Source organism: Stenella coeruleoalba, assembly GCF_951394435.1.
Source record: "Stenella coeruleoalba genome assembly, chromosome: X".
NCBI classification, from domain to species: domain Eukaryota; kingdom Metazoa; phylum Chordata; class Mammalia; order Artiodactyla; family Delphinidae; genus Stenella; species Stenella coeruleoalba.
In genome coordinates, this window is record NC_137152.1 from 60305654 (window position 1) to 60377041 (window position 71388).

Sequence of the window (71388 nt, forward strand, 5' to 3'; positions counted from 1 at the left end):
AAATGTTTGACTAATCTACAGATATACTGTCTTTTTAACACCCCCCCCAAAAATCCTTAAGCCTTCCCTTTTGGAAAATGTTTGCTAAACCTTTTGGTCAATGGAGATTTCGCTGAGAATATGATTGGATCAACATTAAATATATGAGTCATGTGGCAATGATATTTTTAAGAGAGGATTATCCCTTTGTTTCCTTTTACTGTTTTTTTAAAATTAATTAATTAATTAATTTTTGGCTGTGTGGGGTCTTCGTTGCTGTGTGCGGGCTTTCTCTAGTTGCGGCTGGGGGGGCACTCTTTGTTGCAGTGCGTGGGCTTCTCACTGTGGTGGCTTCTCTTGTTGGAGCACAGGCTCTAGGCACATGGGCTTCAGTAGTTGTGGCATGTGGGCTCAGTAGTTGTGGTTCACAGGGTCAGTTGCTCTGTAGCATGTGGGATCTTCCCAGACCAGGGATCGAACCCATGTCCCCTGCATTGGCAGGTGGATTCTTAACAACTGCGCCACCAGGGAAGTCCTCCTTTTACTGTTCTTATCCTAAAGAAATCCCTGTATAACTGTTTGTGGGATAGCCATCCAACTAGCAAAATAACATCCTTTCTAGTGGGATTTTCATTGTCCTTTCTGCCAGCTATGGGACTAGAACCTACGTGGACAAACTGGTGGAAGATAAAAGCAACTTGAAATCAGGAAACTTGGGTTCTTCTCATGGCTTTTCTTTTGACAAGTCACTTCACCTCTCTAAACATATTATTTTTTAAGGATTTATACTGAGTCATGAGAGAGATGGGCTGGTCTTTCGCACAAATGGTTTGGCAAGTTAATTCAGTGTATGTGAAATTCTTTCATATTGCTTGTCTTTCTTAGTCAAAAAGGCTGAGTTGAAAAGTGAATTAACATTTATCTCTGAGAAATGAAAACATATGCCCACACAAAAACTTGTACATGAATATTCATAGCAACTTTATTCATAATAGTCAAAAATTGGAAACAATCCAGGTGTCCATCAACTGATGAATGGATGAACCAACTCTGGAATACTATGGAATACATACCATGGAATACTACTAAAATAAAAAGGAACAAACTAATAATATACACAACGATCTGGATGAATCTTTAGGGAATTATGCGGAGTGAAACAAACCAACTTAAAAGGTCATATACTATATGTTTCCAACTATATAAGGTTCTTGAAGTGACAAACTTAAAGAGGCAGAGAACAGATTAGCAGTTATGTGTTGTGATAGAATTGTTCTGTATCTTGACTGCAGTAGTGGATATACAAACATACATAGGTGATAAAATTTTATAGAGCTAAATATACCACACATAAGTACAAGTAAAACTGGGGAAATCTGAACAAGATTGGTGGATTGTATCAATGTCAATGTCCTGGTTGTAATGCTGCACCATAGTTTTGCAAGAGGTTACCACTGGGGGAAACTGGGCAAAATGTATAAGACATCTCTCTGTATATTTCCTACAACTGCACGTGAATCTACATTTATCTCAAAATAGAAAGTTTACTTTAAAAACAAAGTAAGTAAATAAGGTTTCCTTTTGTCCATTAAAATGCCCTAACCTGAAATGAAGTGTTGAGGCTAAAGAGAAAGAAATTCCAAAGGGTTTAGAATCTCCTGGGTGCTAATTTTAGGCACAGTCTTGTCTGTGCAAATACAGCAGCAGCTGCCTTGAAAAGTCTTTGTTGAGCAGTTTTCTGAATGGCTCCTTTGATCCTGTCAGTTTCTGCAGTGGGTATATCATGGGTAGACTTGCAAGTTGGTTAACTTGGCTCCAGGGTGGAGAGAACCACAGCTCCTCCTTTACTCTGTGGGTACCCCACTTCGAGTTCTATGGGCTGGCTTGACAGGGTCCAGTCCAAAAAATCAGCTGCATCCTGTGGGAAGGGGGAAGGGGTAAATCTGGCTGTCAAGCACCAATGCATAGCAAAGGACACAGAAATGTTGACTTAAGAGTATATAGTGCTTGAACCCGTGTCCCCTGCAGAAGCCCGTGCACCGCAACAAAGAGTAGCTCCTGCTCACTGCAACTAGAGAAAGCCTGTGTGCAGCAATGATGACCCAACACAGCCAAAAAAGAAAAAAACGAGTATATAGTGGACAGAGGAGGATCAGGAATGGAATCTGGCAGCTAAGGTAGAAAACACTCAACTTTTTGTTTTTCCCTAAAAATGAACTAGCTTATATGTTCTGTATTTGTCAATAATTTTTTCCCTTTTCTTCTCACATAGTTTGCTCCTTAACTAGGAGGAAGCCAGGTTCCAGGTGTTTTGAGAAGTGGAGCTTTAGAATTTCTATAGCAGCTTCGTGCTAGATTGCATCCATACATTTAATTTTGTGCTAGTTTTTTTAATCATTATTTTGGAGGAAAACATATTAAGGAACCTGGAATCAGATGCTCAGCTTTTAGATGCTTTTGGTATAGCAAGTTTGCTACAAGAAAGTAAAACTTTAGGCTAGGGGCTCTCTAAACAAGGGTGAACTAATGACAAAGTTATAAACTAGTCAAAGTTGTCTTTCACGACTCCTGCCTTCACCCTTTGTGTACTCTTTTTTCCCCTCATTGGGACTCCTTCCCTCCTTGCCCCACACCCAACTGTCCAGTATCCTCATAGCCTCTCCTTACAGACATTTTAGAGATTTTCTGTCTGGAAGGACACAGGAGAAGCTGATAACAAAGGAGGAGGGCTGAGGAACTGGGGTGAGGAGACTTACATTTTTACTGTGCATCATTTTGTGCTGTTTGAATTTTAAATATCTGCATGTACCACCTATTGGAAATTTTTTTTTTAACTTTTTTCAGTAAAGAATTTGCTATCTAGGCAGTCCATGGCATATAATATTTTGGGAAAAGATGGTCTAGGTTGAAGTGATGTAGATCAAACCTTATTTGCTTATAAAAGTTTTCGAAATAAGTGTTTGTGTTCTAAACTGAAAGCCTGATGCCAATTTTTTAAAAAATTAAAATGATTACAAATATCATTTTTAATCAAATGCTAAATGCTATGCTTTAGACTAACCTTTACAAATATGGTAAAAATACATCCTGAAATTTTAAATCTAGTTCCAATGAAAAATATTCTAACCCAATGTAAGAATAGCATGTCTTGACTTTTGGTTCATAAAATATGGTCAGCATAGATATATTTTTCTAATATAGAAATTAAGTAGGGCAGCACAGTGACAATATCATAAAATTGTATTACATAGTATACAGACATCTAGTTTACTGTAGAAATTTCTTTTTTAATTGAAGTATAGTTGAATTACAATGTTGTCTTAGTTTCAGGTATACAGCAAAGTGATTGTTTATATATATATTTTTTTCAGATTCCTTTCCATTATAAGATATTATGAGATGTTGAATATAGTTCCCTGTGCTACACAGTAGGACCTTTGATGTTTATCTATTTTATATAAAGTAGTGTGTATTTGTTAATCCCAAGCTCCTAATTTATGTCTCTCCCTCCTTCCCCTTTGGTAACCGTATGTCTGTTTTCTATGTCTAGGCTCTGTTTCTGTAAATAAGTTCATTTGTACCTTTTTCTTAGATTCCACATATGAGTGATATCATATGATATTTGTCTTTCTTTCTGTATCTGACTTACTTCACTTAGTATGACAATCTGTAGGTCTATCCATGTTGCTGCAAATGGCACTGTTTTGTTCTTTTTTATGGCTGAGTAATTATCACAACTTCTTTACCCATTGATTTCTTTATGGACACTTAGGTTGCTTCCATGTCCTGGCTATTGTACATAGTGCTGCTATGAACATTGGGGAGCATGTATCTTTAGTCTACTATAGAAAGTTCTTATTTCTTCACTATCCTTGCCTCATTTTGAATACCACAACCAGACGAGTTTGGCTCTCTGCCCTGTTCCAGTACTTTGAAAAGTTCAGTGTGACAGGCCTAAACTCAAGCTGCAAAAACCAGTGCTGTTTGGGTCTTTGCACAGATTCTTTCCTATTCACTTTCTTGACTGCCTACTCTCTGCTCTCATCTCCCTGGCATGCTGAACCTAGTTCCACAACTGCTTCTAGAAGTCGTTCATTTTGGTTACCTTTAAGTACTTTTCTTCTATGGTTTATAGGCCCCAGCTCCCTGCTCTGGTATTGGCTCTGAATGCTCCTTTGATTGCAGTAACACCAGCAGTTCCAGGTAAAAGAAACCTCCTCCACTAGCCCTGTCCCCATGGAAACTTTATTAACAAAGCTTGTCCCTTTCTGTACCTTGTCAGGGTGGGCAATTTGGATGTTTGGAGCTTTACAGTTTTCCTTCATTTAAAATTTCCTGTGACAAACAGGGATAGATTTTAGGGGTCATATTGGTAACCCTTGTCATCTGTGAGAGCAGAGAACACATTCATCTGGCAACGCCATCTTGTTCAACCCAGTTTCCTTGAGTCACCTCACACTTATGCAAGACATATTTACTTATACTACTACTTTTTCTTCCTCTTCTGCTCCTTCTCCTCTTTGCCCTTCTCCTTCTTCTTATATTTACTTTTGCAATGAAATCTCTCATCCTTTGATCCATTTCCTTCCTGTTGCCTAACAAACTTAAAATGCCTTAAAGCATTAGCCTCCTAGCACTGAATAAATCTACTCATCTCAGTCCTAATACCAGTGGGCTGACTTAAAATTGAAACTATCATTAGATCATTGTTTTTTTCATTTTCTCTGTCATTGACATGGATATAAAGTGTAAGTATAAACTTAGGACACCATCTTTTGTGGAATATTCTAGAATTTATACACCAAATTAGCATTCTTCAAAGTGACCACTGAGATAAAGTTGTTACAAGTATCCCTGTGATGTAATCATTGTTACAAATGGTTGGGGGCTGCTCTTTTGGAATTAAGGGGCGACAGAAGGTAGTGGAAAGAACATGAGGTTCTGAGATGATATAGCCTTTGCTTTTTTTTTTTGCCACATATTCTGTGTTTCTATTTATATGAAATGTCCAGAATAAGCATACCCATAGAGAGAGAAAATAGGTTAGTGGTTGTCAGGGCCTACATAAAAGCAAGAATGGAGAGTGATTGCTAATGTGTGCAGGGCTTTTTTTTGGGGGGGGGCGGTGAAGACAATTTTCTGGAATTGGATAGTGATAATTGCAAAAACTTGCAACTATATTAAAAACCACTTCATTATATACACTTTAAAAGAATAAAGTTTATGGTATATAAAATATACTTTAAACTGCTATTAAAAATGTATGTAAACTTACATCTGATTTCCACATAAATAAGATATAGCCTTTTCTTTGAATTGCTAATCTGCCTCACATTAGCTGTACAATATTTGTGTCTCAGCTTCCAGTTCCCCATGTATACAGTGGGGTTAAGACTGTTTATCTTGCTGAGTTTTGTAGTGAGTCATTCATGCCTATGAAAATGCTGGACACATAGTAAGTGCTTGATATTTTCACACTTCTGTACTTACTGCCAATTTATCATCTGTGCAAGAAGTTTGTTGCCCCTGTACACTCTTCCTTAGTTGATGGCTCTATTTCCCCCTCTCTCTTTGTGTTCTGGTCAAACTCAACTATATTCTTCCTTAAAAAATTAGGAGTATGAGGGAAATTTTCTGACTTGATATATATTGAAACTTACAGCAAATAAAATAATTAATTGAAAATCTATAGATGTCATCCCATTAACAAAAAAAAATCTATCATCACTATGATTTAATATAGGGAGGTTGTGACCAATATTATGAGACCAACATAAAAAATGCATAGGAAATGTATGAATTTGAAAAAGAGATATATAACTTCCATTACCTACAGAGAACATAATCATTAACAGATAAACCTAATAGAATAAACAGTCATATTTTAAAAACTATTAGGAGTTCACAAAGCTTTCTATGCTTATGATCAACAAGAACACAAAAAATTAAAAAGTTATGGCACCCTTGCTATACTTAACTAGAAAATTAAATAGGAAAAAATAAGATATTTCTCAATATCTCAATAATAAAATCTAAAAGTTTCTAGGACATACCCTAACACAGAAACACAAAAATTTACAGAGAATATTTTAAAACTTTTAAAAAATATAAAGGAGATTTTGACTAAATGAAGATATACCAAGTCTATATTTGGTGTCGCCTCCTCTGAAATTTACCTGTATTAGAGGCTTTGGTTTTTTGGGAAAATGCCATTAATGCAGAGGGCGTAAAGCGCCTTGCCAACTGTACCAGGCTTTTGTCCCTTGACCTGAGCCAAAGCAGTGATCTCGTTCACCTCAATGACAGTGAGTTTGATGCTATGCCCAGCCTCCAAAGGCTGAATCTAAACACGTGTCAACTTTCCTTTGTCAGCAACAGGACCTGGAATGCCCTCCAGAACTTGAGAGCCCTAGACCTGAGCCACAATAAGTTTAAAAGATTTCCAGAATTTGCATTTTCACCCTTGAGGTACCTACAATCTCTCTTTCTCTCTAGAAATCCCATCACAGTACTCAATAATATGGCCTTCTATGGGCTGTATTCATTGAAGGAGCTCAACTTGGCTGGGTGCTGGATAGTAAAAATTGACAAATACTCCTTTCCTCAATTTCCAAATTTAGAGAGTTTAGACCTTGGATACAACAATATTCGGACACTGAAACGCAGAACATTTCAGTTTCTGAAGAAGCTCCAAGTTCTCATTCTCTCCCAGAACCGCCTGAAAGACATAGAGGAGAATGCATTTTCTGACCTCAATTACTTCTATAAACTTGACTTGGCATACAATATCTTGTCAAGTTTTCAAGCAGGCCTTTTCTTGGGCCTGGAAAATCTAGAAGTTTTGAATCTCAGTTTTAATAAAATTAGTTATGAAACCAGTAGGACCTTGCCATTTCCTCCATTTATGAACCTCAAGTCTTTGAAACGACTCAACCTAGAAGGACAAATACATGGAATTCAGGTTGTTCCAACCAACTTCTTCCAAGGGCTGAATGGCCTGCAGGAGCTACTCCTAGGGAAAAATCCCATGGTATTCCTAGACCACCTTCAGTTTGACTCCCTGCTTAATCTCACAAAGTTGGATATCTCAGGAACAAAATCTGGAGACTGAAGTCTCAGTTTAAATATTTCCTTATTCCAAAGACTCAAAAGACTAAAAATGCTGCACCTGGAAAACAACAACTTAGAGTCATTGACTCCTGGCATGTTCTCTGGATTAGAAAGCCTTCAGGACTTCTCTTTAAGATTCAACAACGTAAGAGTCATTAATCAAAGTCATCTGGAGAATCTGAAGTCTCTGAAGTACTTTGATCTCTATGGGAACAAACTTCAGTGCAGCTGTGACAATGCATGGTTCAAGAATTGGTCAATAAACACAGCAAATGTCCATATCCCCTACCTCTGGAGCTATACTTGTCAGCAGCCAAATATCCAGAGTTTGTTGATAGATTTTGATGATTCTATGTGTAATTTTGACCTAGGAAATGTTTGCTTCTTCTGCTCCTTCAGTCTGGTCCTCACAACCATGGTCTCCTCTTGGTTCATTGCCAAGATGACTCTGTCTCTATGGTATGGGCTCTACATATTTTAAGCCTGGTACCTGGCCAAGTGGCAAAGGACAGAGAAGGATTTCATCTATGATGCCTTTGTCTCTTTCACTGCCACTGATGAGCAGTGGGTATATGAAGAGCTTGTTCCAGCCCTAGAAGAAGGTGGCCAGCCCACTTTTAAGCTCTGTCTTCACCACTGGGACTTTGATCCAGGCATAGGCATCTTTGAGAACATCCAGAATGACATCAACACCAGCCGGAAAACTTTGTGTGTGGTCAGTAACCACTACCTGCACAGTGAATGGTGCCAACTTGAAGTACAGCTGGCCAGCATCAAGATGTTCTATGAGCACGAGGATGTCATCATCTTGATCTTCCTGGAAGAGATCCCAAACTATAAGTTATCCAGCTACCACCGACTCAGGAAACTTGTGAATAGGCAGACATTTATCACCTGGCCAGACAGTGCCCAAGAGAGGCCACTCTTCTGGGCTTGTATTAGAAATGCATTGGGCAACAAATCTGTGGAGAAAGACAACACACAGCTGATTGTGGCCCAGTGACTAGAAGTCTTTGTGACCTCAAATCCGATGTTGCCCAAGGTGTGTATCGACTAAGAGTGTGACTGAATGTACCTGCTCTGCAGGGAGAAGGTTTCTCATGACCATTATTTGGTTAATGTCCATCAGGCAACTGGAAGAGTGAAGGGAGCTGCCTGAGGAAGCTTCAGGAACAGTGTTAGGGGATGTAATCCCACTATTAGGGGATTAGATATTCGGAAAGTAGGGCCCTCATATGTGCTTGAGAACATTGCTCAGCTAGTTTATCCAAATCAGTTCCTGTCAAGATAGATTGAACTATACTCCTTCTAAGAACCTATAACAACATATACACCACACACAGGGTTTAATAAAAGCAAAAAAACAAAAGTTAGGATTCTGGTGTATTCTCCTTTAGGGCATGAAATTCCAAAGGCCAGCTTCTGTTTAAGTCAGAGCCCAAGTGTTAGGAGAGTCCTAGTCTGGATCCATTGATTTACTCAATGGGAAGCAGCCTTGATGATCTAGCAGTGCAATGATGACTGCAGGAACTATCACCTAGCTGTGATAAAAGACTTCATAGAGCAGTTTCTGGCAGCTATTCATAGGGTTGTAGCCCCAATGGCTTCATGCTTCAAGCACCAGATACAGACCAGTGTCCTGTAGCAGGCAATATCTGTAGGGAGCAACACCCAGCATAGGGGCCATGGCTCTGGTAGTAGGCAAAAGCGCTACAGATTCCTGTAGGAAGGAATTTCTTACAGGAAAAGTACTATAAATTCCTGGAGCAAGAGGGGCCATAGGGATCTAGAGGAGATCAGCCTATAGTGGGATTAGTAGGGTACCAACACTGTCCTTTTCTGATTGTCTCTCCATGAGGACTTGGTCTTTGCCCTTTATCCCTAAGACTCTGAGAGGAGTTTGTTGAGGAAGAAAGACCCTGATGGGCAGAATCTTTAGCAGCTGAGGTAGTCAAATGTCTACCTCAGTGGGCCCTTGCCAGGTCTCTCTGTACTACACATGACTCCCCTGTGTGAAGAGAGGTCGGCATGTTTGGGACAGGACTTTTGTTAAATTGTTAGGGAAAAATCCAAGGGCATTTGTGTGGGAAATTGTGAGTTATCAGCTGGATGTTTGTGGGTTAAATATTACATTGTTGCAGGAAAGGTTTACAACTGCCTCATGGGAGATGAAAGAAATATGACATTACTTAATTTTCTTTAAATCAAATGATATCTGATTTTGAGGCCCTGTTCTGCTAGATTGTTAAAAATTCTATCTTAGTCATTATGGGCTCCTCACCCTCACCCACTAACCCCTCATGTTCTTGCATAAAGCAAAAAAAGAAAAAGTTGGTGGAGGACTTTTGTAGAAAGGAAGTGCTCAGGAGTGAAAAACAGCTCTTTTTTTTTTGCATCCTGAAAAAAATGGGGGGCAATTTCTCCAGTCTTTGGTCCACATTACCACTTGTATTGTATGCCCATCATCCAAGCTGGATCCCTGGAGTCTGAGGACTCTGCTGCCTCTGGGCTATGCTTGGCACTGCAGTTTTTGCTGAAATTGGAGATAGCCATTCACCTCCCTGGAGATGAAAAGGGTCTTGGATCCCACCACTCAAGGAAACAGCAAGTAGACCTCTGTTCTTTTCCTGGTCTTACGTAAACTTCACCTCTCTGGGTGCTTCAGTCACCATTCTGTGCCCTGTCCTCCTCTCATCTCACACACACACACACACACACACACACACACACACACACACACACCCTGGCATGATTAAATAAACTAAGACAGGAAGACAACTTCCTGTCTTCAGACAACTTCAACAGGCATAGGAGTATATTCCCTTTGGATGGAGGGAGCTATATTTCTCTTCTTCTTCCTGATTCTTCCACAGCAGGAAAAATAAAACAAAAACATCTCTATACATTGTTCTGCCATGAAATTAATAAGTGAAAATGACTAGCAGACTAAGATCATTGGGCAGCATGCCAATCAATGGCTGTATAGGATTCTTTGAAATTACAGTGTGTGACATGAGGGGCACAATACCATGAAGAGGGTGATGGCTGTAGCCTAGTAGGAAAGTACACATTGGTGCATGTGTGTGTAGTCCTTCTTGGAAGGAAAGGTGGATAATTAATAACTTGAACTCGTTTCATTTTCGAAACGATGAGGCAATCATGCTGGAACAGAGACTAAATTTTATACACATATTCCAGGAAACCAGATGAACAGCAGTGTTCACCCATGTACTTGGGACCAGCTACATAATTGCAGGGCCTAATGTAAAATGAAAATGCGGGGCCACTTGTCCAAAAGTTATTCGGAATTTCAAGACAGTGATGGCAGAGCACTAAACCAAGTACAGGGACCTTCTGAGTGTGGAGCCCTGTGTGACTGCACTGGTCACATGCCCATGAAGCTGGTCCTGCTTGTGACTATCAGCCAGGTGAATAGGATTTTCTCCTCACAACTTAAATCTCCAAATAGGAAAACAGTGTGTATTTTCCCACAGAACATATTATTTAATCCAGTAAAGGGATGATTATTTCCTTGAACGAAACTGTCTCGCCAGTCTTTGAGGTCATCTTAAAAAAGAAATGGAATTGTCTTTTGTATTAAAAAAAATGCCATCACACCACCACAGATAAAATGGTGCCATTGTCATTCCTGTTGTTTTAGTCTTGGAATGGACTGGGGCACTAACTCAAGGCATACCCATTATACAAAGGTTTGCATTATGTTTTTACATGTATCAAATATTTACTTAGCTGGGATACAGGGAAATTCATTTCCTAGACCAAATTACTAAAACTATAGGCACTTTAAAATGAAACCATTGGAGCTGTAATTATATAAAAAAGATATTTGGAAATGATTATGTAGTTAATTTCTCTATCATCAATCAATCTGCAGTAACAAGTGGTTTAAATTGGAACAGAAAAAAATTTAGATGAGAAAAAGAGAAATGTTCCTGCCAGTAAAGCTAAAAATATATTAAGCTTAATTTGTTAGAAAGATCTGAATTTTTTCCCCTACAGATACTGAAAAAAGGGATAGAAATCTCTCTGTTTAGAATTATTTATATGGGCCTACCTGGATGATTTTGCAAAATTTATTTAATTAATTTATTTTATTGTTGGCTGTGTTGGGTCTTCGTTGCTGCCTGCGGGCTTTCTCTAGTTGCAGAGAGCCGGGGCTAGTGGGCTTCTCATTGCGGTGGCTTCTCTTGTTGCGGAGCATGGGCTCTAGGCGCACAGGCTTCAGTAGTTGTGGCGCACAGGCTTAGTTGCTCTGCGGCATGTGGGATCTTCCCGGACCAGGGCTCGAACTCATGTCCCCTGCATCGGCAGGTGGATTCTTAACCACTGTGCCACCAGGGAAGCCCCTACCTGGATGATTTTTAAGCTCATCTTCCAAACCAGAGTTTCAGTGCCAGCTCTGTATTTATGAGAAAGGGATGTCTCCACCTATTGAATATATGTTTCCTTGCAACCACACATTTGCCCTTAATAATAGGATTAGTGATTGAGTTTAAGAGGCAGAGCCAAAATTATTCCTTGGCACACACAGTGTGGTCCAGAGATCAGAAGCATGAGCATCACCTGGGAGCTTGTCAGAAATGCATACTCTCAGGCCCAGCCCAGAGTCTGCATGTTAACTGAACCAGAATCTGCATGTTAACAAGATCTCCAGAGGATTCTTATACACATTATAGCTTGAAAGGCACTGGGTTAAGCAATTATTTACATTGAGAAATCTCTGGGAAGGTTCTCCTATCTTCAAATATTAACTCATCTTAGGTTACACAGTGATCAAAATGTAATCATTAAATATTCTTTGGATTTCTCTTCTTGTAATATTTCTCAAAAGAGTAACAGTAACAATACTATAATTTTACGTGTGTGTTGTTAATTACCATTTCCAAAGCACTTTCATACCTGTGATGTCACTTGATAACTTTGTGATGGGTAGCCCATTAAACTAATGCACCCTTATCATTCTACCAGTAAATATGAAGGTAGGTCAATATTGTATTGCTTTTGCCTAAGACCATTAAAAAATCAAAGAATACTTTGATGGTAATCATTTTGCAATATATAAATGTATCAAATCAACACATTGTACACCCTAAACTTATACAATATTATGTCAGTTATATATCAATAAAGCTGGGAAAAAACTGCAAGAATAATATATAGGTACAGTGAAATCCAACTAAATGAGTGCAAAATTGACATAAGAGTTTTGAGATAAAAGATAATATAGTGAGGATATATTTCTAAGCGTGAAAATATAGAAGGGTTCATAGAATCCCAGAAAGAATCTTCATCATTGGGTAGATTTAATTATTATGTCTAAAATAACATTCATTCTAATTGTTCAAGTGAAAAGAAGTGGCTCTGGAAGCTACATATGTGTTCATTTAAATCAGGTAACAACTTGAGTTAGAATTAGCCTAAGAAAATGCAGATATACAATGCAAAAAGGAGAATAGAAGATCTATTAACTTGGGAACTATAAAAACAGGTTTGTAGATATATCTGGACACTGCTGTAAAGTTTTGTCTGCAGATTAAGAAGGTGACATTGACCCAATAATGTCACTTACTATAATCATCTTTGATTTTATTATATTGTACCTGTAGGAGGAATTTAAGCTTGTAATAGGTGGCCTATTGCATCCTAAAACATTTAGGAGGAACTGAGATAAAGCTATTGTGGATTATGGTGGCTCTAAGTCCAGTCCTAACAATTTTGTAGTTTCCAAATAAAGTTCTCAATGGAATCTTTCTAAATTGAAAATCATTAAATAAAGTGACAGAGACAGGGGTTCTAACTGGGGGGAACTGTTTCCCAAGATGAGAAATGTTAAGCATCTAGTGAAAAGCTAAAACTTTTAGGCTCACTGTCACAGGTGATACGTGGCTGCAAACACAGCTTAAGGTGTAGTCCCTGGCTTAATGGAGTTTGCGATCTAATTAGGAGATAATATATATTTGTGTAACAGATAATTAAAATGCTAGTCAAATGAGTGATACAGACAGTAAATGTTAAATTAGAGAAAGATGGCCAGAAGCCGAGTTGCACTAAGATATGGCAATTAATATCAGATGATCAAGGTTTGAGGCGTGACTCAACCACTTAAGAACTGTAACCCTGTTAGTTGACCGCTCTAAACTCCAGTTTTCCACTCTGTAAAATCAGGATAATTACAATAGCTTTCTCTAGGCTGTGTTAAAGACTAAGTGGTCTTGGGAGGATGCCTGGCCCATATGTTAGCTAAGAAATTCACCTTCCTCATGACTGAAGGACCTGGGGCAGAAAGAGCATTGGGTGTCTGAGGATGGGCTTACTGAAAAGGAGTAGCTAGAAACATAGAGGCCACCAGCTTTGTCCACTTCACCATTTGCTAAAGGTCATCCCTAAAGGGAGACCTGGGTTGTTTCCCTCAAAGGATACAGCTCAGATTTGACGGTACTTCAAGCTTTGTAGAGTACTAAAAGATCTCATTTCATTGCTTACCATCCCCTGACATGCCCAACCTAATCTCTATAATCTAAAGTACCTGTGGATGCCCAAGGCCCAAGCCAGCAGCTTTTTAGGGTTAGAAAGAAGATTGGCATCAGTGAGTTGCAGTGATGAAAGGAAAGGGGACCGGGGAGAACGTGAAGTAGCAGAACCGGTTTCCTTGCTAGCCTCTGCACAGTACTGCCACCTGGTGGTTATTTAATAAACCACACTATCTCTTCCTCCCATAGTGTTGTCCTAAAGTACAGCCTTAGTGTTAACGGAGAGAACGTGGTGATGCACTGTATTCGTTTCTGGTGACTACTGTAACAAATTACTACAAAGATGGTGACAACAGAAATTTATTCTCTCATAGTTCTGGAGGCTAGAAGTCCAAACTCAAGGTGTGGGTGAGGCCATGATCCCTCTAGAAGTTCTAGGGGAGAATCTGTTCTTTGCCTTTTCCAGCTTCTGTTGGTTGCTGGCCGCTGTTCCTGAGCTTGTGGCTGCATCACTCGAATCTCTGCCTGCCTCTTCACATGGTCTTCTCCTGTTCTGTGTGCCTGATCTTCCTTTGCCTCTCTCTTAAAGGGACACTTGTAATGGCATTTAGGGCCCACTTGGAAAATCAAGGATTTTCTCTTCATTTTAAGATGCTTAATTCAATGGACATCTGCAAAGACTCTTTTCCAAATAGGGCAGCATAGACAAGTTCCAGGCATTTGATGTGAATATCTTTTGGGGACCATTTTTTGGCCTAACACATTTATTCTTTATTATCATTTATTATACATTGTTGGTAATGAATATATAAAATCGATTGGGACTTCCCTGGTGGCGCAGCAGTTAAGATTCCACCTGCCAATGCAGGGGACACAGGTTCAAGCCCTGGTCCGGGAAGATCCCACATGCCGCCGAGCAACTAAGCCCGTGTGCCACAACTACTGAGCCTGCGATCTAGGGCCCGCGAGCCACAACTACTAAGCCCGAGTGCCACAGCTACTGAAGCCCATGTGCCTAGAGCTCGTGCTCTGCAACAAGAGAAGCCCCCGCTCGCCACAACTAGAGAAAGCCCACGCGCAGCAACGAAGACCCAACGTTTCTTTGGTTTAATAAAAACAAAATTATTAAAAAAAAAAAAAGATTGATCTGCTGGCCAGGGCAGGCCAAGAGGATAGGATGCAGGATATAAAGTTTTGAATTTGGGTGTGGGGATGAGATAAGGAGGGAAAAATCTAGAGTGTCAACTTTTCTAGGGAAGGCCAGCTTGGGTGGGACAGCTCAGTGAGAGACCCTGGGTGGCTGGGAAGCAGCACAGAGGACTCTGGGCACATGGTGTGGAGGAGAGAGTATAGAAAGGGCAAGAAAGGGGTGGTGAGCTAAGATTTAACTTTTGTTTGTTTTTAATAAACTGAATGTGAGTGGTCCTAACCCTTAAAATCCTCTATATGTATAAGGAAATGGGCACTCTCAAACACTGCTGGTGAGACTGGTGGAGTTGGTAAAATCCTTTTGGAGAACAATTCTACATATATATCATGTACCTCCATCCAGTAATTCTAAGAAGTCTAGAACTCTATTTTAAGGAAATGATCAGAATACAGGAAGATTTATGCACAAAGACATTCCTTATGTCCTTTTTTTATGGTGCTCTTGAGTGTTTGTAAACAACTCAAATGTCTACCTTTAGAAAGTAATAGTTGAGTGAATTATGGTTCATCTCTATGATGAAATATTTTATAGTCATAAAAGTATGTTTATGAAAAGTATACCATAACATGAAAAATGCTTTTATGTGAGATGTTAAGCAAAATAAGTAGGAATTATGAATACATACATACATACTTTACACAAATATTAATTCTAAATTGATTCAAGATTTAAAAAAATATGTATATGTCACCTCTTTATATGTATATATACATATTGAACTCTCAGAAATTGTGCATAAATATTTAGGTGACATAACCACCTCTTAAAAAGCACAAACAGGGACTTCCCTGGTGGTACAGTGGTTGAGAATCCACCTGCCAATGCAGGGGACATGGGTTTAAGCCCTGGTCCAGGAAGATCCCACATGACGTGGAGCAACTAAGTCTGTGCACCATGACTACTGAGCCTGCGCTCTAGAGCCCGCGAGCCACAACTACTGAAGCCCGCACGCCTAGAGCCCGTGCTCCGCAACGAGAAGCCACCGCAGTGAGAAGCATGCACAATGCAACGAAGAGTAGCCCCCACTTGCTGCAACTAGAGAAAGCCCGCGTGCAGCAACAAAGACCCGATGCAGCCAAAAGTAAGTAAATAAAATAAAATAAAGTTATTTATAAAAAAGCACAAACATCATATCGTTTATTTTTGTATTCATCTAGCTCAGTAAAATCTTGCCTCCTGAAGCTAAATATTTTTCCCTCTATGTTTATTTCAACTTTTGTTCCCAAGCAGTTAGGCTTAAAAATTTGTAGATGTATACAGTGTATCTGTGATACATGCTGAATTACTACAGGAACTGCAGCTATAAGTTGAACAAATATGGGTGAATGGGCTTGGTCCTAAAGGATGTAAGGGACTTTGACAGAACCAAATAGAGTGCCAGCACTGCCACTGGTCTTGGAGCTCATGGTACTTGGATTTTAGCACTGATACAGAAGAGACTTCTTAACAGAACTTTTTTGTTCATCAATCTAAAGTATTTAAAGTCAATTCATGGTGGAAATCTAATTAAAGGTCAATATAGAAAAATGTTCTTATACTGATATTTTAAAATATGGAGATACCTCAGAATAAGCAATAGTGATAGAGTTAACCAAGTACTTCCTGACCTTAAACAAATACAAATATATATATATATTTTCCTTAATAAAGAAACTTATTAAGCTGCCCTCTCAGCACAGCCAGCAGCACGTCAGTCTCCTCTCTGAAGAAATTTATTGATATGGGAAAATGCTTACATAATAAGAGGGGTAAAAAATTGTATGTGCCAGATAACCTTAACCATACAAAAATAAATAGAAAAAAAGACTGGAAAAAATATACCACAATGTTAAGAGGGGTTATCCATAGCTACTGAGTCTTTTTAAAAGTTTTTTCTTATATTTCTAATCATTCTACGATGACATGTACTAATTTTAAAACCCAAAAGAAATTCTTTCAGAAGTGAAAGAATGGCCGATAGCAGGAAATGCTGCAGAGGGGCTAAGCATAGTGTGAATTGAAAAGGAGTCACAGAATTTGGGAACCAGAGGTGGTGTTTCAATAAATGGGGTATCAGACCCCAGGTATTGGGCTTGGATTACTGAGGCAGGCTTGGGTTGAACTGTAGCCCTGCTACTTCACATTTCGGTGACACTGGACACGTAAGTTCTCTAGGCGTCAGTTCCTTTGCTGCAAGCCCTGCTACTCCAGTGGGAAATGCTACCAGGCGTTCTAGTGGAGTTATCCATCTACTCGGCACCACGGTCACAGGGACAGAGTAGTATGTCCAAATGAGTGTGACCATCAGGGCAGCTTGCAATATGTAGAAAGCAACACTTATAACCCATTTTATCTTAGGCAACTGAGCTGTCCGTGCTTTCACGTGAGTTTTGAGCTTATCAGTCATCTTGTTGATCTTTCTCTCCAGCCTGGCGTATCTGGCAAACTCGTCCATCACGTTGACGGTGGAGAGCTCCTGCTTCATACCCTGGATCTCTGCTCGCATCTGAGACTCCTGCTCCACGTCCTTCTGCAGCACCCTGGACGTGAAGGAGGAGAAGGACGGGAGGAGGATCCTGAGTACATTGCACCCAAACACGAAGCTGAGCACCAGCAGCCAAGCCCAGCAGTCAGCCTCTGCCGCGCTCATCTCGGAGGCTCACGGCGGCGCCAGCTCGGCTAAAACAGCTCCACCTGGGACCAAGCTGATGGCCGCGCGTGCGCAGTGAGCCCAGCGCCCCGCAGAGGCGCGCCGCCGCGCCTGCGCACTGTCTATTAATACTTAATAGTAATAATTATTACTTACATAATACTTAGATTTAGAACTCCCATACCCATTCCTGTCCCCATCTACCCCACTCTTTCCACTCTCATAGCTAACCATTTTATTAGTTTCTGATATATCCTTTCAGTGTTTCTTTATACAGATACAAGCAAAAATAAATATATATTTTCATTTCTCCCCTTTCTTATACAAAAGGTAGCATAGTACTTATACACTATTTTGCATCTGGCTTTCTTCACCTAAGTACATCCTGAAAATACAGAGCTTTCTCATTCTTTCTTACAACTTCATATAGTATAACATTCAATTATATACTATAGTTTAAAAAATCTAATCCCTTATTGGTAGACACAAGTTTTTTTCCTGTCTTTTGCTATTACAAACAATGAGAAAATGTACACACGTTATCCATAAAGTGCAGATATGTCCTTATCGTGAATAAATTTGCAGAAATGAAAATGTTGGCTCAAAGGGTAAATTCATTAAATCTTCATTCCACTTAGAGTTTTAACCTGCTGTATGGTGTGAGGAAGAGATGGAACTTTATCTTTTTCTATAGTATAGATACCTGGTTGTGTCAACACTATTCATGTAAAAAATAAAGTCCATCTTTACCCCACTGATTTGATTTTGTACTAATTTTCTGTATGTATTTGGTTCTATGATGGACTTTCTCTTTTGTCCCATTGGTCTGTCTACTCATGTTCCAGTGACTCGGTGTGTACTTCTAAAATTTTGCAAGTTTAGCTCTGCATGGTTTTATTAAGGAGGGTGCAGGTACTATAAGAAAAAGACCCAAGATTGTACACAAGTAGTTTAACAAGATAGAAGTTGGTTTCTCTTTTAGGTTAACAGAGTAGAGGTAAGTGGTCCAGGGCTGGTAAAGAAGCTCTGCCATGTCTGGGTCCAAGGTGGCTGCTTAATCTTTTGGCATCTCTTAGCCAGCAGATGGGGAAAAGGGCCAAAGGAAAGCATGAACTTTCCCTTTCAGTGTCACAATGTGGAAATGGCTCACAATGATTTCCAGAACTTGGTCACTTGGCCACTCCAAGCCACAAGGGAGATGGGGAAATGTAGTCTCTTGCTGGATAGCCATCTACCTGGCTACAACTTAGGAGTTCTATTAGATAATAGGGGGAAATGGTCTTTACTACAATGGTGGCCTGATGCAAAGGACTCCAATGTTGAAGGTACTGGTGTTAGGGGAAGCACTGAATGAAACTGGCCAGCACGACACTAACCATTTGCATGAGTTATTTTATGACAGGAGGTCCTGATAAGGAACACGGAACTAACAAGCCACCACCAACCAGAAGAATTCGGGAAAGGTCAAAAGGAGACGCCAGTCCATATGTCCTACCAACCTCCCAGAATCCTCCTCGCTGGAATCCATCTTGGCTGAGTGATGCGCGCACTACCAGGAAGGACCCTGAGTCAGAACAATTGGCCAGAGACAATCCAGAAACTAATCCCATTACCATAAAACCCGAGACTGTGAGCCACAAGGCAGAGCAGTCCTCCTGGGTTCCCTTACCCTGCTGCTCTCCGCCCGGGTGCCCCTACCCAATAAAGTCTCTTGCATGGTCAGCACGTGCCGCCTTGGACAATTCATTTCCAAGTGTTAGACAAGAGCTCACTCTTGGGCCCTGGAAGGGGTCCCCCTCCCTGCAACAGTGAGGCACTGTAACCTGAAGAATGGCATAAACTCTTCTCTCCAGGGGACTAATGCAAAGGTGTCTAGGGTTCATATAGGCTTTACCTTCCTGCCCTCACAATTTTGGTGTTTTTTCCCCTCAGAATCATATTTATTGTTTGTTAGAGCTCCTCTCTCTCTGTCTCTGTCTCTCTCTCTGTCTCTCTCTCTCTGTATGTGTTCTCATATGTGTGTGGGTTTTTTTTTCCTTTTACTTGTTCTTTTCTCATTGCTTTACTCACATGTCCTTGGAGATATCAATCTTTTTCTGAGGCAACTCTTGGGGCTTGTTAATGAATTAATTGGCAAAAAAAAGCCTCCCAGAGAACAAAAACAAGAACCTGTTTATACCTCTGAACTTCCTACATCCCTTTCCTTGTTATCCCACTTGAATGTGATAAAGAATGGATAGCTTAAGCGGCCCAAATAAGTGACCTTTTACATTTGCAGAAGATGAAGTTTGCATATGAAATGAGATCTGGGTTATAGAGACTGCTAAGCTAAAGGATAGGGATAAAGCCAAAAAGAAAAGATCCTAAAGCCTTAGGGAGACCATATTAACTAAACTGGAATGCTTTAGAGAGTGAAAGGAGGCACTAAAGCAATTCAGTATATATGAAATATTTACCTACTGATCAACAAATTGGCTTTATTATATTGGTAGGCTATAAAACAGTTCTGTTAAAAACTAATTTCAAAAATAAAATTCTTTCTAAAAATAAAAACAACATATATCACTGTACATTAAAGCAAAAAACACTTATATTGATTATCTGAACATTAAAAAATAACACAAGCAGAATTTTTTGGTATATATTCACATACCTTAATCAGTTTCTTAGCCACACCTGTCTCTAACAGCACGTTACCAATATTTTTCTGAAAACGTATTTTTTTCCAGTATGGTCGTAATGTTTTAAATCTTTTCATAAAATTGCCTGCAATTTGTTTCACAGTTGCATTTTATGGTTAATAAATTTGAAATTGCAAACATCTTCAATTGATTCTTCTCATCACAATGTTTTTAACTGAGAAAACACCCTCTACAGGAGAAGAAAAAAATTCTACTAAATGGAAAACATTCTCAATACTAATATTTTTATTAGAAAGTATATATACTTCAGCTCAAATATATTCACAGGTTCTGTCTTTTTGCCTCCATTCAGAGTACCTCTCCTTGACTAACATTTTTATAAGACAAAACGTTGTCCATTAAGTTATCTCTACTTTTTTTTTTTTTTTTTTTTTTTTTTTTTGCGGTACACAGGCCTCTCACTGCTGTGGCCTCTCCCGTTGTGGAGCACAGGCTCCGGACGCACAGGCCCAGCGGCCATGGCTCACGGGCTCAGCCACTCCATGGCATGTGGGACCTTCCCGGACCAGGGCATGAACCCGTGTCCCCTGCATCGGCAGGCGAACTCTCAACCACTGCGCCACCAGAGAAGCCCTATCTCTACTTTTAATTCCTTTGACTGTTTTGACAAATTTAGATACTGCAAAATTTTAGGATGTGTCAACTTCATTCCATTCTGGAGCAGAATATCAAGTTACCTAATTAAAAATAGAATCCCCATCAAAAGATTTTCTCTACAACTTGAGATATCTCTAAGAACAGTTTGATATAATTTCAAAATCAAATGTTGTACACCATGAAGGCTTCTCATTCTCCAGTCTTCCTTGACTCTTTCTACAAGTGTATGTATTAGCTCTTGGTGTCATAGGTTGGTATATTAGTTTTCTATTGCTGTGTAACAAATTCAACAGTTTAAAGCAACACCCATTTATTTTCTCAGTTTCTGTAAGTCAGGAGCCTGGGCTCATCTCGGCTGGGTAATCTGCTCAAAGTCTCACCAGACTACAATCTAGGTGTTGGCCAGGGTGACAGTCTCATCAGAGGTTCAGCTAAGGAAAGATCCACTTTTCTCAGAATGTTGGCAGACTTCATCTCCTTACAGCTGTAGGACTGAGGTTCTTGTTTTCTTGCTAGCTATTTACCAACGGCTGCTCTCAGCTCCTAGAGGCCACCCATTGTTCCTTTCCATGTGGCCCTCTCCATAGTCCCTTTCACAATATGGCAGTTTACTTCAAAGCCAGCAAGGGAGTCTCTTTAGTGCATGCCAGCAAGAGGGAGTCTTATATCTACATTGTAATCTAATCATAGGAGTGACATGCCATCATCCTCATCATATTCCATCAGTTAGAAGCAAGTCGCAGGCCCCACTCACTCAAGGGGAAAGGGTCATACAAAGATGTGAATACCAGAAGGTGAAGATCATGGGAGTCATCTTTGAATTTTTCCCAAGGTTCCCTGGGAAACAGACTCTGAGTTTGAGATTTGTGTGCAGGTGGATTATTGGGGGCTGCTTTTGGGAACAACACCTGTAAAGGAGTAAGGAAATCAGGATTGGATAGAGAGGGAGAAGCTGCAAAGAGGTCGCAACCAATCTCACAGACTGAGATGGTCCTTCAGAAATGTCCAGAAATGAAGCAAAGAAACTAGGCCTTTGTGACCTTCATTGAGCAATCACTGCATGTAGGCTGCCCCTGAGAAGGGGGCATGACCTTAGGCAAGGCAGCTCCCTTCAACACAGGACAATTTCTGAGGAGGTACTCAGTGTGAGCAGTCAGCAACCAATATTCCCAGCAGCTAGAAATGAGTGCCTTAGTTCTGAAGAGGGGGTTCTGAGTGAAATGTCACATCGCCATTACACTTGGTTAACCATAAAATCTCCTTAATTAGTACATATATTTCCCAACTACTATGAATAAAATTTAGTTGAATTTATAACAACAAAAGTGTTCTAAGGGCTCGGAACTGTATTGGCAGGTGAGTCAATGAGGGAGGGGCTACTCAGAAAAAAGTGGTGGTTTTGATATATAATGTCAAGGGTGGGTGAAGGGGATAGAATTTGGTGGATGAGAGCTCTTTCATGCCTTTAAATAGCATGCAAAATATCATGCGGGGCCAGGCTAACACATTAAATCCCCAAAGTCAAACATATATTTCAGTAAAATATAATAGAATAAGAGCAAAAGCAGGTTGAACTTTATTTTTTTCCGACAATTTAATTCCACTGCTGCTTTCGAATTTTTTTTAATGAATTAATTTATTTTTGGCTGCATTGGGTCTTCATTGCTGCGTGCGGGCTTTCTCTAGTTGTGGTGAGTGGGGGCTACTCTTCGTTGCAGTGCACAGGCTTCTCATTGCGGTGGCTTCTCTTGTTGTGGAGCAGGGGCTCTAGGTGCGCGGGCTCAGTAGTTGTGGCTCACGGGCTCTAGAGCACAGGCTCAGTAGTTGTAGTGCACGGGCTTAGTTCCTCCGTGGCATGTGGGATCTTCCCAGACCAGGGATCGAACCCGTGTCCCCTGCATTGGCGGGCGGATTCTCAACCACTGTGCCATCAGGGAAGCCCCTGAATTTTTAAAATATTTATTTATTTATTTTGACTGCACATGGTCTTAGTTGTGGCATGCAGGATCTTTAGTTATGGCATGCAGACTTCTTTAGTTGTGGCATGCGAACTCTTAGTTGCAGCATGCATGCGGGATCTAGTTCCCCGACCAGGGATTGAACCCAGGCCCCCTGCATTGGGAGTGCAGAGTCTTACCCACAGGACAACCAGGGAAGTCCCAGGATGAACTTTAATAGGGGGAAAAAATCTAAAGTCCTCTCTCTAAGTTTAGAAATTACTTGTATAAATGATGCAAAGGGTTGCCATGTCCTAAAAGCAGTTCATGTGAAAAATATCTGAGAGGTTTAATTTACCACAGCTTTAGCTCTATGGCATGACTGAGAAAAATGATAATGCAACCTTAAGTTGAGTTAATAGAAGTCTACGTTATTGTAAATAACAGTTCTAGTGTACCCTGTGCTAACCAGACCTCATCTGTGCCCAGTTAAAGGCAAAGTTTTTTATAACACACATGTAGAAAAGTGCATGAATCACAACTATACAGCTCAATGAATTTTCACAAGGTTAACATACCCATATAACCGGTAGAGTGACCAACTGTTCCAACTTCCCTAGGGGTGTCCCGGTTTTAGCACTGGAAGACTTGCATCTTGGGAAACTCCTCTGTTCTGGACAAACTAGATGGTTGTTACCCTAACCCATCCAGATTAAGACATAGAACATTATCAGCACCCTAGAAGCCCTCATATGGATCGTCAGTCACTACCCACTCTTCTTCCCCAAAGGAAACCACTATCCTGACTTCTAACACCATAGATTATTTTGAGGTGCTCTATTTTAATATGAGTACTACAAACTAAAGAGCAGAGGTTAAAACCTCATAGCTCATGGGCTGAATCTAGCTGATAGATGTTCTGTTTGAGTTATGCAATATTGGCCTGTAGAGCTTTTTCTTTTTTTCCACTTATTTTATTTGGGGGCCAGTGCTATGAGTTTTAATACAGGTATAGATTCATGCAACCCCTATCACACTCAGAATACAGAATAGTTCAATTGCCACAAAAATCTTCCTCACGCATCTCCTTTCTAGTCACATATTCCACCGGCTCCTAGTCCTTGGCAACCAATGATCTGATCTCCATGCCTCTAGCTTTGCCTTTTCCAGACTGTCATACATTTGGAATCTTATACACCATGAAACTCATGAGTGTGCCTTATTTCATTCAGCATGATACCCTTGAGGTTCATGCAAGTTGTTGCTTGTATTAATAGTTCATTCCTTTGTATTGCTGAACAGTATTTCATTGTATGAACATACTTCAGTTTGCTCATCCATTCAAGGACTTCTGCATTGTTTTCAATTCTGAGCAATTATGAATTGTGCTGCTATAAACATGTATGTACAGGTTTTTGTGTGAACATAAACCTTCATTTCTCTAGGGTGAATACCTGGGTGGGGGAATTGCTGGGTCATATGCTAGGTATAGGTTTAATTTTATAGGAAACTGCCAAGCTGTTTTCCAGAGTGGCTGTACCATTTTGCACTTCTATCAGCAATGTAAGAGAGTTCCAGTGCAGAGTTCTGCATCCTTGTTAACACTTGGTATTATTATTTTTATATTTATTTTAGCCATCTTAATTGATATAAAGTTGCATCTCATTGTGGGTTTCTTTTTTAAATGTTAATTTAATTTAATTTATTTACTTTTGGCCGCGTTGGGTCTTGGTTGCCGTGCACGGACTTTCTTCTAGTTGCGGCGAGCGGGGGCTGCTCTTCGGTGTGGTGCGCGGGCTTCTCATTGCGGTGGCTTGTCTTGTGGAGCACGGGCTCTAGGCACACGGGCTTCAGTAGTTGTGGTGTGCAGGCTCAGTAGTTGTGGCATGTGGGCTCTAGAGTGCAGGCTTAGTAGTTGTGGCACATGGGCTTAGTTGCTCCATGGCATGTGGGATCTTCCCGGACCAGGGCTCGAACCCGTGTCTGCTGTATTGGCAGGTGGATTCTTAACCACTGCGCCACCAGGGAAGCCCCTCATAGTGGTTTTTTAAATTTTTATTTATTATTTATTTTTTAAACATCTTTATTGGAGTATAATTGCTTTACAATGGTGTGTTAGTTTCTGCTTTATAACAAAGTGAATCAGTTATACATATACATCCTCATAGTGGTTTTAATTTGCATTTCCCTAATATCAAATGGTATTAAACATTTTATCATGTGCTTATTTGTCACCTGTATATTCTCTTTAGGGAAGTGTCTAAGTCCTGTGACCATTTTTTAAAAATTGAGTTTGTTTTCTTACCATTGAGTTTTGAGAGTTCTTTATATATCATGAATACAAGGTAACAGTGACTGCAACAAATGGCTTCTCATAGCTCTTAGGATAAAAATCACATCTTTATCATGGTTATAAGCCCACAGGATCTGGTCTCTCCTTACCTTGCCTCACCAGTATAATTTTAGAACTCTCTTCCTTCCACTCTATTTTCCAGCAACACTGGACTTTTTATATTGTCTCAGGCACTTTCCCATTTTAGGAACTTTTCATCTCTGATGCTGCTTCAGATCTGTAGTAGATAAAGTTTTCTGATATTTTTGAGCTTCCAGGTTCTCATCTGTAAAATAGAGATAATAAGAGTACCTACTTCAAAGCTTTTGTGAGTCGTAAATGAGTCATGTATGTTCAGTCCTTAGCACAGTGTCTGGCATACAGCAAGCGCTCAATAATTGGGAAGTATTATTAAATTCAGTGTGTCAGATTGTATGCTTGTTTTGCTTTCTTTGCTGACAACCTTGGTTGCTATTCTATCTTATCCAAAAGGAATTGCTTCCCACTACCACAGTAACCCAGGTGGAGTGAAATAAGCGCTAAATATATGCAGAGCTGATCACCGGGAGGCCAGAAGGCCCATCTGGGCCTCAAATGCAGACTCAGTTGGAAGTAACTCCATGGAGATTTCCCAAATATACACTGACAGGATTAAAAGACACCAATGCTTATCTCATAACTTTGAACTTGTGTCTCAATACCAATGCACTATGAATTAATATTTCCTACATCTTACCTGGACCTTGGGTGCCATGTGGGAAATTTTTGTTTCTGACTCAAATTACTTCATTCCAGCCAACTCTGTAAGCATGTTGGACCCGAGTGCCTAATTCTGAGCAATGGTTGTCTGTACTATACTATAGTTAAGTAAGTGTATGGACTCTACATCTTAACTGCCTAGGTTTGAATCCACCATTTACAAGATCTGAAACCCTAAGCAAGTCACTAAACCTCTTTGTAGATGAGTTAATTCATCTGTAAAATGAGGACTGCGAGTTTTGTGAGCAACGTGAGTTAATATATGAAAAATGCTCTAAGCGTTTGCCATTAGCTTCATGTCGTAACCAAACAATTACATTGTACTTATTACAAAAAAGGTGAGGGGGGGGGAACAGGGGGAACCAGGGCCTTTCCCAACTTCTGAGAGGTCTCAATTCTTAAAGGCCCCTTAGCAGTCTTACGGAGAATTCCATTTGGGGGAGCCAGGAAAACAGAAATTTTCCAAAAGGAGCTGCCATTTGCATCTATCCTGATACGGCTGCGGGCAATTCCATGGGGTGCGTGCGGCGTGGCGCTTTTCCCCAGGCTGTCGTGGATTTGCGTGGCGCTGCAGCTGCTCTGGGCGCGGCCGCAGGGACCGAGACGGCGGCCTTGGGCCTCAGACTCTCCGCGTCTGCCCCTCGGCGCCAAGCTCTCCCTTTTCCTCCACCTGCCGGCCCGGCGGCACAGCCGCCCGCCTCTGGTCACGAAGGTTCTCAGCGGCTCGCTGCGTGCCGGACGTGACAGATGGCAGCAGCACGTCCCACCAGCGCCCTCGCAGACTGACAGCGCCTTGGAGCAATAGCAGCGCGCAGGCGCCTTCGGGCCGCGTCCTATAGCTGCCCGAGTGGCCGGCGAGCAGGGTGCGGCGGCCGGAAAGGGGCGGGGAGAGGTTGTAGGCGGGGCGATCGAGCCCGCTAGGCGCTCGGCATTTTCCACGCGTTCCGAGCGCGAGTCGGCTGCAGTCTTGCCGCTGTCGCTTAACAGTCTCTTCCCCCGGCCTCTCGCTGCCGCTGAATTGCCAAGATGTCGCTCTCTAACAAGCTGACTCTGGACAAGATGGACGTGAAGGGGAAGCGGGTCATCATGAGGTAATCCTCGGGACTCTGCCGCAGCCTCTTCGGCCGGGGCCGACTTGCTTTCCCTCTTGCCCAAAGTGAACTTTAGTTCTCGTCTCGGCCCCATGGGTCCTAGCCCTGCAGGACTGGGCTGCCCACCACTGTGGCTGAAGCTTTGCCCGGATTTAACGGTTTCTAACCTCATTTTCCCTAACCCAAAAAGTGAGCCGAAGTTGCCCTTTGCAGGGTTGGATCCACCCAGGAAGGGCTCAGATTGCAGGGATCCATTTTGCTCTCCTCTTATTTCTGAAAGGCAGTTCTATCCCCTCCAGTTCCCAGTTGGCGAGGTGCGATGTGATGCTTAGCCTGCAGATCCCTAGACCCCCAGGGAAGGGACCTTGAAAGGCCATTTGGTTAGTTTCCCTTCCCCCACCACCGTAGACCGTCCCAGACAAATCAGAAACGGCCCTGCACAAAAGGACATCTTTCCCAGAGAATGTTGATTTCATTGTTCAGGAGTAGAACCCACTAAAGCGTTGGGGGTGGGAGGGAGAGGTGGGGTGGGCGCACCGAAGGAGGCCCTGCAGGGCTTATGTAACAGGCCGCTGCCACTCTACGTGTCTTTGGACTACAGGCCATGGGTTTTGCACCAGGTTTATGCCACATACTGGGTAATGCTAGAGCAGGGTGTGGCTGCTCATTCTTGCTGTTCTCTAACCTCACCCCCACAGGTGGCTAGAGAAGCAGGATATTAGAAGTGGGGAAGGCTCCCCATGCGCTTTGGGGTCTTTTACTCCAAACATGTGGATTCCTGGTCACTTACCAACATGGCTTTTCCCTTGTTTGCCAGAGTTAACTAGTATAATGTGTGGAGCTTTTACATTTATCCTTTTCGTAACATGTACATTCGTGCATGCCAGGAGCTAAGTGCAGGAATTCAGTTAGGTATGTAACTGATGGACTTGACCTTGACAGGATCCAAGGGTGGCGCTTTTGTGGGGGCCATAAGGCCATAAGGCCATAAGGGCTTGAACTGATAGCGTTGTGTAGTCTTGTCCTTTTAGGGAAGTGGTTGATTGATGGGCAGGCATGTGCATGATGTGATCCAGCCCCTTTCCCAATTTGGGCTGGTTCAAGAGAGGGCAACTTTTGGATATTAATGGATGCAGAAAGCAGTAGGGGATCTCCCTTTACCTAAGGCTTAAACGAAGGTAGGCACCGTGAATTAGTGAACTGTATGGACACCCTAAAAGTTCATGTAGCTTTCCCCTTCCCTCTTATTTCATTATGGCCACTATTAGTTTGCAATTGGCCTTCTCTGTCCTGCTATGGAAATAATTAGAAGAACTCAATGGCTTATGGCCATGAAGAACACCTGGTGTCCCCCTTTTGCTAAATCACCTAGTCCTTTGAAATCTGGACAAAGTAGGAATCATAGCCATCCTAGTATTAGATAAGGGCCCTATCTACCCCTCAGATGCTCTTAAGGAAGGCGGATAGACCCTATGAAAAACAGGACAAGTGGACATTGGCATGCAACTAGATCTTAGATTTTAGTGATTTCCTCCCATCTCCACTGTGCTCAAGGCTGACCTTTCCAGATGCAGGCACCAGCTGAAAGACAAGAGGTGGGGCATCATCTTGGCTACCTTCCTACAATTGCAGTCTTGGGCTTTATCTCCTCTCTTCCCAGGGAAACTGGCTTGAGGAATTATCTGGGCTGGCTGGGAGTGAGACTAGAGGAGGTGCTTATCTTTTCTCCCTATGGACCTAATATGAAATATGTTTCTGCCCAAGGGCTCAAAGTTTCATTTAATACAGATTAACCCTGAGCCTTGAAATGATTGACTAGTCCTGTTTTGCTGATGGAAAATGACCTGTCCAAGGTCACTGAACTAGCAAGTTGGTGGTAGAGCCAGGACTAGAATTTGGGTCTCCTTGGTTACCAACCAGATTCTCTAAATTCTTGGACATAGTGAATAGGGACAGGTTAAAATAGACCTTTGTCCGCTGAAGGTTGCAGTCAATAATTTTTCCCTGTAATCTGGATAGAACTTATTTGGCCTGAGAACAGGAAGTTGCTTTTTTCTCAGATTATTAATGTAGCTCTAGAACAGAGGCAGCCATGCCTCATCAGCTCAAATTTCTTTTTGTCTCAATTGCCTTTATGTGGTGCTTGCTGGCAGTGCTCCGGAAGTGGGGCCTCCGGAGTAGTGGCTGCTTCACTTGCCTCCTCTCTTTATGTTGCAAAAGGGAGCTGTGATGTTTGTAGAGTCTTCGGGCCCCTGCTTTGAATGCCAAGGGAAATTGACTGATTTGTTGAGGGAACTTCAGATAGCCAGAAATCTCTGGCTAATTACCAGGTTCTACCTCAGTTTTTTAGGACTCCATTTGACTTTATAGCCCTTTGAGTAAATTTCCTGTTTAATTTTGCAATGTCATTTCCTTTTTTCTTCTCATAGGTTGCCAGTCTTACTCCTTTGCCGACTTGTGAAGTGCTTCCCTTTTGCTTGCTCTCCCCCACCTCTCTCCCTCCCCCTATTTTTTTAAACCTCACTGTTTTTTCCCTAACCTGTTGTAACTTGTTAAGCAACAGCCTTGGTGTAGTGGAAGAAGAAACGGAGGAAAAACTGAGAGCAAGGGAGGAAAAAAAAGTCTCTAAGGGAGCCGTAATACCCCAATTTTCTAGTCAGGGGCAGTAAAGCGAGGGTGGGAATGGTTCCTCTGAGAGCTTTTAATGGAACTGGGCCTGGACTCCTGCGATTTCAGGTGATAGAGTCTTGATATCTTTATTACAACTAAATTAATATTTTTAAGATTCATTTTGAAATAATTATGTACATTCACAGGAGGTTGCAAAGATAGTATAGAGAGGTCCTGTGTTCACCCAGTTTCCCTCATTGGATACATCTTACATAATTATAGTACAATATCAAGAGTAGGAAGGAAGTTGATATTGGAATAAAGTATATAATTCTTTGCTGTTTTATCACATGTGTAGATTTGTGTAACTCCCACCACAATCAAGATACAAAACTAGTTTTGTTTGAGCACTGCCAAGATCTCCCTCATGCTACTCCTTTAGAGTCGTGGCCCCCCTCCTTCCATTCCTAAACCCCTGGTAACTACTAATCTCTCCTCCATTTGTAAAATTTTGTTATTTCAAAAATGTTATATAAGTGGAATCACACAGTATATAACCCTTTGGGATGGCATTTTTTCACCCAGCATAATGCCCTCGAGATTTATCCGTGTTGTTGCATGTATCAATAGTTCATTCCTTGTATCGCTGAGTAGTAGTCTGTGGTATGGATGGTCCACAGTTTGAAGGACATCTGGGTTGTTTCCAGTTTGGGGTTATTTCAAATAAAGCTTCTGTGAATATTGAACGTTTGTGCACTAGTCTTGGTATGGACATATGCTGTCATTTCTTTTGGGTAAACATCTAGGAGTGGAATTGCTGGGTCATATGCTTAGCCTTTTGAGGAATTCCCAGACTGTTTTCCAAAGCAGCCGCATCATTTTACATTCCTACCAGCAGTATATGAGTGCTCAATGGCTCTGCATCCTCACTAGCGTTTGATGTCATTTTTTAAATTTCAGCCATTATGATTGGTGTGTAGTGATATCTGACTTTGTGCCTGAGGCTAAGCTCGGGATTGTTTAAGGGAAGTGGAAAAGGAAGGGGTGCAGATTTTACACAGAACAAGTGGAATGTGTAGGTCAGAGCAGTTTCAGTGGTGGAGTCCTTAGACAGGAGAAGCTAAAAGCAGACCTGTTGTTGAGAGTCTAGGAGATGATGAGGGAAGATATTCCACAAACAATGAGAAGAGAGTACAAGTCCAATTCTCATCAGTAAGCTATGCCATGGCAGCGTGGATAGATGAGAGAGATTCTTGAATGTTTCCAAAGAGCTTCTCTGTCAGGGCTTGGGGGTAGGGAGCAGCACTGCGAAGGTGGCTTATGCTCAGCCCCTTGCCATTAGTCCTTTTGTTTATGTATTTATTTGGCTGTGCCGGGTCTTAGTTGCGGCATGCGAACTCTTAGTTGCGGCATGTGGGATCTAGTTCCCTGACCAGGGATGAACCCTAGCCCCCTGCATTGGGAGTGCGGAGTCTTAGCCACTGGACCACCAGGGAAGTCCCATAGCCCTTTTGAATGTGGGCCTTCTGGGAGGCTGCAGGGGGTGGGAGAAAATGACTCTTGGTAATGGGATACTCTGTCCTCTTTGGAATGCACTTTAAGGCTGGCAGGGGCCTCGTTCAGGATATTTAAAGAAGATGCTTAGAATCAGAATCGAGTAGCCTGAAATTAAGTAGACTGTATTTCTTTCTTTAGAGGCATACTGCCTTTATTTTTTTTAAGATTTTAATTAAAATGTTTGAATATAGAATTAGTCCTTCAACTCACCTTTGGAAAAGCTGTTCTTCAGTGAACTAGACTACAGACCTAGGGGACATAGGAAATTGGTGGTCTTCTTAGTAGATCTAGGATTTTGTAATTGTCTGCCAAGCCTCAGCCTTAGAGAGGAAGGCCTAGTGATGGAGCTTTGTGGTCAAACATGGCAGCAGTCTTTTTGACTAGGTCATACCTTCACAGTAGTCCCTTAGTGCGTGTTGCTAGCTGTTTTTAGTAACGGTTGATCTGCCTTTTAGATCACAGAATCACGTTTTGGAGAAGCCTTAGCGTGTATAATAATAGCTACCACTTTTTTTTTTTTTTTTTTTTTTTTTTGCGGTACGCGGGCCTCTCACTGCTGTGGCCTCTCCCGTTGCAGAGCACAGGCTCCGGATGCGCAGGCTCAGCGGCCATGGCTCACGGGCCCAGCCGCTCCGTGGCATGTGGGATCCTCCCGGACTGGGGCACGAACCCATGTCCCCCTTATCGGCAGGCAGACTCTCAACCACTGCGCCACCAGGGAAGCCCAATAGCTACCACTTTTATGGCACTTACTGTGTATCAGTTACTCTCCAAAGCACTTTCCAAATCGGTAACACATTTAATTCTCACAATAACTGTGAAGTAGATAGTAGTATCATCCCCATTCTAGAGATGAGAAAAAAATCACTTAAAAAGGATCTTGGCAGGCAAAACTTAGACCTTACAGATAGCTATCACACATCGTTGTTTTCAGTCAGATTGAAGTAGCCCAAGGTTCTAAGGAGTTCGCAAGAAGGGGGAAGGAATGATCAGTTCTTAAAAATGGTAAAGCAGCAATCTGTTGGGTAAGAAAGAAGACTGCAGTAAATTGCTACCCACACCCCCAACTCCCCCCCCACCCCCCACCCCCGGCCGTGTGCTGTGCCATGTGGCTTGTGGGATCCCGACCAGGGATTGAACCTGGCCCCCAGCAGTCCTAACCAGTGGATCCTAACCACTGGATCGCCAGGGAATTTCCTGCTTGTGCTATCTGGATCACTTCTTTTCTAATTGCCAGTTTGTCAGGTGGGCAGGGTCACATGTTCCATCCTCTCCTCTAAGGCTTTTATTTTCTTTAACTAAAAAAAAAATTTATTGAAGTATAGTTGATTTACAATGTTGTGTTAGTTTCAGGTGTACAGCAAAGTGTCCTCTCAGGCTTTTAGAAAGAGGCTATCTTTTTGTTATTGTCTGTGTTTTGCTTGAAGGATACTGTTTGAACTTGGTCTTGAATACTGGGTTTCTTTCTGGTCCCGAGGTCCCAGCCTTTCTCCCAAAAGAATGATATTCTCTTGACATGTTTTATTGTTCCAATTAATTTTTTTCTTTTGAATAATGTTTGCTTCCTTAGAACCCAGAAATACTATCAAAGAAATCAAAATCCAGACGTGTTCCCTATAACCCTTCACTCCTCCAGCTGCCACTGTTATTAGATACTATCATGCTGGGCCCACATAGAAATCTTTTTAGATGGTACTGGCTTTAGCTTCCCTGGTCTTCAGGGCTAGTTCCTGTGATTTAAGTTGTTTTTTATTTTTTAAAATTTCTCTTTTAAAAAGTATGAGATACGTACCTAAAAGGGCACAAATCATAAGCTTCAAAGAGCGATCACTAAAGGAGCACATTTGTCACCCAGGTCAAGAAAGAGAACATTACCAGAACCCCTGAAGCTCCCTCTGGTGTCCTATCCCAGTCACTACTCCTACCCTCGTCCCCATGGCTAATCACCATCTTCTGATACTGCTGATTATTTTTAAGGTGACTTTTGAACTTCAACTTATTTAACTGGTTCACTAAAAGTCCCTCTCCTAATCTTTGGGGGAATGGAAAATTGATCATGGCTCTGAACCCAACACTTTGTTTCTTTTTCAGAGTGGACTTCAATGTTCCTATGAAGAACAACCAGATAACAAACAACCAGAGGTAATGTCCCTGCTAATCCTTGAGCTAGGTTTACGATGTACCTGGGTCTGAGTATATGGGATGAAATGGTTTTACTTCCTTATTGTAGAACTATGATAACTTAAGTCATGTGATCTTGGCTTTCAACAACCCACCATCTGGTTTTCCTTCTTATGAGAATTTAGAAATTGAAAAAAATCATTTTAAGAAAGCGATTTTTTTCTCCTCCCATTTTTTTTAAATTTGAAGAATTTGGTGTTATGCATTTTTAAAGAATATAAAGGTTTACGGTTACTTGGCTTCCCTTGCAAAATGAAGAACTGTGCATGTAGTTTTACCAGCCTCTATTCTAGCTGGCCCTGATAAAATCAGTTTTTGAGAATTTTGATTTAAGGGAAAAGACTACAGAAGTAATATTTTCAGTTTAGGCTGCTCCAAATGTCTTGGCTGCTAGATTCAGAAGCAGAAATTTTAAGTGATAGTACTGCTCTTGCTTTTGACTAGATTGTAAAAGAAGGTTTTATTTTAAATTTTAAATGAAAGGTTTGAGCTGGAAAGGTACGTTCCAATGGTATAGACCAGCAGTGTCTAATAAAAATATAATATGAGCCACATGTAATTTAAGATTTTCTAGTGGCCACATTAAAAAAGTAAAAAGAAACAGGTGAACGTAATAATACATTTTATTTAATCCAGTAAGCCCCAAATAATCATTTCAGTATGTAATCAATTAAAAATTAATCAAAGGAACATTTAACTTTTTTGGTATTATTTGAGATCCAGCACATACCAATCTGGACTAGCCACATTTCTAGTATTCAGGAGACACCTGTGGCTAATGGCTACCATATTGTACAGTGCAGGTATAGCCCCAGAACACTTTCAGATATTGGCCCCAGAATAGAGCTTGGCATTTTGCCAAGCACATCCCTGCTGCACCATAGTGGAAGGTCTTTGTACAAGGCACCTCTGACCCTTCTTGACTTTCATTATTTTCTGTAGCACACATAAAAGATTGGAAATATGCCTATCAAGGTATTTTATAAGTAAAAAACAGAGAAACAGGTCTGAGTAGATCTTTTCATTTTCAGAACTCCATGGAGTTGATTAACAAAATGAAGCATTAGAAATAATAGGACTTGGCCAATAATGGATAGCCCTGAAGATTAATTGGATTTCATTGGGCAAACGTTGTACCTGATGAAGGTTTCTTCTTTATTTGGTATAAATGAGTTTTTATATCTGCCAAGTAGCATAAGATATTTTAGAAACATAACTTGGCTTTTTATTATTCCATTCTCTGCTGAAATGTCACCTTATCAGAGAGACTTTCCCTGGCCACCCTCTCTAAAATCCTCTTCACCACTATTCTCTAGTCATTCTTTTCTCCCTACCTTGCTTTATTTTCTTCATAGTTCTTACCACTTCTATGAGAGCAGAGACTATTTTATTTACTATTGTATTCTCAGAATCTGATATAGTAGCTGCCACAAAAGAAGCATCCAATAAATATTTTTTGAATAAATAAATGATTTTCTTTGTTATCGATTTTAATTTCTTAAAGACTGCCAAGAATGGAAAGTTAGTATTGAGTTTGTAACAAAAAGTTGAAGTGTTTAAAGGAGGTTTAATAAATGTTAGGTTAAACTATAATTTAGTAAATGCAATGCATTATGTAAACCACATTCTATATAATGTATTTATTTTTACCTACATAAAAAAGTGACTTAGGATCTGTAACGGGTACAGAAAAGTTACATGTTTTTCAGTTTTCCCCAAATTTCTTGTAATGGTTTCAAGATTTGGGAATTTTATATTTCTTCCACAGTCAAACACTTAGGATGTTTCAGGGGTCCCTAAGACCACCCACATATTTGGTGATTCACTGGAAGGACTCACAGGACTCAGCATGTAGTTCTCACTGCTAAAGTTTATTACAGTGAAAGGATGCATGACAGTATCAGCAAGGGGAAAAGACACAGGCAGAATTTGGAGAAATCCATGCATGGGCTTCCATGCTTTCTCCCTCTTATGATGGGACACACCAAGCGTGCTCCTTTCTCCAGCAGTGAAAAATGCAATAATTGTGTGCAATGTTTCTGTCCAGAGAAGCCCTTTAGAGACTCAGCTCCCAAGATTTTTACTGGCAGCTGATCACATAGGCACCTCTGCCCAGCAACTACCAAAATTCCTCCTAGAGGGAAGCAAGTGTTGAGCGTAAATTACCTTGTTTGTACGGACAGTCTAGGAACTGTGAGCAGCCCTTGTCAGAGAACTGAGGGACCACTTCAAAAGCCAAGTTCCCAGATACCAGCCAAGGGCCAACCTTGCAAGCAGGTCCTTCTGAAGATAACAGCTTCAGTTCTGCTATATTAACTCTTTTCTGCACAAGGGGCAAAACATGATGAGATTGTATAATCCTAGGGGGGAGGGTTGACATCCTAATTAACTTATTCCTCTGCACATGGACCTGAGGACCATCGCTGAGTTGTTGACAGTAGATTTGAAGGAATTTGGAGAAGAAAGGGGGCTTTATGTTTTATGAGGCCATGAATAGAATAGTTACCACTAATTCTTAGGAGTAACCTTACTCTACCTGTTGTCTCTTTTTGGTTGCAGAATCAAGGCTGCCGTTCCAAGCATCAAATTCTGCTTGGACAATGGAGCCAAGTCAGTTGTTCTTATGAGCCACCTGGGCCGGCCTGATGGTGTCCCCATGCCTGACAAGTACTCCTTGCAGCCAGTTGCTGTAGAACTCAAATCTCTGCTGGGCAAGTACGTTTCAGGCTCTGGTGCTGGTGGACTCTGTGACAGATGTTGTCAAGCATGTTGTTATTGGTTCTTAACTTTCTGACTGCTCAAGTGTTTTCCATGTTGTGCTCTCCCCAGGGATGTTTTGTTCTTGAAGGACTGCGTGGGCCCAGAAGTGGAAAAAGCTTGTGCTGACCCAGCTGCTGGGTCTGTCATCTTGCTGGAGAACCTTCGCTTTCATGTGGAGGAAGAAGGGAAGGGAAAAGATGCTTCTGGGAACAAGGTAGGACCTGTGATTTTGACATTAGTGAGGGTGAGGAGGGCTGAGTGTATAAGAGACTGTGATTGAAGAGTAGAAGAAGCTTATGTTTATTTTGACAGCTTTTTGTTGAAGTACAGCATACGATTAAAAATGCACAAATGCACAGCTTGATGAATTATCACAAAGTAAGCACACCTGTGTAATCACCACCTAGGTCAGAGAATAGGATATTGTCAGCATCCCAGAAGCCCTCCTCATCATGCTCAAGTGGTTTTGAAATACATTGGAAAAATACGTGAACACCATTTGGGTGTATGAGGATTTGGTGAACATGCTGCTTCTAATTGTCCCTTTGTTACACACCTGGCCTGTGATACATGAAGATTGTTTTTTCTAATAGTATGTGATAATATCCTATCAAAGGGGGAGGCTGTGATTGCCAAGTGCTGAGAGCAGACATTCACAGGTGGTTGTTGGCTGGGGGCATGGTGGTGAGTATCCATGATATACCAGGTGTTCCTCCAGGAGAGCCAGTTTTAGATTTTTTGTTTGTCAAGGCTGGAACTGTTTTTCTAAGCAACAGGCCCTGGTGTGTTATAGAAGGACAATCTGTATTTTTATTTGGAAGGGGAATTAACTTAAAACTTGAGCTTGATACTTTTAACACACTAAATTAAATTTGATATCATTGGGATTTTCTTATAAAAGAATCATGTGAGCAGAAAAAGTACTTTCCTAAGTCAAGTGGAAAGGGACTATTTGGGACATTTGATTGTAGTTGGGTAAATGATGGTCATGATGATACTGCCTTGGGTTTAAGACATTTTTCTTAAGAAGTGTAAAGCATCTTTCTTTGAATTTCTTCTTAAGGAAGTACAGATATCATCATATTTTCAAAAAAAACCTAGGTCTCAGAAAGGCAGTCATTTGATTAAAGTTAGAGGTAGTGGTACTGTTGCTGGGCCTTATATAGAGCTCAGTCCATTAGATCAGCAAACTTTCTGTAAAGGGCCAGACAATAAATATTTTAGGCTTTGTGGACCATACGGTCAGCCACAACCTTATATGGTCTCTGTTGGAACTATTCAGCTCTGACATTGTTGTGCAAAAGCAACCATAGGGAAAAAACCGAAAATTTTTTAAAAAGGCAACCACAGATAACCCACAAAATAGATTACTGTGAACGACAACCAGAATTCAAATATTAAATGATAAAGCTGGCTCTTTGAGGATGATTTAGAATTTGCCTATTGGTAGAAGGGAAGCTGAAAGCACCCTTTAAGTACTTTCCACTCTTAAGGTCTTTAGTATCTTGTGGAACAAGATGCTCTGAGGCTAGCGTCTCAAGCTCCTGTTGTACTTCTGACATTTCTTAAGGTCATTGCAGTGCCTGCTTTCAAGCAGTGCCTGCTTTCTTTTCTTAGCACTGCAGGTTCTGGTCTTGCCTTATCTTGCCTTTGGCATGGTCTTGCTAGAGTAGTATGAGTCAAATGCTGACCTAAAATTTGGTGCCCTTTTAGACTGAAACTCAACCAGCTATACGCTTGGGCTTAGAAATGGCAGGAGGCAACTGGCAAATTGAGGCAAAACCTTTTATTCAGGAAGTGATGAACCAACTATGCTAGTCTATGTCTTTTTTAGTTAGTTTACTTTACATTTAGTGTCCAGTGGCTTTTCATGCTTGAAATTTCAGGAGCCAGCCATAAGTTCAAAGTGGATAAAAACAAAGCGAGGGCATGAAATTTTTCCTTTATCCAGTGTGCCTGCATTGGTTTTTTAGGAGCATTCTCTTCCTTCTAGTTATTGGCAGATCAAAAATGAGAAATGGGTTCTTATTACTATTAATTTCTATAGTACCTTTTCCATGAAGAGCTTTCAGTTTGTCTCATTTTTCCTCAAACAATTCTTCTTAAATAGAGGGGTTATCGTCCCTTTTTAATAGATGGGAAGATTTCAGGGGCAGAGAACAACTTGACAAAGGTTACACAGTAAATTAGCATCAGACCTGGTCCTAGAACCCAGGTCTCCTGCCATTTGGGCAGTGTTTTCATTACTACACACATCATCTTGCAGTCACCAGTGGCAGATTATATTCCATTGTAAAGAGATTATGGGGGCTCTACAGTCTTCAGTTTTAGCATTAGTGCCCCTGCATTCTTTGGTTCATTAGAGGAAAGCACCTGTTATCTGTGGCAGCCTCCTTCTCCTCAGTACATGGGAGAATGGGAGAATGGGAGAATGGGAGTGGACAGTGACTGAAACAAACATCTGTTTTGTGCTCTTCCCTGCCATGTCCCTCTTATCTGGCTTCCTGTGCATCTTCACTTTATTTCCTACTGGAGACTCTGTTCATCCTGCTGCCCTGCTTTCTTTCCCCTATGGGAGCATGGTGGGTATTATCCCTGGATAGTGAGCCGACATTCAAAGCCCTATGTTTTACTTCTAGTTTTTGTTCCTCTTTCTTTTTTGTAGAAGTGTATTGTTTTATCAGATGCCTAACTTCCAGGGAAAGCTATATGAATTACCTCCTTTTGCTATTATATAAAATGTTTCTGAGGTCATTTTCTGTTGTCATGTTTCCATCTGCCTTCTCTGTTCCAGCCTGCCCTTGTTGCTTTGATGAGGAATATGTATGAGGGCCTTTTTCCCTTTGCAGAAGGGTCTTGGTAGCCAGCAGCTTGACTCAGTATAATCCTAAATTTTACAAGGAGAATATGTTAGAATGAGGAAATGAGTCAAGATAAGGAGAGAGAAGGATAATTTGAGTCTTGTCCTAGGAGCTGGAAAGAGGCCAGTGGGATGTGATTAGGGGTTAAGCTGTGGTTCAGGAATCTTAGGCTTGCAATTTGAGAGAAGGTGGAGGAGAGCAGAAACATGCAGAAATGACCCAAAAACCTGGAATATTAGGAAGAAAGAACAGATCCTGTTGCTAGTTTTAAAACCTGCTATCCTACCAACTCAGGGTCTTTAGAGGTGTTGAAGAGGACTCTTGGCATGAAATGCTTTTACAGTTGTCTTTGGAGCCATCAACATTTCCTGTGTTGTTGTTTTTCCTTTTTTTTTTTGTTTGTTTTTCTCTGCAGGTTAAAGCTGAGCCAGCCAAAATAGAAGCCTTTCGAGCTTCGCTTTCTAAGCTAGGGGATGTCTATGTCAATGATGCTTTTGGCACTGCTCACCGAGCCCACAGGTACTAAAAGTTTTTTGCTCATTGTCAAACTGGGAGCATTATTTCTCTGTTTACTTGAGCAGCCCAAGCTCTGGCTTGCTTTTGGATATTTCTGTATTATATTATGATCTTTTTGGCTTCTATCTCTAATTGGAGCTACAAATTACACTGAGGTTCTTGTTGAGTATCTCTGATCTAAAGAGGAAATAAAAGCAAATGTTGAGAATTGTGGAGCTTTTTGTTGAGCTTCAGGAAGATGTTCCTCTGTCTCACTTTGGGATATTTCGTGGAGAGCTCTCCCTTTGTGAATGCTGTGGGAGTGGAATCTTAGGCTGTCAGTAGGAAGCAAACTGAGGAATCCTTTCCTGTTGTCATCACCTGGCTGATTATTTATTGTGGTTAAACCCTTGGCCTGAAGACTATTAATTGGGTATCTTAAATTCTACCTTAGGTCATTGCTTTTCACTTGTTCCCCTTGACCCTGCATTATTAGTCAAAAATCTTACCTTGTACCTAAGTGTTTTGTTGCAGTTTGGGCATGAAAACCGTGGTGGCCTGGCATCTCAAAAGTGAAAGTATTTTCAGTGATAAGGAGATGGCCTCTAGAATTGGGAGAATTGCTAGGGATTGACCTAACATTTGAATGTCTCGTTCATTTCTAGCTCCATGGTGGGAGTAAATCTGCCAGAGAAGGCTGGAGGATTTTTGATGAAGAAGGAGCTGAACTACTTTGCCAAGGCCTTGGAGAGCCCAGAGCGACCCTTCCTGGCCATCCTGGGCGGGTATGGAGAACGCTTCAAGATCATGCTTTAAGTAGTGTTTTTGCCTGGTAGTAGGCCATAACTTGGGTGGTTTATTGTCAGATAGCACAATCAAACTGGGTGACTGAGGAGAATTTAATAAAGGGACTATCTAAAAAGGTGTGGGTAGGGTTTAGGGAAACCCAGAAGGGACAGTACAGTAATCTGGGGCAACAGTCATCACCATCCCTAGGCCTGAAGGGAAGAAGGAAAGGGATGGTTACCAAAATCCAGAGACAGTGGTTGCGTGGAGAGGTCTCTCTGATAGAAACCATAGCCTTTGGTCAAGGGATGTAGGGATAGTCATCTAGCAGGGAAGGAGCCAGGGAAATAGATACTCTGATCTCCTTTTAATGTCCTGCTGATGTACCCCCTCCTACCCACAATGGGCTGCAACCTAGCTGGACGTCATAGGGCAAGGGAACTCCTTGATGCAGTCCACTCAGGTCAGCCTCCTGGGACAGAGAACAGGGCTGGAAAGGATAGAAAATGGCTCTGGAGGGAAGAATCGGAAAGATCCACCATTGCTCATCTAACGATTTTTGAAGCATTTCAGCCTCTCAGATATGAAAACCTCCTCATATGTGTTTAATATATCATTTGTAACTCATTTCTCCAGCTCACATACCTTTTTATATTTTCTCCTGTGGGGAAAGGTACCCTGTGAATAGTGATATTCTACTGGCTTAGTTAAAAATACAAATTTCAGAAGTGCAACTCAAGAGGCTAGGAGGATACATTTTAGGTGACAGAGACCTGGGACTGCTTGGATAAGATCTTGTCACTTGGCATGGCTATCTAGATGGCAGCCTCTTTATGGCTAGATGCTCCTGACCCTCTTATGAGTGGGGCTTTTTTTTTTCCATGGGAATGAACACACTCAGCATTTCCCTATGAATGCTGACTCGAGTTGGGTGTCAATTTCAGATAGCATAGTTGCTCTCCAGGTTCATGAGCCCAGTTTCAGGGTCCTAAAAATAGTTAAGGTGGGTATAGGTTGTTATCTGTGTCCTGGAATCATTGCCCCTCTTGTGCACTGGTTTATAAAGGTCAGACTCTGATCTTTGCTTCTCTGGAGATTAGGAGTTGGGCTTTGTTCTCCAACCTTCCGTAGATCTGGAATATGGAAGTGAGTGCCACCTAGGGGTTATGATTAGGTTTTGGACTCTGCCTAAAATAGCTATTTTGGGGAAGTTGACGTGGAGGTTTTTTTTTGCCACCTTTCTTGCAATGTAGTCTCCTTAGAACATTAACAATTTAGGGGAAGATTTTACATTTTATTAAAAAAACGTTGTGTTGGGAATTCCCTGGTGGTCCAGTGGTTAGGACTCAGTGCTTTCACTGCCGAGGGCCCTGGTTCAATCCCTGGTTGGGGAACTAAGAACCCACAAGCCGCACGGTGCAGAAAAAACCCCATTATTATGGAAACGCTCAAACATTACAGAAGTTGAAAGAATAGTATAATAAACCCCCAGGTACCTCTCACCCTGCTCTAATAATTATTGGCATTTTTGCCAATCCTGTTTCATCTGTCCTCTAATCCTTTTTTTTGTCAGGAGTATTTGAAAGCAAGCCTTAGGCATCATATAATTTCATTTCTCATACTTCTGTATGCATCTCATAACTGATGAGATTTCTTTTAAATAACCACCGTGTGTTATACCTAACAAAATTTAACAATTTTATTACTATCATCTAATACCCAGTCTGTATTCAGAAATTCTCCGTCATTTCAGAAATGCCTTTTTACAGTCAGTTTGTTTGAATAAGGATCCAGATGAAGTCCATGCATTGAATTTGCTTGTTAGGTATATTTTATTCTATAATAGTTCCCTCTTCATTATTATTTTCATTCCATTGATTTGTTGAAGAAGCAGGGCATTTGATCTGTAGAACATCCCACATTCTTTTTTTTTTTTTTTTTTTTTTTTTGTGGTACGCGGGCCTCTTACTGTTGTGGCCTCTCCCGCCGCGGAGCACAGGCTCCGGACGCGCAGGCTCAGCGGCCATGGCTCACGGGCCCAGCCGCTCCGCGGCATGTGGGATCTTCCCCGACCGGGGCACGAACCCGTGTCCCCCGCATCAGGAGGCGGACTCTCAACCGCTGCGCCACCAGGGAAGCCCCCCACATTCTTTAGAAGACACTGAGTCTCGTTTCTCCCTCTTTCTCTGTCTCTCTCTCTCTTTTTGTGTGTGTCTGTTTCTGTATAAAACAGTTAATCCATTCTTACCCTTGGTGGTGACCAGTCTTTACAAGTGAGATATCTATAGTCTCTTTCCATCCATTCTCCCACATCGCTATTGTTTTGAACCTCCATTTCACAAATCCTAGCATAGGGCCTCTCACAGAGTAGGTATCATCTTGTTTATTGAATGAAGAGGTAGATAGGCCCAAGGTGATTGGTTCATTTAGGTGGGATTTAGATATATAAGAATATCTGTGGAAGGCAAGCTATTACTTATGTGAAGGATTTTAAAGGTTGTGCTTCAAGTGAATGTTTTTCTTTTGTTTAGATATTTTTTTTCTCTCGGAGGTGAAAGGTACATCTGTGTTTATTATCTTATTTCCCTCTACTAGAATATAAGCTCCAAAGGGGTAGGGATCTTCTCTTTTGCCCAGTGATGTTTCTCAGAGACCTAGAACCTTGTCACAGAGTAAGTGCTTAATCAGTGTGTTGAATCAAATGGTCCAATAGAATAACGAATGCCATAAAGCAAATGTTCCAGCAGCTGAGCATGGACCTAAGAGTGTGAATATCTATTTTTGCTCAGTATATATTCATTTCGTATATAATCTGGTTCCTGCTCTAGGATTAGGACAGTTGTCAGGGAGCTCAGGGATTCCACAATTAGCAATCTTTCTCAGGTACAATTAGCAATCTTGACCCTTTGATTTTTGGGGGGAGAGAAGGGGCAAAATACATCTATTTGGAACTTGTGATTTCTTTAGATGATTGTAAGTCTTCTAAGCCCTTCTTCGCCAAGAGCTACACCTTAAAAGGATTTATTAGTAATGGATTGGCTTTTCTGGTTGGAGAAACGTAGGGCAAAGTTAGCCAATACTTTTGTCACTCTGTGGGACATTTCTCTGTTCCTGTCTCTTAATATCAAAACTCAGGCTTTATGTAATATCAGTTCCTTAGTCCATTGTTCTTTGGGTGATGATTCTTGCTTTCCCTTCCAGAGCTAAAGTTGCAGACAAGATCCAGCTGATCAGTAATATGCTAGACAAAGTCAATGAAATGATTATTGGTGGTGGAATGGCCTTTACCTTCCTTAAGGTGCTCAACAACATGGAGGTAGGAAACCAATGCCAAGTGGATGTGAAATAGCTCTCCATGAGAAATAGCCAGTTATGTAAATTTAAAAAGGAAATTAGCTTCTGACATGAGCCCTACAAACTCCCATTTTTATTTATTTTGCAAGTTGTTTTTCTTTCGTCTTTGAATTATTCCTTTGTATTGTGTTGTATTTTGTTCCTGTCTGCTTTGTGAGGTAATCACATTCTTAGTATAGAGGCTGATCTTCATCATCTTGACTTTCCTGTGTAGATTGGCACTTCTCTGTTTGACGAAGAGGGATCCAAGATCGTCAAAGACCTGATATCCAAAGCTGAGAAGAATGGCGTGAAGATTACCTTGCCTGTTGACTTTGTCACTGCCGATAAGTTTGATGAGAATGCCAAGACTGGCCAAGCCACTGTGGCCTCTGGCATACCTGCTGGCTGGATGGTGAGTCACTTGGGTGGTTGGTAGTATGAGTGAACAAATACATTTTGGTATCATTCATTCAACCAACCAATGGGAATTTTAAAAGCAGGGCTACAAATGTTGAGTGAGACTCTCCTTCGGGGAAAATCGATGGGGAAAAGCAGTGGTATCAGATTGCTGCTAAGACTTTTCATTAGTAATGTGGGGGCAAAACTGTTTTTTCTTTCTTCATCTATTTAATGTTTATTAAGTACTTGACTGTGTGCTGGGGATGATGCTATGTACTTTCATGGTTTGGGCTGTTCTGGATTATGTTGCTGCCTAGAAACCTGTATAAGAAATTTTTCTTATATGAAAACATTAAGATAGTACAAGTATAATTATTGCAAGCAGGGAAAAATTTATGTGTGTATTAAAGACTTATTTAGCTGATTGTAATGTTCTCCATATTTTATCATTCTAATAGCTGTACAAAATTGTTAATGGTGACATACTAGTTTGCTTATCGCTTTCCTTTTTTTTTTAGAATTATTTAAGCTTTCATATTTCTTTTTTCTTTTAAGATTTATTTTTTAAATTTATTTTTGGCTGCATCGGGTCTTAGTTGCAGCATGTGGCATCTTTCGTTGCGGCGCGTGGGCTTCTCTCTAGTTGTGGTGCTTGGGCTCCAGGGCGTGTGGGCTCTGTAGTTGTGACACGTGGGTTCTGTAGTTGTGGCACGTGGGTTCCAGAGCGTGTGGTCTCTGTAGTTTGCGGCACGCAGGCTGTAGTTGAGGCGTGCGAGCTCAGTAGTTGTGGCACATGGGCTTAGTTGCCCCGTGGCATGTGGATCTTAGTTCCCTGACCAGGGATTGAACCCGCATCCCCTGTATTGTAAGGCGGATTCTTTACCACTGGACCACCAGGGAAGTCCCATCACTTTCCTTTTGATAGGCATGTGGGTTTTATTTAGTTCAGTGTTTCTCAAAGTGTAGTCTCAAGAACAGCAGCATCGGACTTGCCTGCTGGCACAGTGGTTAAGAATCCGCCTGCCAGTGTAGGGGACGTGGGTTCGATCCCTGGTCCGGGAAGATTCCACATGCTGTGGAGCAACTAACCCTGTGCACCACAACTACTGAGCCTGCGTTCTAGAGCCTGGGAGCTACAACTACTGAGCCCACCAGCCTACAGCCCGTGCTCCACAACAAGAGAAGCCACTGCAATGAGAAAAGCCTGCACACCACAACGAAAAGTAGCCCCCACTGGTGGCAACTAGAGAAAGCCTGCGTGCAGCAACGAAGAACCAAAGCAGCCAAAAATAAATTAAAAAGAGAACAGCAGCATCAGCATCATTTTGAAACTCATTAAAAAATGCAGATTCCTGCCCCCTGCCCCCCGACCTGCTGAAGCAGAAACTCTGGGGGTAAGGCCCAGAAATTTGTGCTCGAACAAGCCATCCTGGTGATTCTGATGCACAACAAATTTGAGAACCACTGATCTAGTTTAGTGTTTTTCAACCTCGGCACTATTGACATCTTGGGTAGTTTTAGTTGTGGAGGGCTGTTGTTGCCTTATAGGATGTTTAAGGCATTTTTGGCCACTAGATGCCAGAAGCAACCTCCTACCATCTCCAAATCATGACAATCAAAAATGTCTTGAGACATTGCCATATGTTCCCTAGGGAGGGATGGAATTGACCCTAGTTGAAAACCACTTATCTAGTTACACACAATCATAAAATAGTGTGGCTAAGAATGTTTTTATCAAATAACTTTTGAGGTTTTCCCTTAGACTTGATCTTCCATAAAGGATATGAACAGGTTTATAATTTTAAAGAATGAGGGGTATCTTTTGGTTCTAGAAGACACTCTGGTGTTCAGCCTTGAGTTCTGGTCTTGGTGGAGGTATGGTATTTGCTCCTCTAAGTAGCTTTTATTGGTAGCTCATCCTCTCTTTTAACTCTGCCCCTTAGGGCTTGGACTGTGGTCCTGAGAGCAGCAAGAAGTATGCTGAGGCTGTTGCTCGGGCTAAGCAGATTGTGTGGAATGGACCTGTGGGTGTATTTGAATGGGAAGCTTTTGCCCGAGGAACCAAAGCCCTCATGGATGAGGTGGTGAAAGCCACTTCCAGGGGCTGCATCACCATCATAGGTAAGGGGTCCTGTACAAAGCTATTGCCAATGTGAGCTGGCAGAATTCTGATCAGAGGAAAGTAGAGGGGAAATGGTTAACTTTTCCTAGGTTCCTTGGTGCCAGGTGAATCTTGAGAGCTAAATGGGTATATAATTCATGGAGGAACCTCTAAATGAGATGGACTTGGGGGGTTATCGGCTACCTTTTGGGCTCGAGAGCACATTGCCTTATAATTTTGGTGCCAATCTTTTTTCTTTTCTCTCCTTTCCCCTTTTTACTTGGCTTTCATTCAACAGGTGGTGGAGACACTGCTACTTGCTGTGCCAAATGGAACACAGAGGATAAAGTCAGCCATGTAAGCACCGGAGGTGGTGCCAGTTTAGAGCTCCTGGAAGGTGAGGTTCTTTAATGTTTTTCTGACTTATTTGGGGGAAGGATGGGGTTTATGCAGTGAGAGGTGAATAGAATGGAGTGGAGACGGTAGATAGTGTCATTAGCAGTCATTAGCTGGGCAGTACAAATGGAGGAGTTTCAAATAAAGCTCCTGGCTTCCATTTGAGGTGGGGAGGGCTACATGGGAAGACTTATTTTCAAAGAGGTTATGCTCTAGTAGACCTGGGACCCAAAATGTAAAAGTTACCTAGCTCCAGGCCATATACCCTAGAGAAGAGTTGATATGTTATTGGGCGGATAGAAGGTGACAGATCTGGCTTAGTGGATCCTATAGTAATGCTGTCTGTGTGTGTGTGTGTTCTCTCAAAAACAGGTAAAGTCCTTCCTGGGGTGGAGGCTCTCAGCAGTGTTTAGTACTTTCCTGCCTTTTGGTTCCTGTGCATAGCCCCTAAGTCAACTTAGTGCTTTCTGCATCTCCACTTGGCATTAGCTAATATCTTCCTCTATGTCAAGATTCAGCTAGTGGCCAAGAGATGTAGCGCCAGGAACCCTTAAACAGTTGTATGGCATCTCAGCTCACCTTTACTGCACCCTGGCTTTGCCTACATTCTTCAAGATCCCATTTGAATTTCTTAGAGACTAAACCGTTGTCCATTCTAGAGTGCATATATTTGTATTATGCCTGTTAAAAGAAAGTGAGCTGTGTTAGCTTAGTTCTCTTTATGAAGTAGCTTATTCTGATTAGCTTTGTCATAGTTTCACCACTCAGCATGGAAACAAAATGAAATTCCAGTTGTTGGTAAGGAGGGAGATGAAGTTGGTGATCTATTGAATAAATAATAAAAATATCCATTGAAACTGGGATTTTTTTCCTGTCATATTTTGTTAGGGTGAGAACAGAATCTTGAGGAAGGGATCAGATATCTACGTCCATGTTTCTAAGTAACATGCTTAAACTGTTAACTTCTTGATTTCATACATGGGAAGATTTAGCTCTCTTATAGCCTTTGTTCCATATGTATGTCCCCTTCTTAATTCTCCCAGTATAGTTTTGTCATAATTTTAGATTTGATCAATAGAGTCTACATTGTGATTATAAATATTATTCACAGCTGAGCTATGTCATATGCCATGATTATATTTACTTATGTATCTTTTAATTTTCTTTGGAGTTAAAAATAGTTTTAAAAATTAGTTTCTTTTTTACTATGTATCTATCACTGATTCATTCCCAGCATATTCAAACATATGGGACAGTAGGTTCATTTTTATTAGAGATGTCCCTCCTGCAGTCCTCTGTGTTCCTGTTCCAGTTTGTACTGGCTGCCCCCTATGTTGGCTGTACAGCTGTTGCCCTGGGGTTTCCTGTTTCCAGAGGAAATCTCTGTGGGGTAACTCTTGGGGATTCCTTTAACCTCCTGTGTTGAACCTTCCCTTTCCTGGATCTGTTTTCCCCTTCTTTCTTGGTTTACTTCTCCTTTTTGTGAAATACAAGACTCCATCCACTAGCTTTCTGAGAAATTGAGGGCGTAGGAGGCAAAATTTTTTGTATGTCTGAAGATATCTTTATTCAACTCTTATATTTGCCTGTTTGGTTATATGTAGAATTTCAGCCTACCTATCAGTTTCTCAGACTTAAAGCCTTTGATTCACTGTCATTGCTGAAAATCTAATGACATCCTACACTTGATCTTAGCCAAAAGGCCAAAGCAATTTCAATGACATTCTTATTCTTTTATTGTCCTTGTAATTTTCCCTCCTTTCTCTTTCCTGTCATTTTAATGGGAGTTTCAGGAATGAGCAAAGGTAAATGGTGCAATTTCAAAAGGTTGTGTGTAACTGGAATTTTTCTGCTGGGCATTTTACATACTAGAGTATGTATTTCACCTTTATGGATAAAGAAATAGTTAAACTATTGGACAGGATCACAGAGCCCGTAACAGCAGGGATTCAAATCCAGGTCTATCTGACTCCAAAGGCTGGTGCTTTTTCAGTGTGCCTCACTCCCTGAAATGATTCTTCTAGACTAGGACTTTTTTGCTTAACTCTGGAGAGAACAGCGAAAGAAAATTTTGGTGGCTGCTTTAAACAAAACAAATTTTGAAGGCTTGAATTTTTTCTAAAAATTCATTTGTATTTTAATACTGTCACCATAGTTGTAGTTAATTTTTAAAAACACCATATTTCTGCACATCTCTAATGGCATGCTCTACCCTGGTTTGAGAAGCAGGAATTCTAGTACAATCTTTTTTGTAGGTGAGGCCCAGAGATGCTACACATTGATCCAGAGAATTAATGTCATAGCCGGGCCAGAACTTTAGCATACTGATGACTTTCTTCCCCTACTGTTTACCTTTCCCTCAACATTTTATTATTTCAAATGTACAGAGGAATTGAAAGAATTGTAAACACCCATAAACCTAACACTTAGACTCTACAACTGCCATTCGTCCATCCATCAACCCCTGATTGTATCTTATAAGTAATTTCTACCAGACTCTGCTTCCAGGATCTTTTCCCCATTTATTTCAGTCATTAATCCAGAAAATGAATGGGGAAACGCAAACAGCCAAATATTTTGAGTACCTGCTATATGCTCAGGACATAATAGAGGCAGTATAAGATGATAGCAGTTATCTCCTGAAGGAATTTACAACCTAGTCAAGGAAGATAGTATATAACAAACAATTTATGCATATATAAACTAGAATTGTACAAGTATGTGCTTCCTGATTTAATACAGAGTTATGAATTATTGATAAAACACTGCAAAGGTTTAGGCTTAAGTGTAGCAAATTCACTTTTAACCCCCAGACAACATATGTATGCCTGTATATAGAAAAAAAATTATAATCATCATAAATGAGTTCAATCTCTTCTTTAGTTGTGTTTCCTGCTTCCTTTCTTTTCCTTTTTATGTCCAGAACTTCCCTCTAGTACATGATACAAAAGTCAAAAAGGAGTACAATGAGAAGACTCCTTCCTACCTTAGTCCCCTAGCCACCAGTTTCCCTTCTTAGAAGCAACCAATCACTGTAAGACTGGTTTACTTCAATCTCGAGCTACTTAATGCATATAAAAAGGGTATGCATGTGCACGTGTGTGTTGGTGTATGGTGGCATAATTACACACACTGCTTTGTACCTGTCGTTCTGATGTTTTTTTTCCTTACCTCCTGAGTTACTTCTCTTCACTCTGGACCCCTTAGGCCACATCTTCCATTCTCCCTGCATAGTGGCTGTATTCCTATATTCTTACTCAGATCAAAGACACTTGTTTCCTACTTGTAGAAGGAAGAACTTGGGATGACAGTGTCCTCACCTCATTTCCTATCAGTACATCTTTTTAAAAAAATTCCACCTAGAAGCCGGAGGACAAGAGCTGCCTTAAGTCATTCTTTTTTTAAAAAAATTAATTTTTGGCTGTGTTGGGTCTTCGTTGCTGCATGTGGGCTTTCTCTAGTTGCAGTGAGCGGGGCTACTCCTCGTTGCAGTGCATGGGCTTCTCATTGCGGTGGCTTCTCTTGTTGTGGAGCACAGGCTCTAGGTGCATGGGCTTCAGTAGTTGTGGCATGTGGGCCCTAGAGCACATGGGCTTCAGTAGTTGCAGCACGTGGGCTCAGTAGTTGCAGCACGTGGGCTCAGTAGTTGTGGTGCACGGGCTCAGTAGTTGTGGCTCGCAGGCTGTAGAACACAGGCTCAGCAGTTGTGGCTCACGGGCTTAGTTGCTCCGCGGCATGTGGGATCTTCCCGCACCAGGGCTCGAACCCATGTCCCCTGCATTGGTAGGCAGATTCTTAGCCACTACACCACCAGGGAAGTCCCTTAAGTCATTCTTGATGCTAGAATGGGTGGATGTAATTAGGAAAGGGAGATCTGCAAGATAAAGCAGTCTTCATCGGAAAGGGCAAACCACCCACTGGCTGGCTAAGAGAATGAACACTCAGATTGCAACCTCAATTATATGTATAAATTCCCACTAAAGACAGAGCATGTTATGTTAACAGATTTAAACCCATATCCTTTCATATTTATTTTGCTTCATTATGATGAGTCACATGCTGATTCCAAATAAAAGCAAGTAATTCCCTGATTTATAATCATCCATTAAGCAAATCTTGCTTTTTGGACCTCAGAATTACTGGGCCTTGTTCATCCTCTTTGAATCCCTTAAATCAAAAGTGAGAAATACAGTAAGTTCAATTATTTATTAATAATCTTGGAACAAATACGTTAACAATTCCTTAGAGTTATATAGCATTTTTACAATTTTGAAAGCACTTTCACATATACCAATTAAACCCTCACAACATCCCTGTGAGGTAGGCAGGGTTGGTGTTATTTTCCTATTACTAGTGAGGAGAACAAGGCTCATGGGTGAAGTAAGGTCACACAGTTGGTTAGCGATGGAGCCAGGACTAGAACCTAGGCTTTCTGACATGCCTCCCTGAGAACATTCAAGTAATGGCATCCTATGCTATATAATGAACATTTCTCTCCTATGATGATCAGATCTATTTTTATAAGTCTGGTATCACCTTTTCCTAATATCCAAAAACACTGAATCACAGTTTTGATGAGATATTTCTTCCCTGTTACTGGACTATTTCTCTTTGATGTATCAAGCACCATCCTAAGATGAAACTTACTTGTGTTTTAAGTTTTGAGGATCCTTGGCTATAAGTTCTAAATTATGATATAAAAATTTGTTTTAGAAATTCTGCAAAAGTATTCCTATGTTGAATATGTCAAACTTACTTAAACAAAAACAACACAAGCCTGTTTATATTTTTGAAAGCTTTGCAGTCTTTCTCAATAGGATGTTTAGATGTGTATAAATGGAAAATAGGGAAAGGTGTTTAGCAACATTACTGGGAAGCCTATGCAGAATGCACCTAAACGCAAGTCACATCACACTAATTTGTTTGTGTTGGCCTTCTAGAGGAAGGAAAACCATTAGAAAACTTTCAGGTTTGATCCCATCATATGTGTGACATCCTCAGCAATAAGCTGGAAAAATCTGAATTATACCAATAGGGGGGTTCAAGCAGTAGTGATCAGAGCATATATATGTATGGTAGAAAGGAAGAAAACACTTGCTCTTCAGTGGTTTTGCCTAGGTCCAGTGTAAGTATACTTATCAAGGCAGATTTTAAGCTATAGCATCTTTCGTGTTAAATTTCAAATTGTGAAATATGGTGGAGTTATCAACTTGGAATATGACTGAAACTGAATGTAACTGACCCCAAACTACCTGTCAAAAGCAGAGTAATGCTCAATGGGCATAAAAGGTAAGGGATAAAACCCAACTGCTCTGGTATGGAGAGAAAAACAGCAAAATGCAAACCTTCTGGTTAAAGTGAACCATAGACCATCAGGCATGTAAAGCAGGTTTTAAAAATATGAAAATGACACTGAGCTGTATTATCAGGAATTACATTCCTAAAGTTCCAGTTTTGGCCTTTAAAATTTAAGAGCAATAGGGAGAAACGTAAGCCTGTGGGGAGGAGGTGGTGCAGAAAATGAATGGGATCTAGAAACGGGGCTGAGGAGGTGGGAAGTTAGGGAACATCAAGAAACAGCTTAAATATATTCAAAATGGATTTAGAATCCCTCTAAATCCAACCTCTCCAACAATATTTGCTAAATTGAGAGATCTGGTCAAAAAAGTTGGTGACAATAAAAGTGACTATTTTATCTTACAAAAGAAGTATTTAAATATAGATTAGAAATTATGCTGTTAAAGATTAGTCCACTGATCAGGCTGTAGAAAGTGAAACTTAAGTGTTGCTGTCAGATACATTGCAGAAAACTGCTTCCAAAAATAGAATTACCATAGCAGTACTCAACATTAATGAAACCATTAATAAACAAGCACTTAACTTTTTATACTTGAAGCCTAATGAAAAAACATTGGTACCCTTAAGAAATAAATATAACACTTTAAGGTGAAAGATATTGCAGCTACATTTAAGTTTTCGATCAAGAATGTTCTAGTTTGGTATACTGGGCTCAAAACCAACTACACGTTTGAAATGCATAGAGACTACACTATATTCCTTACATAGTATCATTGTCATCATCTTCATGTTTTCTCTTCAATGGGTTTGATTCATTGGCCGTGTTCTGTGATGAAACCATGTTGGTGGTAATAAGAATATTTTTGGGCCCAATCATTGAAGGATTAAGCAGAACATTTTGAACTGCAGTTGTTGCGGGAACTGTAAACAGAGGAGAAAACACCCCCAAACTATGAACTACACAGAATCAGAAACATATGGTAAAAAGTATTCAACAAAGCTGAAATGTAATTCGAATAATAATTTCTTTTTTTAAGGTTTTTAAAATAACATTTATTTCTTAAAAGTTAACATATGCATAATAGGAAACCAAAAAACACAAGAAGCAAAAAACAAAGTCATCTATAATCACAAGCAGTTTACCGTTTGATGTGTCCGTCTAGGTTTCGTTTGTGTATCTACATAACTAAGCATCCATTTTTATGTAATTAAGATCATACAGTTATGTATATGCTTTTTCACACATCATGAATATTTACCATTTCAAAGTCCCAAAGCTGTGAGTATTTTGACAGCCAAGAATACACTATACCAACTCAATCTGGAAGGAAAAAACATAATCCTGCCTTTTTTGGCGACAAAAATTTCATAAATCACAAAAATGGCAACAGGCCTCTAGATAAAGAGTTATGATTAAAATACTACATTCCCTTAATGTTCAATTAAAAATGAGACATAAAGCAAGAGTACACAAAGTATAATGCTTCTGAGAGTAAAAAGTATTCAACAAAGCTGAATGTAATTTTAATAACAATTTCAATAGCATGAAGTAAAACTATATCAGAAGAAACATAATTATACTGCATTAAGAGTTAAATTACATTTTTTAATGCTTTAAAGTACTTAAATTAGTATCTAGTATAAAGTTAAAGAAGTTCTGTTAGTTTTTTTTGTTTGCGGTACGCGGGCCTCTCACTATTGTGGCCTCTCCCGTTGTGGAGCACAGGCTCTGGACGCGCAGGCTCAGCGGCCATGGCTCACGGGCCTAGCTGCTCCGCGGCACGGATCTTCCCAGACCGGGGCACGAACCTGTGTCCCCTGCATCGGCAGGCGGACTCTCAACCACTGCGCCACCAGGGAAGCCCTGTTTTTAATTTACTTAAAATTTCAATTAGTTCTCAGTCATGGGAAGCAGTGCACTGGATTCATCATGGAACATACTAAAGGCACGTGTTCAAGGTCAGGAATCATGCTTCCTTACAGACCAATATTATGGTGTACGGTTAGGTTTCAGAAGATGTGAAATCTAAACATATTCATGAATAAACTACGTTATAACAGAATTCTACTTATATTATTCTAACTTTCTACATATACTTCCGTGAAGTGAATAAAAGTACAGTTTTCATTGGATATATACTAAGTTGTATTATTTTCTTGAGCTTTAACCCTAAGTGATTTTGCCTGAGATTTGTAGACCGTAACTTATTTTAGTTCATAGGGTTCTTTGAGACTCTTGATGATCATGTTGAAATCTCTCCCTTCCCCCCAAAATGTTACATATATGTAAAATTTCATACAATTTTAGTGTGTTTATAGACTCCCTCTGAAGAACCCAGATTTGCAGCATTACGGCCGCCTTCCTGTTACGATATTAAAACAATTTAATTATTGCTATAGGAATACAAACTGTTCTGTTATCACGAATCATTCACAAATTTTAAAATTCAGAAAAATATTTTAAAAGAACCACTTTCAATCCCCCATGCCCTGCCCATCGTGTTACCTGGTTTGACAGGTGTGGACTGAGAAGGTGGAATCTGCACCGTAAATCTTTGGCTTGTCACTGACACTGGAGGTGCAACTTTATTTGGGACAGACACTGTTTGTGGGGTTGCTGTAGTTGTAATTAACAGACCATGTTAGTTAGGTGACTTATTATACAGGTTCAATTCCTGCTCTCCTTTAGCTTACCAGAAACTACCTTCAAAGCACAGGGAATTAATGAAAGATCTGCTTGAGTTTGAATCCAGGCTTTATCACCTACTAGCCGAGTGACCTTGGGCAAGTTATTTAATCTTTTTGTGCTTTTCTCATCTATCAAATGGGGATAACAATACCTGTTTCATAGGATTCTTGTGAGAATTAAAATAATCCATGTAAAACTCTTCACATAGCATCTGGCACTGAATTTTAGCTACATGAAGTCATGAAGTTGAACATTTAAATAAACAGCATTAAAGACCCAAGTTTTCTATTAATTACCTTATGTGGCACTTTTAATCTCTGTCACTTGCTGGGAATTAGGAGGTGTCTACTATGCCCATGAAGCTAAATCAACATGCATCTAACAGAAGCCTAACATATCTCCATCTTTAGGTAAGTTTTCCATGTATTAAGGAGTGGTCCAAAGAATTTGGTGAAGCTTAATGAAGCAATATAAGTATTTTATTTTGTCAAGAAAATTCACAGTAGGTGGATGTTTTCTTGTCCATTATCATAAGGAAATTGTTAACATTTATCTAAGTATGGAGTTTAGGTTTTAAAATTGAACAGAGTATATGCTTAGGTCTTATGCTTTATGAAACTCATTTAAATTTTTTTTAAAGTTTAAAACTTGCATCTTTAATAGTAGTTTTTAGCATCTACCTCACTCTAGACTTAAAAATCTCTAAAACATGTACAATAAATGTCTAACTAGGAATAAAAATCACAACTGATAACTAAAATTGGTTAACTTGCCAACACATGTAACTGATTAGTACAGCCTAGAGTTTTTAAAAAGTTGGTATTCACTTAAGAGATATGAACCCACAGATAAACAGTATATGATCAAAAAGTTACACAAATTATATATGCAAACTCCTGTCTACACAGGTCACATGCATATAATTAGACGTGTACAATTAATGCTATACCAGTCTGGTTTTAGAATGCTGAAATGTGAATTCACACCCTGAAAATATGAAGAGGTTGTCTACACATCTCAAAAATCAAATGCTGCTTACACTAGAGCTATATGACATCTATAGTACTCAAGTTATAAGAGCTAAGAAATCAATACTGGTCAAAGAGAAGGGGATTTTTTTTCTGAAAAGACTTTGACTATGAAAAAATACAGCAGGAACGTAGGACAAAAAAATCAGGAAATCTAAATCCATTATTCATGTGTTCCTTAATATCTAAGCAACAATGACATTATGGTTTCTAAATGCCATTCTCCACTAAGAGGAACCAGGGCTCTTTAGAGAAATGGCTGATTCTAGGACTGGGGTAAGGAAAATATAAGATGAGCTTGGAACATCTTGTGCCAGGAAGCAAGAAATGGTCAAAGAATGATGGAGACCTGTCACAAAGGACACAGGAAACAGTCTGAAGGGGTGCTCACTGACCAATACAGGATAATCAGTACTACTTTTGAAAAGGTTATATTAAAAATGATTTTCTTTGAGTCTTAAGCTTTTTGTATACTTTAAACTTACTTCTTTTGATTGCATCTCTTGCCAATTTACTCAGAAATTTAATTTCTGATAATAAGTAGGCTACTGCTGTGAGTTTGGCAACTTTATTTGTATAAAACCCAGAAAGCACACTGCTTAAACTTCTGTTTTTGTTACCATAGTTAATACCGGCAACAATGTTGGGTAATGCCCAATTCTATACTCATTTGGGATCAGATATTCCTTGTCGCTTTCTCATTTTGAAATGATAAAATATGTTTATAGCTTTACTAGAGGACGAGTAAATGTATTAATGGCAACACATATCGGAATTTCTGACTCACCTTTTTACTTGGATTACAGTTCAAAATCAAGTGCTGAGGCACTTCTTTACCAGCCAAAAAAGCCATTTCCCTCTCGCACTTACCTATAGTAGGAGTGGTAGGTCTGCTACTAACAGCACCAACACTTAACCGTGGAACTAGTCTTCCTTGGTTAGGTCCCTAGGGGATTTAAAAAACAAATTAGTTTTAACGTTGTTCACACTTGACACCTAAACTTAGCAGGAAATGAAATTAGGATTGCTGATATGAATTATTAATAGATAATTGATGGCAAGAATGTCCTGTTTCTGTTCAGTGTTCTAATGCAACATTTAAACTAGGGTTTTCACAAATATCTATATATATACACACACATATAATACAAACAATACATATCTATATAAACATGGATAAGAATATATATATAAAATATATAATTCTATATAGTTTTAAAGTTTGAGGTAGAGTGTTATTTGGGGATAACAGCTAACTTCCTTATGATTTTTTAACCTTAACTAGTCAATATCTTAACCCAGTAAGAAACTTCCTTATAGTGGAATTTCAGAGGTACAGAGGTAGGCCAATGTAGGGAGAACTTTCTCAGTGGTGGGAGAGCCTTAGGTCATATTTCAGAAAGCAAGTCCAATGCCTGATGGTATATCATTTACTCTGTTATGGTATAGTGTAAAGATTGGGAGTTATGAGACCTGGGAATCAGTCTTAACTTTGCTACTAACTTCATAGATGAGTTCGGGCTCACTTCCCTGATGAGTTAGATGAACAATAAAGTTCCTTTTAGCCCTAAAAATCTTGGATCATATATTCTATATTTTAACATAGTAGCTAATTGCAGACATAGTATTTTCAAGGAACTAAATTTTAAAAAATCCTAGTAAATTATCTTAGCCTTTAATTTACTGCACTATTTACCCCTAACACATCTTACCCTTTTTAAAAGCTAAGATGACTAAAAATTCTTACCTTTTTAATTAAGGACTTTAGCCTATAGTTTGGAGCTGTTAAGCAGTATCTGTCAGGTGGCAGTCTGGGTCCTGCATATGGCTTAATCAGTGGTAAAGGGGTTTGATTTTTCTGCCTTGCAATATCCAGTAAAAACTAAAAAAAAAAATCCTTATTAGAACTACAATTAAAAATTATAAGTAAAATGAACTTCAAATAAAATTTTGCTCACATCTCTCGGGGGAGGAGAGGTAAAAGACTGGTCAGCCCGACACTGGATTGCCAGTCTCACATCATCTGCATCAACATTAGGTTTCTTAGCATGGCTTGAATAAATTTTTGCATCATCCAGAATTGAAGTCACATATCCTTTAAGAACAAAACATTATTTAAAACATATGAAAATAGATTAATATTTATGGCCAGTTTTTAAAAAGTTTCACTAATTTCCAGAAAGTTTATGAATTTTGGTTCTAATATCTAATTGTCCTATCTATATGATCAATTTGAAACAGATATCACAATATACTGTTCCCTAGCCTGAGCTCCTTTTTACTGCTTTCTGAATTCTATAACATTAACTCTTTTTTTTCTTCACATATTTTTAAGACTTTATTTCTGTAGAGTAGTTTTAGGTTCACAGCAAAATTGAGGGGAATATACAGAGATTTCCTATATACTCCCTGACGCCATACATGCATAGCATCCTCTATTATCAATGTTCCCTGCAAAGTGGTGCGTTTGTTACAATTGATAGTCCTACACGGACCCATCATAATCCCCGATAGTCCGTAGTTTATATTATGGTTCACTCTTGGAACTCTACATTTTGTGGGTTTGGACAAATGTATAATGACATGTTATGACATTAACTGTTAAAGTATTTTGGTTGAAAATGTTCTTACAATGAACGATTTTTAAAATTCACAAGTTAGGCGATTTTGGTGTTTTGTTAACTTACGGAAAGCAAATTCCAACATTTGATTTATAACCCTTGGTTCGTACTCCGTAATTCCCATATCCTTCAGGATCTGTGCCATCACCTGTGGATTCAAATAAAAACGCCAGATGCATAATCTAGGTATAGAAATCAAGACTGGACCGAAGGTAGTAATTATATTTATGATACAAGGTTCCCCCTTCTCTGGGTTCCAAACTTGTACTTTTCCTTTTCCTCCCAAGCGAGTGTCAGGTTCACACCAAATCTCGTCTTGATCTCTTTGCTGAAAACTTTTTTTTTTTGGCGGGGGTGGGGGCGGGGGCAAAGAGAAGAAAAAGGCCCGGGTTGGCTTTCCCAGTCGAGGTAGGGGTGGTTACAGCTGGTTGTCATTTTCAGATGTGGCGACTGGGGTAGCTTTCCATCAGAACACTGGAGGCGCGAGCCAGGATTCGCAGATGGGGCGGGACGACTAGGCGGCCCGGGGCCCGAGGCCCAGGAGACAAAGCCGGGAGGCCGGCCTGCGCATCCGGTGGGCCGCCAGCCTCCCTCCGGCTGGGCCGCCGGGGTGGCGGGAGAGAGCCCTGGGGTCCAGGGCACTCGAATCTCCAGCTCCTGGCGGCCCTGGCATGGCTGAAGTCGACCCGCGAGCCCATCATCAGGCCCTCCCCCCAGGCCCGCCTCTCAGGTCCCCGGCTGCGGTCGCGCCCAGCTTCGCACCCCGCCTCGCATCCTTCGCACTCACCAAGGCATCTCTCGGAGCGTTCTTGGGAGGCGCCATCTTGCCCGACTCCATGTTATCCTGCTGCTCGTCATCCGGGGAGAGAGGACTGCTCGCGGATTCCTCGCTCAGGCTCCACCCCTCCGGGCGCGGAGGGCGGGATTACCGCGCCGGTCCTTTTGCTCCGCTGGCTGCCGCTTCCCAGCCGCCCGCCCGCCCCGCGGAGGCAGAAGGAGGCCGGGCTAGCAGGGAGCTCACGGCGCTGAAGCCTTTTCCGAAGAGCCCTCGGCCAACGCTTGGAAGACTGATAAGTTCGCCTTCCCAGAGCTGTTCCCCAGAAAAGTACACGAAAAGGGGCACCCTTGTCTTTTCTGGGGCCCCTCCTCACGTCCCCTGCAGCCACCCTGGCCCCTTCCCTCTCCCTGAATGTCTGCAGAGTCCCTGCATCCACCTGCCTTTGTGGTAGTGCTGCCTGGTCAAATGCAGAAAGCCCAGTTAAATTTGAATGTCAGATCAATAATCACGTTTTTAGCATAAGTTTATCCCAAATATTACACGGGCTATACTTACACTATGAAATGATTTATTGTTGATCTGATATTCAAATTTAACTGGGTGCTCTCTATTTTTTGTTTTTGTTTTTTTTGCGGTGTGCGGGCCTCTCACTGTTGTGGCCTGTCCCGTTGCGGAGCACAGGCTCCGGACGCGCAGGCTCAGCGGCCATGGCTCACGGGCCCAGCCGCTCCGCGGCATGTGGGATCCTCCCAGACCGGGGCACGAACCCGTGTCCCCTGCATCGGCAGGGGGACTCTCAATCACTGCGCCACCAGGGAAGCCCTATGTGCTCTCTCTCTTTTTTTTTTTTTCAAAATTCCAATGACATTTTAAATTTTTATTATTTATTTTTTAAACATCTTTATTGGGGTATAATTGCTTTACAATGGTGTGTTAGTTTCTGCTTTATAACGAAGTGAATCAGTTATACATATACATATGTTCCCATCTCCTCCCTCTTGCGTCTCCCTCCCTCCCACCCTCCCTATCCCACCCCACCAGGCGGTCACAAAGCACCGAGCTGATCTCCCTGTGCTATGCAGCTGCTTCCCACTAGCTATCTACCTTACGTTTGGTAGTGTATATATGTCCATGCCTCTCTCTCGCTTTGTCACAGCTCCCCCTCCCCCCTCCCCATATCCTCAAGTCCGTTCTCTAGTAGGTCTGTGTCTTTATTCCTGTCTTACCCCTAGGTTCTTCATGACATTTTTTCCCCTTAAATTCCATATATATGTGTTAGCATACGGTATTTGTCTTTCTCTTTTTGACTTACTTCACTCTGTATGACAGACTCTAGGTCTATCCACCTCATTGTGCTCTCTATTTTTATTTGCTAAATCTGGCAACTCTACCCTATGGTCTGCTCTCCACCCAGCAGGCATTTGGTCAGCTCTCCTCACACTCAAAGCCCTGTCATAATTGCTCATTTCATACTGATGCAAAGCTAAAGCCTTTGACAGCCTGAAAGATTCGCCCCTGGAGCCCCAAATGCCTTCTTCCCACTCTCCACAGAACAGCCTGAGGGTCTTTCAAAAAACATGCATCAGTTAACTGTCTCTGGCTTTAAGTGTCCCAAAGAGAACTCTTTCTTCCTCCTCAACATCCACCAACGCCCTCCATTTCTGAGAAATGCACTCTGACCCACCCAGGCGGGAAGAGCCGTCAGCCATGTTATACTCTTTCCCGAACAAGCCACACTTAAGTCTAGCAGCAAGTCCTGTCAGGGTGACCTCCCAAAGTCACAAAACCTCTGTCCATGGCTCCACATCTCCATCCAGTGCTACCATGCTAATGGTCCAAGCTAACAGCCCTAATTACCAAGGCTACAGCAAGAGGACCCCGAAATTGTGCTCCCCCACATTTTTACACAACCGGAGAGATCTCTTAGTCATAAACTAAATAATTGCATTCCTTTCCTTAAAACCCTCTAATGGCTTCCCTCACACACACACACACACACACAAGTTCAAACTAATTTCTGGGGCTTGGCGGGCCCTTCAGTTTTGGCCACCGTCTTACCTCATCGGGCCTGTCTGAATCCGTCCACCACACAGCCATATTGAACTCTGAGCAGGTCTCCCCACGACCCACGTGTTCTTAACACTGTGGTTCCGGGAGGAACACTGATCCTCATGCCACGCAAGCGCCTTTCCCAGTTCAGAGCGGGGAACGTCTATGTAAGACTAATAATGTTTTTCGAATAGGTAGCATATACGCAGGGTACAAATATTTTAAAATATATTTAAAAACTAAGAAAAAGCCTCTCTGGCTTGTTCCAGCCACTCATTTCTCTTTCGCAGAAGGCATCACTGTTTACCAGTTTCTTGTCTATTTAATTTGCAAATATTACCTTCTTTATATCTTTTTCCCCTACCCAAATGGTACTGTACTGTTGGGGTGACCAACCTTTAGAGAGCCAATCGGGACACAGCTGTACTAGATGAAAAGACCCATAAGATGTAATAAATAGTTGTATACATGTGTTATTGCTGTAATATAAAAATATGAAAATAGATGTTCATTTAAAATTGTTTTTCTGTAGTATTTACTTTTCTGTTACATACATGCTATTTAAATAAAACAATAGGACTACTTAACAGTGGCAATTAGTAGTAATTAATAGGACTAATTAATTTTAACCATATTTTTCATATTTCTGTCCTGTCACAGCAATTTATTTCAACTCTTGGTTGTTTAAATTTTTTTAGGTCATATTATTGTATATTTTCAATATACATAAATGTAAGACTAAAAAAGAAGAATGTAAACACAATAAAACAAATTAAACAGCTATTATCTATTGCCTATATTTAATAAAAAAATTACAATGAAATGTTCCTTTTGGCACCAGAGTATAGTAGGATATTTTTACTCTTTGTTTCTTTTCTAATAATACTTCTCTGAACTTCCTGCAGACTGTAGGACATCCTTCTTTTATGTAGTGGTAAAACTGAATATGATCAAACATAATATTCATTTTGATATGCATCTCTGCTCTTATCAAGCCTACATTAGACTGATTCCTGGTGTCAGTCCAGTGTGATGACATCAAGCTAAATATCCTTTCAAAAAAAGTGTTTGAGTATGGAGTACTCCTAAATATTACTTACTAGAAATAGCAGGTTTTTAGACTTGTAGAAATTAGTTCTCAGTTCTCCAAAAAATGCCCATCCACTTAGTACTAGAGGCTTGTCTTGGTAAACCAGCTATTTGCCAGTCAATTAGGCCATTTGCATCTACACATTCATCATATAGTCTGTCAATGTCTAAAATATCCATCCTTTTTTAACATTCTGAAGCATGTTAGATGTCATCATAAATTAAATCTTTCTTTCTCAGGGAAAAAAGGTTTTCAAGCACAAAGGTAATTTGAACTCATGAAATTGAAGTTGGATTCCAAATAAGTTAAAATTTTAGTAAAGAAATGAGAGAGTCCTGTTTAACTCAGGTGCCTTTCTGGCAACATTCCTTTTTCTTTTTTCTTTTCTTCTTTTTTTTTTTGATGGAGACTTTAGGGTTTTCAATATATAGTATGTCATCATGTCATCTGCAAATAGTGACAGTTTTACTTCTTCCCTTCTAATTTGGATGCATTTTATTTCTTTTTCTTGTCCGGTTACTGTGGTTAGGACTTCCATAACAATGTTAAATAGAAACGGCGAGAGGGGGCATCCTTGTCTTGTTCCTGATTTTAGAGGAAAGGCTTTCAATTTTTCACCATTTAGTATGATGTAAGCTGTATGTGTGTCATAAATGGCCTTTATTATGTTGAGATATGTTCCCTCTACACCAACTTTGTTGAGAGTTTTTTATCATGAATGGATGTTGAATTTTGTCAAATGCTTTTTCTGCATCTGTTTAGATGATTATGTGATTTTTATCCTTCATTTTGTTAATGTGGTGTATCACATTGATTGATTTGTGGATATTGCACCATCCTTGCGTCCCTGGAATAAATCCCATTTGATCATGGTGTATGATTATTTTAATATATTGTGGAATTTGTTTTGCTACTATTCTGTTCAGAATTTTTGCATCTATGTTCATCAGGGATATTGACCTGTAATTTTCTTTTTATGTAATGTCATTGTCTGGTTTTGGTATCAGAGTAATGGTAGCCTAGTAGAGTAAACTTGGAAGTGGTTCCTCCTCTTCAATTTCTGGAATCGTTTGAGAAGAATAGGTATTAACTCTTCTTTATATATTTGGTAGAATTCCCATGAAGCTGTCTGGTACTGGAGTTTTGCTTGTAGGGAGTTTTTTTTGTTTTTTTTTTTTTGCGGTATGCAGGCCTCTCACTGTTGTGGCCTCTCCCGTTGCGGAGCACAGGCTCCGGACGCGCAGGCTCAGCAGCCATGGCTCACGGGCCTAGCTGCTCTGTGGAATGTGGGATCTTCCCGGACCGGGGCACAAACCCGTGTCCCCTGCATCGGCAGGCGGACTCTCAACCACTGCACCACCAGGGAAGCCCCTAGTAGGGAGTTTTTGATTACTGATTCATTTTCAATACTAGTAATTAATCTGTTCAGATTATCCATTTCTTTACTCAGTCTCAGAAGATTGTATGTTTCTAGGTAGTTATCCATTTCTTTAGATTGTCCAATTTGTTGGCATAAAACTATTTATAGTATTTGCAAATGAGCCTGGCTAATAACTTATCAATTTTGTTTATCTTTTCAAAAAAACAGGCTCTTGGTTTCATTGATCTTTTCTACTTTTTGGTCTCTTTTTTATTCATCTCCTCTCTGATCTTTATAATTTCCTTCCTTCTGCTGACTGTGGGCTCTGTTCTTCTTTTTCTAATTACTTTAGATGGTAGGTTAGGTAGTTTATTTGAGATTTGTCTTATTTATTGAGGTAGGACTGCACTGATACAAACTTCCTCTTAGAACTGCTTTGCTGCATCCCATAGATTTTGGAAGGTTGTGTTTTTATTTCCATTGGTCTCAAGGTATTTCCTGATTTTCTCATTATTTCTTCAGTGACCAATTGTTTTTTTGGTAGCATGTAGTTTACTCTTTACATGTTTGTTTTTCCCACTTTTCCTCCTGTAATTGATTTGTAGTTTCATACCACTGTACTTGGAAAAGTTGCTTGATATAATTTCTGTCCTCTTAAATATGTTAAGAATTGTTTTATAGCCTAGCGTATGGTCTATCCTGCTGAACATTCCATGTGCACTTGAAAAGAACGTGTATTCTGCTGTTTTTGGATGGAATGTCCAGTAGATATCTATCAAGTTCAAATGGACTACTGTGTCATTTAAGGCCACTGTTTCCTTACTGATTTTCTTTCTGGATGGTCTGTCCCTTGATGTAAATAGAATGTTAATGTCCTCTACTATTATTGAATTGTTGTCAATTTCTCCCTTTACGTCTGTTAAAATTTATATTTTAGCTTAATATTTAGGAGCTCCTATATTAGGTGTACATATATTTATGAATGTTGTATCTTCTTTCATTGATCCCTTTACATTATATAGTGGCCTTCTTTGTCTTCTATTACAGACTTTGTTTTAAAGTCTACTTTGTCTAACTTGAGTATTGCTACCCCACCTTTCTTTTCATTCCCATTTGCACAGAATAGCTTTATCCATCCCCTTACATGCAGTCTGTGTGTACCTTTAGCTCTGAAGTGAGTCTCTTTTTTATTTTAACAACTTTATTGGAGTATAATTGCTTACAATCTTGTGTTGCTTTCTGCTGTATAACACAGTGAATCAGCTATACATATACATATATGCCCATATCCCCTCCCCCTTGCATCTCCCTCCCACCCTTCCTATCCCAACCTTCTAGGTGGTCACAAAACACCGAGCTGATCTCCCTGTGCTATGAGGCTGCTTCCCACTAGCTCTCAACTTTACATTTGGTAGTGTATATATGTCAGTGCCACTCTCTCCTTCGTCCCAGTTTACCCTTCCCTCTCCCCGTGTCCTCAAGTCCATTCTCTATGTCTGCATCTTTAATCCTGTGCTGCCCCTAGGTTTTCAGAAACATTTTTAGATTCCATATATATATGATAGCATACGGTATTTATTTTTCTCTTTCTTTTTTGTTTAACATCTTTATTGGAGTATAATTGCTTTACAATAGTGTGTTAGTTTCTGCTTTATAACAAGGTGAATCAGTTATACATATACATATGTTCCAATATCTCTTCCCTCTTGCGTCTCCCTCCCACCCTCCCTATCCCACCCCTCTAGGTGGTCACAAACCACCTAGCTGATCTCCCTGTGCTATGTGGCTACTTCCCACTAGCTATCTATTTTAGGTTTGGTAGTGTATATATGTCCATGCCACTCTCTCACTTTGTCACAGCTTACCCTTCCCCCTCCCCATATCCTCAAGTCCATGCTCTAGTAGATTTGTGTCTTTATTCCCGTCTTACCCCTAAGTTCTTCATGAACGTTCTTTTTTTTCTTAGATTCCATATGTATGTGTTAGCATACGGTATTTATTTTTCTCTTTCTGACTTACTTCACTCTGTATGACAGACTCTAGGTCCATCCACCTCACTACAAATAACTCAATTTCGTTTCTTTTTATGGCTGAGTAATATTCCATTGTATATATGTGCCACATCTTCTTTATCCATTCATCTGTTGATGGACGCTTAGGTTGCTTCCATGTCCTGGCTATTGTAAATAGAGCTGCAATGAACATTTTGGTACATGACTCTTTTTGAATTATGGTTTTCTCAGGGTATATGCCCAGTAGTTATATTGCTGGGTCTTATGGTACTTCCATTTTTAGTTTTTTAAGGTACCTCCACAATGTTCTCCATAGTAGCTGTATCAATTTACATTCCCACAAACAGTGCAGGAGGGTTTCCTTTTCTCCACACCCTCTCCAGCATTTATTGTTTGTAGATTTCTGGTGATGGCCATTCTGACTGGTGTGAGGTGATACCTCATTGTAGTTTTGATTTGCATTGCTTTAATGATTAGTGATGTTGAGTATCCTTTCATGTGTTTGTTGGCAATCTATATATCTTCTTTGGAAAAATTTAGGTCTATTTAGGTCTTCTGCCCATTTTTGGACTGGGTTGTTTGTTTTTTTGATATTGAGCTGTATGAGCTGCTTGTCAATTTTGGAGCTTAATCCTTTGTCAGTTGCTTCAATTGCAACTATTTTCTCCCATTCTGCAGGTTGTGTTTTCGTCCTGTGTATGGTTTCCTTTGCTGTGCAAAAGCTTTTAAGTTTCAATAGGTTCCATTTGTTTATTTTTGTTTTTATTTCCATTTCTCTAGGAGTGGTTCAAAAAGGATCTTGCTGTGATTTATGTCACAGAGTGTTCTGCCTATGTTTTCCTCTTAAGAGTTTTATAGTGTCTGGCCTTACATTTAGTTCTTTAATCCATTTTGAGTTTATTTTTTATTTTATAATTTTTGCGGTACGCGGGCATCTCACTGTTGTGGCCTCTCCCGTTGCGGACCACAGGCTCCAGACACGCAGGCTCAGCGGCCATGGCTCACCAGCCCAGCCGCTCCACAGCATGTGGGATCTTCCCGGACCTGGGCATGAACCTGTGTCCCTTGCATTGGCAAGCGGACTCTCAACCACTGCGCCACCAGGGAAGCCCCTTGAGTTGATTTTTGTGTATGGTGTTAGGGAGTGTTCTAATTTCATTCTTTGACATGTAGTTGTCCAGTGTTCTCAGCACCACTTATTAAAGAGGCTGTCTTTTCTCCATTGTACATTCTTGCTGCCTTTATCAAAAATAAGGTGACCATATATGCGTGGGTTTAACTCTGGGATTTCTATCCTGTTCCATTGATCTATATTTCTGTTTTTGTGCTAGTAGCATACTGTCTTGATTACTGTAGCTTTGTAGTATAGTCTGAAGTCAGGGAGCCTGATTCCTTGAGCTCCGTTTTTCTTTCTCAAGATTGTTTTAGCTCTTTGGGGTCTTTTGTGTTTCCATACACATTGTGAAATTTTTTGTTCTAGTTCTGTGAAAAATGCCATTGGTAGTTTGATAGGGATTGCATTGAATCTGTAGATTGCTTTGGGTAGTATAGTCATTTCCACAATATTGATTCTCCCAGTACAAGAACATAGTATAACTCTCCATCTGTTTTTATCATCTTTAATTTCTTTCATCGGTGTCTTATAATTTTTTGCATACAGGTCTTTTGTCTTCTTAGGTAGGTTTATTCCTTGGTATTTTATTCTTTTTGTTGCAGTGGTAAATGGTAGTGTTTCCTTAATTTCTCTTTCAGATTTCTCATCATTATTGTATAGGAATGCCAGAGATTTCTGTGCTTTAATTGTGTGTCCTGCTACTTTACCAAATTCATTGATTAGCTCTAGTAGTTTTCTAGTAGCATCTTTAGGATTCTCTATGTATAGTATCGTGTCACCTGCAACACTGTCAGCTTTAGTTTTTCTTTTCTGATTTGGATTCCTTTTATTTCTTTTTCTTCTCTGATTGCTGTGGCTAAAACTTCCAAAGCTATGTTGAATAACAGTGGTGAGAGTGGACACCCTTGTCTTGTTCCTCATCTTAGAGGAAATGGTTTCAGTTTTTCACCATTGAGAATGATGTTGGCTGTGTGTTTGTCATATATGGCCTTTATTACGTTGAGGAAGTTCCCTCTATACCTACTTTCTGGAGGGTTTTTATCATACATGGGTGTTGAATTTTGTCAAAAGCTTTTTCTGCATCAGTTTAGATGATCATATGATTTTTATTCTTCAACTTTTTAATATGGTGTTTTCATATATTGAAGAATCCTTGCATCCCTGGGATAAACCCCACTTGATCATGGTGTATGATCCTTTTAATGTGCTGTTGGATTCTGTTTGCTAGTATTTTGTTGAGGATTTTTCCATCTATGTTCATCAGTGATATTGGCCTGTAGTTTTCTTTTTTTTTTTTTTTTTTACATTTTTGGTTTTGGTATCAGGGTGGTGGTGGCATTGTAGGATGAGTTTTGGTGTGTTCCTCCATCTGCTATATTTTGGAAGAGTTTGAGAAGGATAGGTGTTAGCTCTTCTCTAAATATTTGATGGAATTCGCCTGTGAAGCCATCTGGTCCTGTGTTTTTGTTTATTGAAAGATTTTTAATCAGAATTTCAATTTCAGTGCTTGTGATTGGTCTGCTTATATGTTTTATTTCTTCCTGGATCATTAACTGAAGGTTTTGCTTTTCTAAGAATTTGTCCATTTCTTCCAGGTTGTCCATTTTATTGGCATAGAGTTGCTTGTAGTAATCTCTCATGATCCTTTGTATTTCTGCAGTGTCAGTTGTTACTTCTCCTTTTTCATTTCTAATTCTATAGATTGGAGTCTTCTCCCTTTCATTCTTTTTTTTTTTTAACATCTTTATTGGGGTATAATTGCTTTACAATGGTGTGTTAGTTTCTGCTTTATAACAAAGTGAATCAGTCATACATATACATATGTTCCCATATGTCTTCCCTCTTGCATCTCCCTCCCTCCCACCCTCCCTTCCCACCCCTCCAGGCTGTCACAAAGCACCGAGCCAATATCCCTGTGCCATGCGGCTGCTTCCCACTAGCTATCTACCTTACTACGTTTATTAGTGTGTATATGTCCATGACTCTCTCTCGCCCTGTCACAGCTCACCCTTCCCCCTCCCCATAACCTCAAGTCCGTTCTCTAGGAGGTCTGCGTCTTTATTCCTGCCTTACCCCTAGGTTCTTCATGACATTCTTTTTCTTAAATTCCATATATATGTGTTAGCATACGGTATTTGTCTTTCTCTTTCTGACTTACTTCACTCTGTATGACAGACTCTAGGTCTATCCACCTCATTACAAACAGCTCAATTTCGTTTCTTTTTATGGCTGAGTAATATTCCATTGTATATATGTGCCACATCTTCTTTATCCATTCATCCGATGATGGGCACTTAGGTTGTTTCCATCTCCGGGCTATTGTAAATAGAGCTGCAATGAACATTTTGGTACATGACTCTTTTTGAATTTTGGTTTTCTCAGTGTATATGCCCAGTAGTGGGATTGCTGGGTCATATGGTAGTTCTATTTGTAGTTTTTTAAGGAACCTCCATACTGTTTTCCATAGTGGCTGAACCAATTCACATTCCCACCAGCAGTGCAAGAGTGTTCCCTTTTCTCCACACCCTCTCCAGCATTTATTGTTTCTAGATTTTTTGATGATGGCCATTCTGACTGGTGTGAGATGATATCTCATTGTAGTTTGGATTTGCATTTCTCTAATGATTAATGATGTTGAGCATTCTTTCATGTGTTTGTTGGCAGTCTGTATATCTTCTTTGGAGAAATGTCTATTTAGGTCTTCTGCCCATTTTTGTATTGGGTTGTTTGTTTTTTTGTTTTTGAGCTGCATGAGCTGCTTGTAAATTTTGGAGATTAATCCTTTGTCAGTTGCTTCATTTGCAAATATTTTCTCCCATTCTGAGGGTTGTCTTTTCGTCTTGTTTATGGTTTCCTTTGCTGTGCAAAAGCTTTGAAGTTTCATTAGGTCCCATTTATTTATTTTTGTTTTTATTTCCATTACTCTAGGAGGTGGGTCAGAAAGGATCTTGCTGTGATTTATGTCATACAGGGTTCTGCCTATGTTTTCCTCTAAGAGTTTGATAGTTTCTGGCCTTACATTTAGGTCTTTAATCCATTTGGAGCTTATTTTTGTGTATGGTGTTAGGGAGAGATCTAATCTCATACTTTTACATGTACCTGTCCAGTTTTCCCAGCACCACTTTTTGAAGAGGCTGTCCTTTCTCCACTGTACATTCCTGCCACCTTTATCAAAGATAAGGTGTTCATATGTGCGTGGGTTTATCTCTGGGCTTTCTATCCTGTTCCATTGATCTATCTTTCTGTTTTTGTGCCAGTACCATACTGTCTTGATAACTGTAGCTTTGTAGTATAGTCTGAAGTCAGGGAGCCTGATTCCTCCAGTTCCTTTTTTTTGTTCTCAAGATTGCTTTGGCTATTCAGGTCTTTTGTGTTTCCATACAAATTGCAAAATTTTTTGTTCTAGTTCTGTGAAAAATGCCAGTGGTAGTTTGATAGGGATTGCATTGAATCTATAGATTGCTTTGGGTAGTAGAGTCATTTTCCCAATGTTGATTCTTCCAATCCAAGAACATGGTATATCTCTCCATCTATTTGTATCATCTTTAACTTCTTTCATCAATGTCTTATAATTTTCTGCATACAGGTCTTTTGTCTCCTTAGGTAGGTTTATTCCTAGATATTTTATTCTTTTTGTTGCAATGGTAAATGGGAGTGTTTTCTTGATTTCACTTTCAGATTTTTCATCATTAGTATATAGGAATGCCAGAGATTTCTGTGCATTAATTTTGTATCCTGCCACTTATCCAAATTCATTGATTAGCTCTAGTAGTTTTCTGGTAGCATCTTTAGGATTCTCTATGTATAGGATCATGTCATCCGCAAACAGTGACAGCTTTACTTCTTCTTTTCCGATTTGGATTCCTTTTATTTCCTTTTCTTCTCTGATTGCCGTGGCTAAAACTTCCAAAACTATGTTGAATAAGAGTGGTGAAAGTGGGCAACCTTGTCTTGTTCCTGATCTAAGTGGAAATGCTTTCAGTTTTTCACCATTGAGGACGATGTTTGCTGTGGGCTTGTCATATATGGCCTTTATCATGTTGAGGAAAGTTCCCTCTATGCCTACTTTCTGCAGGGTTTTTATCATAAATGGGTGTTGAATTTTGTCAAAAGCTTTCTCTGCATCTATTGAGATGATCATATGGTTTTTCTCCTTCAATTTGTTAATATGGTTTATCACATTGATAGATTTGCATATATTGAAGAATCCTTGCATTCCTGGGATAAACCCCACTTGTTCATGGTGTATGATCCTTTTAATGTGCTGTTGGATTCTGTTTGCTAGTATTTTGTTGAGGATTTTTGCATCTATGTTCATCAGTGATATTGGCCTGTAGTTTTCTTTCTTTGTGACATCCTTGTCTGGTTTTGGTATCAAGGTGATGGTGGCCTCGTAGAAGGAGTTTGGGAGTGTTCCTCCCTCTGCTATATTTTGGAAGAGTTTGAGAAGGATAGGTGTTAGCTCTTCTCTAAATGTTTGATAGAATTCGCCTGTGAAGCCATCTGGTCCTGGGCTTTTCTTTGTTGGAAGATTTTTAATCACAGTTTCAATTTCAGTGCTTGTGATTGGTCTGTTCATATTTTCTATTTCTTCCTGATTCAGTCTTGGCAGGTTGTGCATTTCTAAGAATTTGTCCATTTCTTCCAGATTGTCCATTTTATTGGCATAGAGTTGCTTGTAGTAATCTCTCATGATCTCTTTTATTTCTGCAGTGTCAGTTGTTACCTCTCCTTTTTCATTTCTAATTCTATTGATTTGAGTCTTCTCCCTTTTTTTCTTGATGAGTCTGGCTAGTGGTTTATCTATTTTGTTTATCTTCTCAAAGAACCAGCTTTTAGTTTTATTGATCTTTGCTATTGTTTCCTTCATTTCTTTTTCATTTATTTCTGATCTGATTTTTATGATTTCTTTCCTTCTGCTAGCTTTGGGGTTTTTTTGTTCTTCTTTCTCTAATTGCTTGAGGTGCAAGGTTAGGTTGTTTATTCGAGATGTTTCCTGCTTCTTAAGGTGGGCTTGTATTGCTATAAAC

General features: G+C 40.3%; 4 protein-coding genes across 5 annotated transcripts; 2 read left to right on the forward strand and 2 right to left on the reverse strand.

Annotated features, from left to right (window-relative positions):
- Positions 1 to 6151: 6151 nt before the first annotated feature.
- On the forward strand, positions 6152 to 8092 carry LOC307180599 (toll-like receptor 13; the record flags this gene model as incomplete). Its single annotated transcript, XM_079910974.1, is given in 3 exon segments — positions 6152 to 7087; positions 7091 to 7567; positions 7571 to 8092. Coding segments are annotated over 3 exon segments (1935 nt in total), but the record flags the coding sequence as incomplete, so codon positions are not given.
- Positions 8093 to 16867: 8775 nt separating this feature from the next.
- On the reverse strand, positions 16868 to 17419 carry LOC307180148 (guided entry of tail-anchored proteins factor 1-like; the record flags this gene model as incomplete). Its single annotated transcript, XM_079910287.1, has 1 exon — positions 16868 to 17419. The coding sequence occupies one exon, from the start codon at positions 17417 to 17419 to the stop codon at positions 16868 to 16870; it is 552 nt and encodes a 183-aa protein (XP_079766413.1).
- Positions 17420 to 26649: 9230 nt separating this feature from the next.
- On the forward strand, positions 26650 to 47199 carry PGK1 (phosphoglycerate kinase 1). Its single transcript, XM_079910504.1, has 11 exons — positions 26650 to 26837; positions 33096 to 33146; positions 35745 to 35900; positions 36015 to 36159; positions 39222 to 39325; positions 39967 to 40086; positions 43289 to 43403; positions 43656 to 43835; positions 45766 to 45943; positions 46222 to 46320; positions 46692 to 47199. Exons 1-11 carry the CDS (start codon positions 26773 to 26775, stop codon positions 46730 to 46732), a joined length of 1254 nt encoding a protein of 417 aa, XP_079766630.1. The 5' UTR covers positions 26650 to 26772; the 3' UTR covers positions 46733 to 47199.
- A 2798-nt stretch (positions 47200 to 49997) lies between these two features.
- On the reverse strand, positions 49998 to 58812 carry TAF9B (TATA-box binding protein associated factor 9b). Of its 2 annotated transcripts, XM_079910816.1 has the most exons (7): positions 58743 to 58812; positions 58022 to 58103; positions 57293 to 57429; positions 57082 to 57216; positions 56205 to 56280; positions 54124 to 54234; positions 49998 to 52538 (listed from the first exon to the last, which is right to left on the reverse strand). In XM_079910816.1, exons 1-7 carry the CDS (start codon positions 58791 to 58793, stop codon positions 52378 to 52380), a joined length of 753 nt encoding a protein of 250 aa, XP_079766942.1. In that variant the 5' UTR covers positions 58794 to 58812; the 3' UTR covers positions 49998 to 52377. The 2 variants fall into 2 exon arrangements, with proteins under 2 accessions (XP_079766942.1, XP_079766943.1); XM_079910817.1 differs by lacking the exon at positions 54124 to 54234.
- Between the last annotated feature and the right edge of the window lie 12576 nt (positions 58813 to 71388).

What these genes read in the sequence shown, in the direction of transcription:
- PGK1 (XM_079910504.1), top strand. Translation starts at nt 26,773, where the DNA reads ATGTCGCTCTCTAACAAGCTGACTCTGGACAAGATGGACGTGAAGGGG. An exon ending in GGGAAGCGGGTCATCATGAG is followed by an intron (nt 26,838 to 33,095) that starts GTAATCCTCGGG and finishes TTTCTTTTTCAG; the next exon opens with AGTGGACTTCAATGTTCCTA. An exon ending in GGGCTGCATCACCATCATAG is followed by an intron (nt 45,944 to 46,221) that starts GTAAGGGGTCCT and finishes TTCATTCAACAG; the next exon opens with GTGGTGGAGACACTGCTACT.
- TAF9B (XM_079910816.1), bottom strand. Translation starts at nt 58,793, where the DNA reads ATGGAGTCGGGCAAGATGGCGCCTCCCAAGAACGCTCCGAGAGATGCC. An exon ending in CCTCTCCTCCCCCGAGAGAT is followed by an intron (nt 57,217 to 57,292) that starts GTGAGCAAAATT and finishes TTTTTTTTTTAG; the next exon opens with TTTTTACTGGATATTGCAAG. An exon ending in GTCCACACCTGTCAAACCAG is followed by an intron (nt 52,539 to 54,123) that starts GTAACACGATGG and finishes CTCTGTTTACAG; the next exon opens with TTCCCGCAACAACTGCAGTT.